This window comes from Lactuca serriola, chromosome 5, assembly GCF_051521515.1.
Source record: "Lactuca serriola cultivar US96UC23 chromosome 5, Lser_US96UC23_V15, whole genome shotgun sequence".
In the NCBI taxonomy this organism is placed as follows: domain Eukaryota; kingdom Viridiplantae; phylum Streptophyta; class Magnoliopsida; order Asterales; family Asteraceae; genus Lactuca; species Lactuca serriola.
Window position 1 is genome coordinate 213,330,294 of NC_136412.1, and position 72,089 is coordinate 213,402,382.

General features: G+C 36.6%; 4 protein-coding genes and 1 pseudogene across 4 annotated transcripts; 3 read left to right on the plus strand and 2 right to left on the minus strand.

The window, feature by feature from the left end:
* Positions 1 to 31,193: 31,193 nt before the first annotated feature.
* Positions 31,194 to 33,654, plus strand: LOC145053534 (WAT1-related protein At4g30420-like). The gene is made up of 7 exons (XM_079001595.1): positions 31,194 to 31,425; positions 31,557 to 31,622; positions 31,708 to 31,824; positions 31,919 to 32,156; positions 32,244 to 32,402; positions 32,951 to 33,102; positions 33,217 to 33,654. Exons 1-7 carry the CDS (start codon positions 31,247 to 31,249, stop codon positions 33,413 to 33,415), a joined length of 1,110 nt encoding a protein of 369 aa, XP_078857721.1. The 5' UTR covers positions 31,194 to 31,246; the 3' UTR covers positions 33,416 to 33,654.
* A 13,149-nt stretch (positions 33,655 to 46,803) lies between these two features.
* LOC145053535 (large ribosomal subunit protein eL42-like) lies at positions 46,804 to 48,033 on the plus strand. Its single transcript, XM_079001596.1, has 4 exons — positions 46,804 to 46,958; positions 47,377 to 47,556; positions 47,624 to 47,698; positions 47,819 to 48,033. The coding sequence occupies exons 1-4, from the start codon at positions 46,956 to 46,958 to the stop codon at positions 47,876 to 47,878; spliced, it is 318 nt and encodes a 105-aa protein (XP_078857722.1). The 5' UTR covers positions 46,804 to 46,955; the 3' UTR covers positions 47,879 to 48,033.
* An 812-nt stretch (positions 48,034 to 48,845) lies between these two features.
* Positions 48,846 to 50,169, minus strand: LOC145053536 (Cytochrome c oxidase, subunit Vib family protein). Its single transcript, XM_079001597.1, has 4 exons — positions 50,037 to 50,169; positions 49,322 to 49,410; positions 49,137 to 49,218; positions 48,846 to 49,048 (listed from the first exon to the last, which is right to left on the minus strand). The coding sequence occupies exons 1-4, from the start codon at positions 50,043 to 50,045 to the stop codon at positions 48,995 to 48,997; spliced, it is 234 nt and encodes a 77-aa protein (XP_078857723.1). The 5' UTR covers positions 50,046 to 50,169; the 3' UTR covers positions 48,846 to 48,994.
* Positions 50,170 to 68,029: 17,860 nt separating this feature from the next.
* TET15 (tetraspanin15) lies at positions 68,030 to 68,963 on the plus strand. Its single transcript, XM_078998441.1, has 2 exons — positions 68,030 to 68,578; positions 68,667 to 68,963. The coding sequence occupies exons 1-2, from the start codon at positions 68,030 to 68,032 to the stop codon at positions 68,961 to 68,963; spliced, it is 846 nt and encodes a 281-aa protein (XP_078854567.1).
* Positions 68,964 to 69,817: 854 nt separating this feature from the next.
* Positions 69,818 to 71,502, minus strand: LOC145051425 (UDP-glucuronate 4-epimerase 1 pseudogene; annotated as a pseudogene).
* Between the last annotated feature and the right edge of the window lie 587 nt (positions 71,503 to 72,089).

Genomic DNA, 72,089 nt, shown 5'->3' on the forward strand with positions numbered 1-72,089 from the left:
CATTATTGGTACTCTACTTTAGGTATTGTCTTACCAATAAGCAAGAACAGCAATAAGGAGATCAAGCTACATGAGACAAATCAAATTTTTCTAAAGTTAGTATTTGAATCCCTCTCCATTTATCTTGTTAAATTAATTTTAAAAGTACGTTGTTGTGATAATAAAACATAAATCCTTGGGTACATATACATTTAGGATGATTTTTGATTGTTTAGGCTGCCTTAATCTTATTTATAGATGCATAGAAAACCATATATATATATATATATATATATATATATATATATATATATATATATATATATATATATATATATATATATATATATATAGGTATAAATATATTCGGTTTTAGGTTTTTTATATATTTCCTTTTTATTTTTTTATGTTTTTTTATTTCAATTTATTTCTCGTAATCCTCATAATTTTTTGAGTCCTTGTCGGATCCACGCATACTATATATATATATATATATATATATATATATATATATATATATATATATATATATATATATATATTCACATTAGGAACATTATTCGGCAATGATATATGAATAATTATATATTAATATTCACATTAGAATTTATTACAATACTATATATATATATATATATATATATATATATATATATATATATATATATATATATAATAACATAAAAATATTGTATCACAACTTCATTTTATTTAGTGTCTTCATTTGAACTATCCCATATATAGATGAAGTTTATCATCTGCATATGGAACAGTGAAGAAACCTCACAAAAAATGATGTTTTTTAACATTGAGTTACCTTTTGTAGCTTTTCAGATCTTGAAAAATATTAAGTTTTTATATAATGCTAAAAAAGTGTCACAACGAGCAAATTAGGGCTAGGATTTCTACCTTTGTACAAGAAAAATTCCTTGTGTAATCCTATAACCCTACTTTTGGTATAAGTCAAACTTCAATGCTATACAAGTTTATACATCCAAAAATTGTGATTCAAGACGAAATCTCTCGTGTAGCCCAAAAATTTAACCCAATAAGCTAAGTCCACTCAACTTTGGGCTTTAACCCAAGCTTTCTTGGCCCAAACATCTTAATGGACCACGACCTTCTTATTGTGCCCTAATGGGCCGGCAGCCCTTCCAATTGATCTTTTGGGCCGCAAAACCCTTATTGGGCTGCAAGAATTTATTCTTATACGCTAATGAGCCAAATATTTCTATTAGGTAATATTTTGGGCCAGAAAATCATTATTGGGCCCCTTTTCGAGCCAAAAGCCCTACTGGACCTTTATATGGGCCGAGAACCCATATTTGAGCCATTGTTGGGCCGAAAATCATTTTTTTTAGTTCATCGGATCAAAAAAATCAATATTGGGCCTCCTATTGGGCCAAAAACTCTTCCATTTAATTTCGTTGGGCCGAAAAAACGTATATGGGTCTTAATGGGTCGAAAATTCTTATCGGGCCCACTGTGTTCTCGGTTGCCATTCAAGCCCAAAAACCCTTTTTTCTCCTTTCTCCTAGGGCCGATCGGTTAGCCCATATAAAAAAAAGGGAAAAACAAGGGCTTCTAACTTAATGTCATCTCAAATTTACGTTTCATGTAACCATGCTTATTGACCAACAAACATCTAAGGCTTTCACATCACTCTAGCTAAAGTCAAACTCTACTACCCTCCCTTTCCCCCCCCCCCTAATTGGCCGACCCCCTCCCCTCATCCCCTCTCCACTTTTCATTTCAAACTTACACACTCGTCTCATTTTCCTCTCAACCCCCAAAGAACGCTCTCATCTCATTCCTCTAAAAATCGTGAGTTTGTGTCTGTTCTCAAGGAGTTTTTCTTCAAGCTTCACAAACTTGGTAAGTTTTTGACAAACTCCTTTGCTTTATTCCAAGTTTATACAAAAGATTCTTTCCTTACTCTCTCATTTTTGTGATTATTATCTTAGAACACTATAACTTCATAAATCTCCTCAAGGAAGCAAGCTAGAGCCGAAAACCTCCTTCCTCTTCCTCTATAGACCGAAACAGCCCCCAAGGTGAGCTTCATTCCCCTATTTTTCGAGTTTTCTTTCTTTTAGGGGAGGATACAAGTCTAGCCTTGTGAAAGATCTTTGTATATTTGCTTACATGTGTATGTTTTACATGTTATGTGTGTTGAAATGTTTTGAAATCATGCCAGAAGTCCTTGAACTCGAGATTATGGTTGAGTCTCAAGTTGTTGGAACATAGTTAACTTGATATGTTGTTAAAAATGAAAACTAGTTTCTAAACGAAAAATGTTTTCACTTGATGCATGTTAAAAATCATAAGGATTAGTCCAAGAATATGTTTAAACAAAGTTTGGTTATGAAAGCTTGGAAAATAATCAAATATGTATATTTTTGTAAAAATGGGCCGTTTATGGTAATTATGGTAAAAATGGGCCGTTTGTAAACATTTTGGTGAAAATGGGCCTTATATGACAGTTTTAGTAAAAATGGGCCTTTTATTGACAATTTTAGTAAAATTGGGCCTTTGTTGACGATTTTAGTGAAGTTGGGCTCTTATTGACAATTTTAGTAAAATTGGTCCTTTATTGACAATTTTAGTAAAATTGGGCCTTTATTGATAATTTTTGTAAAATTGGGCTATTTATGACAACAATAGTAAAAATGGGCTACTTTTGACACTTATGTTAAAAAAAAGGCTATTTGGTCACTTATAATTTGTACTCGAAAATATACACTAGTAACATTATTTATAACGTTAAATAACGGAATTCAATATTCGTGTAAATTCCGTTAAGGATCTTGTATGACACTCCTTCACTCGTACCTACCAAGGATACATCGTATGTCCTATAGTTATAACCAGAGTCTCCTGGAGGGAGAGCGGGATATTGTGTACAGATCTATACGGGGTTGACACCCCCACACCTAAGCTGCTCCCTACAGCCAGATAGGCCAGTCTAGGGTGACAATTATCTTTAGAAACCGACGCTTAAAGAACGTCAAGACTGGCACTCTCGTCATATTAGTATGGTTGTAACGACTCACATATAGAATAACAATACTATTTTAAAACTTACGCAAAACATACATTCTACACGTTTTACAAAGTACAAAACTTTGTGCCGACTATTTTGCACTAATCTCACTACTCTGGTCTTAGGGTTTTAAGGCCACAATATTTCGTATAACAGAAAATATAGGATTTTCAGGAAACACTCTCTATAACATTTTCAAACAAGGTAAACAAAGTATACACATGCAATTACACATGATTTGGAGCCAGATTCTCAACTATTTTTATAGAAAATATTGGATTTTCTGGAGTTTACAAACTATTACAAAGTTTTTATTACAAACATTCTTATGAACTCACCAACATTTTTTATATGTTGACACTTTTCAAAACGACTTGTATTCTCAAAAACACAATGAGTAGGTTTTTCAGCCGCGGACATTGAACATTTGTTGTATTTTTGGATTATCATACATTATGTTATTTTGGATGTATTTTCATGAACAAACACAAAGATGTAAACATTGCATGTTGATATCGTTAATGTATGATGATGATGGTTGCTATGCTTCATTCATATTCAATTGTTACGATATTACAAGATGAAGTCACCCGCCCTCGGACGTTTCCACTGTCCCGGTTCGGGGGTGTGACAGATTGGTATCAGAGCATTGTTTATATAGGATTTTCAGGAAACACTCTCTATAACATTTTCAAACAAGGTAAACAAAGTATACACATGCAATTACACATGATTTGGAGCAAGACTCTCAACTATTTTTATAGAAAGTATTGGATTTTATGGAGTTTACAAACTATTACAAAGTTTTTCTTACAAACATGCTTATGAAGTCACTAACATTTTATATGTTGACGCTTTTCAAAACGACTTGTATTCTCAGGAACACAGTGATGTAGGTTTTTCAGCCGTAGACATTGAACATTTGTTGTATTTTTGGATTATCATACATTATGATATTTTGGATGTATTTTCAGAACAAGCACAAAAATGTAAACATTGCATGTTTATATCGTTAATCTATGATGATGATGGTTGCTATGTTTCATTCATATTCAATTGTTATGATATTACAAGATGAAGTCACCACCCCTCGGACGTTTCCGCCGTCCTGGTTCAGGGGTGTGACAGATTGGTATCAGAGCATTGTCTATAGTGAACTAGCATATCTAACCATACAAGATATGCAACTATAAATACAATGAGACTAAAATACTCTGAACAAAAATAAAATGTATACATGTGTGTGCATATTAGTAGTGGTGTCATAATAATAAACAATTAAAAGTAATTAGAAGAGTTGGACATCGCGGTTAAACCCAGACAGTTATGTAATCATATTGGGGATAAATATAGCCTGATCAACTATATTTATTCAAAATACGACCAACATGTGTTTGGGAGTGATCGGGGTGGACAGCGAATCTAAAACATGCCAACCTAATACCCAAAGGATTAAGGAATCAAACATAAACAATTAAAATACTATAGGAGTATTTTAGGCAGTGTGTGAAATCTTCATTGTGTTTTCTTATATCTCCTTTTGTGTTTTTATTCTCTTACAGACGCTATGGTTGGTTTTCATCTCCCTGGAGATCCCTACTTCCCCAATCAGGGGAATAGGGGATGGCTTGAGGAAGAACCAAAAGAGGACCCAGAAGAGTTGGAGTTTAAGGAAGAGGATATTGATGAAGACATCGAGGAGGGTGAGGAGAGTGATAGAGATGACTCGGACGCAGAGTCTGAATTCATTGACCCACCCTACATGGCTAGGGTGCCCGCGCATTGGATGGGCCCCAATGGCCCTGTGTCCCCGTGGGCCCACGACATCTAGAGGTGGAGCAGGTAGCAGGGGTTGCGTCCGCCGTTTGGCATGGAGCAGGAATTTTTCGACCTCAGACATGGAGGGCCAGCGAACCGAGCCCTTCTGGTGATGGTTAGGCGGAGCAGGGATATTGGTGAGCACACCCAAGCGACCGCCAATCAGATGGATGCGATGAGGGTTGCGGTGGAACATGCAGAGAGGCAGACCCCGGACATAGTGTGAGACTACCAAGAGCAGTAGGTCGCACTCGAGGCGAGGATGCGTGTCACCGAGCGCCAGGTAGCTAGACTCCAAGGCGCTTCTTCTTCGTCATTAGCACCACTACATACCTCCCGCCACGAGTAGGCCCCGTCCTACTCACCACTACTATCAATGGGACTCTCTTTTCTTTTACTTTATGTATGTAGGACTGACCCTACGATTAAGTGATTACACTACTCGTAGAGTTGTTATGCTGGCATATTTTTATCTTCTCTATGTACTGTAGGCCTTTCAAAGGCCAATTTTCATGTATTGTACTAAGAATTTATCATTAATGAAACGGTTCTATGTTTTATTTGTGATGTTGTTATCTGCTATGTTCTCTCTTTTCATTTATATTTAATATGATACAATTCAATTATAAGTACAATCGAACCACCGTAACCGTTAGAAACAAAAGGACTCATAAACTCATCGTTATTCCTGTCTCATAGCAGGAAATGCCAAGAAGATATAACCCAAACACGCTATAGCACCACCACCACCGCTACCGCACCACCGGAGATGAACTCTGTTGTTTTCCATGCGGCAGTCTTGGTTGCGCTTACGGAAATTTTAGCACATATCAACCAGGGCACTAACGGAGGTGGCAATGGGAATGGAACTGGAAGTTCCAATCACGGTCATCCTCAAGGACACCCAAAAACTTACACTTATAAAGATTTCACAAATGCAAAACCGAAGCCATTTAACGGAATCAGAGGAGTATAGCTATTACTCGGTGGTTCGAGAATATTGAATCGGTCTTCAAAATCTGCGGTTGCCTAGATGAGACTAAAGTGAAATTCGCAGCCTGTACCTTTATCGGCAGGGCGCTTTCATGGTGGAACGGCCACATCAAGGCCCTTACTCTCCCGGTTGCAATTTCCATGTCGTGGGAGGATCTCAAAACGATGATGTTGGATGAATACTGTCCCCGAGGCGAAGTACAAAATCTTGAGCTGGAATTGTGGAACTTAACCATGCAGAACTCCGACATCGAAGCGTACATTGTCAGATTCAGTAAGTTGGCACTTTTGTGCCCTGGAATGATAACTTCTGAGGGAAAAAAGGCCGAACGCTTTATTTGGGGGTTAACACCTCCAACCCAGGGGAATGTAATTGGTGCCAACCCTTCGACCTTCGATAGTGCCAAGCGTTTGCCACAAAAGTTGTACAACCACGGGGATGGAAAGGGCGAGAAGACTTCCGGCGTTGAAACAAAGAAAGAGGAAAAAAAAAGAACAACTGGGGAAACAAAAGAAAAGCGCGACAAAATCAAGAATCATCTAAAAAGAAGCAAAATGTAGCATTCGACGCTGCTACCACTCAGATCACACCAACTCTAGCTACACCAGCCTCAACCACACCAACACCTGCAAGGCCTTATGCAGGTTCTCTAACCAAGTGTGATAAATGCAATTTCCACCACAGTGGTGCATGCCGAGACTTACATTGCACCAATTGTAATCGTAAAGGGCACACCGCCCGGTATTGCAGATCTCAGCCACATCAAAACAACCCCTAACCCAACAATGTCGGGGCCAGTCGAGCATGCTACGGATGTGGGGAGACTGGCAATTTTAAGTGAAACTACCCCAAAGCCAACAATCAAGGTGCAAGGGGATCAAGCAGGGTCCTAACAATGGGACAGGGGGAGGCGATGCAAGATCCATCTATAGTCACTAGTACGTTTCCCCTCAACAACACTTATGCATGCATTTTATTAGATAGTGGGCTTAACGGAATTTTATGAGTCATAAATTCAAACACCTACTAAATCAAAAACCCCAAAAGCTAAGCGAAGCCTTCACAGCGGAAATGGCTAATAGGAAAACTGAAACAACCAAACACATTTTCATAGGGTGCACGTTAACACTAAATAATCACTCGTTTCAAATCAACTTCATGTCAGTTAATAATAGAAGTTTTGATGTGATCATCGGTATGGATTGGCTAAGCCCCCACCATGCTAATATTATGTGCCACGAGAAGGCTGTTCACCTTCACTTACCCACCAACGAAAGACTAATTATCTACGGCGATAAACCCGGTGCAAACCTTCGTCTTATTTCGTGCATCAAGGCACAAAAGTTCCTGCATAAAAAGAATCATGCCTCTCTAGCCCACGTAGTGGACAAACAGAAAGAGGAAAAGAATATCAAGGATATTTTGGAGGTGCGTGACTTTCCAGACGTACTTCTAGAAGACCTTCCGGGTATACCCCCTGAGTGACAGGTCGAATTTCAAATTGACCTAGTACCCGGAGCCACACCTATTGCCAAGTCGTCGTATACATTAGCCCCTGTAGAAATGCACGAGTTATCTAGCCAATTGAGCGAACTCTTGGGCAAAGGATTCATAAGACCGAGCTTCTCACCCTGAGGAGCTCCGGTCTTGTTCATCAAAAAGAAGGATGGATCTTTCAGAATGTGCATCAATTATCGGGAGTTAAACAAGCTCACCATCAAGAACCAATACCCCCTCCCTCGGATTGATGATCTATTTGACCAGCTTCAAGGAGCCAATTACATTTCCAAGAAAGATCTAAGGTCCGAATACCACCAACTACGGGTCCGAGAAGAATATGTACCCAAGACTGCGTTCCGAACTCGCTACGGCCATTTCGAGTTCGTAGTAATGCCCTTTGGTCTGACGAATGCACACGCAACATTTATTGACCTAATGAACCGAGTCTGCCAAACATTTCTTGACAACTTTGTAATTGTCTTCATCGATGATATACTCGTTTATTCTCGGAGTAAGGAAGAGCACAACCGGTATCTACGGCAGGTCTTGGAAACTCGAAGGGTGGAGAAGCTATATGCAAAATTCTCCAAATGCGAGTTCCGTATTCGCAAGGTGGATTTATTGGGTCATATAGTTAGCGAAGAAGGGATACATGTAGACCCTTTCAAAATCAAAGCTATTGAGGGCTGGGCAACCCTGAAAACACCAACGGAGATCAGGAAATTCTAGGACCTTGTTGGTTATTATAGAAGGTTCATTCAAAATTTCTCCAAGATTGCCAAGCCCCTCACCAACCTAACCCAAAAAGGTGTACCCTTCAAATGGGATGCAAAACAAGAAGCTGCTTTTGAAACCCTGAAACAAGCCCTCTACAGTGCTCTGGTGTTGTCTTTGCCAGAGGGAACAAAAGATTTTGTAGTGTATTGTGATTCTTCCAATCAAGGGTTAGGTTGTTTACTTGCAGTGCGAGAAAGTGATAGCTTACACATCCATGCAACTAAAGACCCACGAAATAAACTATACCACTCATGATCTCGGACTGGGAGCTGTGGTCTTCGCTCTAAAAATTTGGAGGCACTACTTCTACGGTACAAAGTACACCATCTTCCCAGACCACAAAAGACTCCAACATATCCTGAATCAAAAAGAACTAAACAGGAGGCAGTGGCGATGGGTCGAGCTGCTAAATGACTATGAATGCGAGATCAAGTACCATCCGGGAAAGGCTAACATGGTGACCGATTCCCTAAGCCGAAAGGAATACTCGGGTCGCAGGGCAAGAGCACTAACGATGACCATCCATTCCCACTTGTTTTCACAAATTGAGGAGGCTCAACTGGAAGCCTTGAAGCCGAAGAACGTCACAAACGAAGCTTTACGTGGGATGGACAAGAATCTCACACTCAAGGAGGACGGGGCATACTACCTCATGGAGCGGATCTGGACCCTAAAATTTGGAGGGTTCAAAGACGTAGTCATGAACGAAGCACACAAGACACGATACTCCATCCATCTGGGTTCCGACAAAATACCTAGATATCGAACAACATTATTGGTGGTCAAATATGAAAGCTGAAATTGCTACCTACATGAGCAAGTGCCTGACCTACACAAAGGTTAAGGTAGAATATCAGAAGCCCTCGGGATTGTTACAACAACCAGTGATACCCAAGAGGAAATGGGAACGAATAACAATGGATTTTATAACCAAATTGCCTAATTCGGCAAACGGTCTGGAAGCCATTTGGGTGATTGTCGATCGGTTAACTAAATCTGCCCATTTCCTACCAATAAAAGGAACTTATTAAATGGAGAGACTAACACGGATCTATATAAAAAAAAAGTGGTGAGACTACATGGAGTACCGATATCTATTATCTCTGATCGAGATAGTAGGTTCACCTCATGATTTTAGCAATCGCTTCAGAAAGCAATTGGAACTCAGCTGGATATGAGTACTACCTACCACCCCCAGAATGACGGCCAAAGTGAGCGAACCATTCAAACACTATAAGATATGCTCCGAGCTTGTGTGATAGATTTCAACAAGGCATGGGATACCCATTTGCCACAAATCGAATTCTCGTACAACAATAGCTACCATACAAGCATTAAATTCACTCCCTTCAAGGCCTTATACGGTCAGAAATGCACATCACCTCTATGTTGGGCTGAGGTAGGAGACACCTAGCTGGCAGGAGGATAGGTACCAAACAGCATTCTCATAGTACCCGAGATCATCTGGGAAACAACTGAGAAAATCATCCAAATCAGGGCACAGATCCAAGCATCTCAAGACAGGCAGAAGAGTTACGCTAACAAAAGGCGAAAGCCTCTTGAGTTTCAAGTAGGAGATCGCGTGCTACTAAAAGTCTCTCCCTGGAAAGGGATGATACGGTTCAGAAAATAAGGAAAGATAAATCCACAATATATTGGACCATTCAAGATCCTTGCCTGGATCTCTCCGGTGGCTTACAAGCTACAACTACCATCGGAGCTTCGCAACGTACATCCTGTCTTTCACGTGTCAAACCTGAAGAAATGTCTATCGGATGAAACCCTCTTTGTTCCACTTGACGAGATTGAGGTGAATAAAAATCGCCTGTTCATTGAGGAACCGGTTGATATCATGGACAAAGAAGTGAAACGTACGCAACAAAACCGCATTCCTATAGTAAAGGTTCGATGGAGCGCAAAACGCGGACCTGATTTCACGAGGGAACACGAGGATCAAATGATGTTGACAGACTCTACCTATAAGTTTGAATACATTGTTGCAAGTGAAGCCACCAAGGGAGCTATTTAGATTAGAACCTTCTTTGGAGACCTTGGAGTCGTACTGAGTAACAAAGAGTCGTTGCAGGTGTTCTATGATAACGAATGTGCAGTCGCCCTAAGTAAAGAATCTATGGATCATAGAAGGTCAAGACACATAATGAGTAAGTTCCACTACATTCGAACTAGACTTAAGGATGAAGATTTGATTATGAAGCAAGTATCATTAGAGGAGAATCCAGTTGATTCATACACAAAAAGGATGACCAAAGAGAGGCATAATGTGCATGCTAGTAGCATAGGCATGAGTGATGATGTAAAGTTTAGAAGTTAGTTGATTAATCGAAACATTTAGAACAAAGAATACATTTTGTAATTGTTATGGTGATTAAGTAATGTAAATTTACATATATTCAAGTGTGTTATCATTTGCGATTAAATTTATATTGTGTTTCTTTTTTTAATTTTTAGATCTCTGCTTCCCAAGTATTAATTCACTCAAACTCCACAGTTGTTTGTACTCTTAGGAGTGAGTATTGAGTTACGATTGTCGTGAAGTTTTAGTAGATTGTGTATAAAAATTAGACATATCATGGACATTGCGATTAATGTTCATGAATTCTTAATAGAGATTTAAGTATTAGAGAAACCTACAATCAAAGAGATTACTTCATGGATTCAATCACGAGTAATTATGATACAATAATATCTTTTATTCTTAAAACAAAGAGACATTTCACTTCCTTGTATATGATTTGGTTGTATATTAGTCTTATTTTAATGATATATCTAACTGGTGTTTATAACAAATAGGTCTATGCATGATTTGGCTACTGGACAAAACCTATATAGTCAAAGTTTATTTGTTCCCTTTTACCAAAAGTGAAATGCGATATCATGGGCCCCTCGGTGATTTCATAAAAATATTCATGTGATAGGCCTATCCTAAACATAATTGTTGTGTTCAATTAGTAGTCTAATTTGATCGTCATAAATCGAAACTCGAGAAACATATTGATGAACTGTTCGATTCATTCATAATCAATGACTCGGTCCACAATGATATCTTCAAAGAAACAAAGGAATAACTGATCATTTATATAAGGTTCAATTCTCAATATGATCAGATTAAGGCAGTTGCTATGGAAAACACACATTGTTGGTTATTCGAAGTCTATTTGACCAATAGTGGTTGATGACTTATACAAGTGGGAGAATGTTGGCAATAGGGCCGAAAACCTCCTTCCTCTTCCTCTATAGACCGAAACAGCCCCCAAGGTGAGTTTCATACCCCTATTTTTTGAGTTTTCTTTCTTTTAGGGGAGGATACAAGTCTATCCTTATGAAAGATCTTTGTATATTTGCTTCCATGTGTATGTTTTACATGTTATGTGTGTTGAAATGTTTTGAAATCATGCCAGAAGTCCTTGAACTCGAGATTATGGTTGAGTCTCAAGTTGTTGGAACATAGTTAACTTGATATGTTGTTAAAAATGAAAACTAGTTTCTAAACGAAAAATGTTTTCACTTGATGCATGTTAAAAATCATAAGGATTAGTCCAAGAATATGTTTAAACAAAGTTTGGTTATGAAAGCTTGGAAAATAATCAAATATGTATATTTTTGTAAAAATGGGCCGTTTGTAAACATTTTGGTGAAAATGGGCCTTATATGACAGTTTTAGTAAAAATGGGCCTTTTATTGACAATTTTAGTAAAATTGGGCCTTTGTTGACGATTTTAGTGAAGTTGGGCTCTTATTGACAATTTTAGTAAAATTGGGCCTTTATTGACAATTTTAGTAAAATTGGGCCTTTATTGATATTTTTTGTAAAATTCGGCTATTTATGACAACAATGGTAAAAATGGGCTATTTTTGACACTTATGGTAAAAGAAAGGCTATTTTGTCACTTATAATCTGTACTCGGAAATATACACTAGTAATATTATTTATAACGTTAAATAATGGAATTCAATATTCATGTAAATTTCGTTAAGGATCTTGTGAGACACTCCTTCACTCATACCTACCTAGGATACATCGTAAGTCCTATAGTTATAACCAAAGTCCCGTGGAGGGAGAGTGGGATATTGTGTACAGATCTATATGGGGTTGACACCCCCACACCTGAGCTGCTCTCTACAGCCAGACAGGCCAGTCTAGGGTGAAAATTATCTTTAGAAACCGACGCCTGAAGAACGTCAAGACAGGCACTCTCGTCATATTAGTATGGTTGTAACGACTCACATACAGAATAACAATACTATTTTAAAACTTATGCAAAACATACATTCTACACGTTTTACAAAGTACAAAACTTTGTGCCGACTATTTTGCACTAATCTCACTACTCTGGTCTTAGGGTTTTAAGGCCACAATACTTCGTATAACAGAAAACATAGGATTTTCAGGAAACACTCTATAACATTTTCAAACAAGGTAAACAAAGTATACACATAATTACACATGATTTGGAGCAAGACTCTCAATTATTTTTATACAAAATATTGGATTTTCTGGAGTTTACAAAATATTACAAAGTTTTTCTTACAAACATGCTTATGAACTCACCAACATTTTTTATGTTGACACTTTTCAAAACGACTTGTATTCTCAGGAACACAGTGAGCAGGTTTTTCAGCCGTGGACATTAAACATTTATTGTATTTTTGGATTATCATACATTATGTTATTTTGGATGTATTTTCATGAACAAACACAAAGATGTAAACATTGCATGTTGATATCGTTAATGTATGATGATGATGGTTGTTATGTTTCATTTATATTAAACTGTTAGGATATTACAAGATGAAGTCACCCGCCCTCAGACCTTTTTGCCGTCCCGGTTCAGGGGTGTGACAAAAAGAGTCTACAATGATAAGATTTTGAAAAATCTTACATCTAAAGGAAATGCTTTTACGTCCCTTTGTAAGGCTTGGTGAAAATAGTATTTTATCTATTAAGTAGTAAATAGAAGATGTGTGGAACTGAATTATGAAGGATATGATACTTCAACTTAGGATTTAACATAATGAAGAGATTGTCCTAAACAAAAATTAAACATAAAAAATCTACCATGTTGAAATTTGATCTCATTACACACATAATCCCACAAAAAATAACAAAATGTAGAGAATATCCCATAAATTAAAGTGTGGAACCAAAATTTTATGTTGAAGCTTAACCATTTAAAGGTATATAATTAAAAACCCTATAGTATGCATAAAATGGAGAAGAAGTATGAGAAATTATTACTTATTGATGGAGAAAGATGAGACCAACAACAGATGTAGATCATTAATACAAAGGAGTAAACTTGAGGGAAACGACAAGAAACATAACAACAGAATTGTAACACCTTGTTCCGAATTATTTCCTAATTCGAGGTTGTAACACGAAGATCGGTTATCATAAGGCTTAGGGCCTTTGGAAAGATGGATTTCAATCCATTGGGTGTGGGTAAGGTAAGTTAGATGATCCGAGAGTTTGGTTTGTGTTTTCGAGCCAAGGGGTATATCGGTAATGTGTTAGTTTGGGCTTTCTATGAATTTTGGATTTTAGCTCAAGAAACTTCAAGGCAAGGATGAGCTAATAGAAGTGTAGAGCTTCTTGTTACCTTTATGTGGATATAAGGTCCGTCGAAATTGGGCTCAGAACGAACGAGTTATGTCCGATTGAAGTTGAAGCATTTTGGAGCTTGGTCGAGTATGCGGGGTGTACTCATCGAGTATGTAGTGCGTAGAGGGTGTAATTATTGCTAGTGGCATCTAAGTATGTCGAGCGTAGTCAGGGGTACGCGGGGCATACTCCCTTTAGCTTGAAACCCTAATTTTTAGGGTCTAACGCCTATTTAAGCTCATTATATTCTTGGGGTTTTGCTTCTTATCAGCCTTTATATCCCCTAAACCCAAAAATCGACCCCTAGCCACCATTTTTGAGTTCTTAAGCTCTTGTGAGGAAATTCGGTGAGTTCTTGAGCATTTTGAAGAGATTGAAGGTTGTTGAAGGAACCATCACTTGAGTGGAACTTGGAGATCCAGAAGTTACTCATCTTTTGCAACCTATTGAAGGTAAAAAGCTCTTGTCTTGACATCTCTTTGGGGTAGATCTAGTTTGGGATGGTTTATGGCACGTTTTGGTCTCTTTGGATTGTCTTTATGTGAATGAGTTTGCTCCATGAGTTTGGTCACTAGATCTGGACGTTTTAGGTGTCCCAAATGCATAAAAATGTAATCTTGATGGTTAATATCTACCCATGCATGTGTATTTAGATCTTTGGATGAAGTAACGAAGCTTGGACTTGGATTTGAGACCCATTGATCCATGCAAAAGCTCAAAGTTAACGACTTTATGGGTTGAGTCATGATTTGGAACTAGTTCTTAGCATTGGACGTTTTGTCTTAAGGGTTTAAGACCTTCTCTCGATGATTTAGGAACATGCAGTATACACGGGGCGTACATCTTGGTATGCATCGCATACTGAGTCAAACAGGTGTACGATGAGTGTACCAACTGAGTACGTGGGGCGTACTCGGTCTGTTGGACTTTCTTGAAATATTGACTCTCAGACCTTTGACCATTAACCATAAGTTTTACCTAGATAGACCAATGGATATTTTGGGCCTTTTAGGACATTGGGCCTCTTGGATTAAGGCCATGATGGTTTTTGGGTCTAATTTGGATAATGGGTCATATTGTGTTTTGTTGCTTTGGATTTGGGCTTCGGACTTTGGGCCAAGTGAGGAAAGGGTAAAATGGACATTTACCCTGAGTATTGGTCATTCGAAATGAATTTTCAGCTATGGGTTGAGGACCAATCATTTATTTGGTATTATTTGATCTTGATAGCATGGGGAGTTGACAGACCAGCAGGCAGGGACGAAGCTTATGTAGGTCTAGGAGGGGTTGTAGCCCCCCCTGTTTTTTTTTTCTTAACTAGCCCTTCACTATTAAAATTTTTACATATTAAGTCTGAAACTATAAATTTTGACTTTTGCCCCCCCCCCCCGCCCTGTTCTTCCATTTTTATACATATTTTATTATTGCCCCCCCCCCCCCCAAAAAAAATCAACACTTCAAGTTCCGTCACTGCTAGCAGGAAGGGATTTATCTGAGCAGTTCAGCAGCTGAGGTGATTTTTCTCACTATATCCATGGTTCGAAGGCACCAATGTCGGCTCATTATGTGTTATGTGGAATGCTAGTTGTCTCTATGATACTTACATGAAAGACCAGGATCTGGCCCTTCGCAATTGTACGAAAAACCAGGCTTTGCCCCCTGTCAATTGTACGAAAGAACAAGATCTGGCCCTTGGCACTTGTATGTACGACCGGGATTTGGCCCCTGGTAGTTGTATGAAAGACCAGCATTTGGCCCCTAGCATTTGTATGTAAGACCAGCATTTGGCCTTCTGCACTGCAGGAAAGACCATGCGGATAGCCCATGGCACTTGTATGTTATGGTATGTGGAATTTTGGGGAACTTACTGAGCTTTGTGCTTATAGTTTTTATGGTTATGGTTTCAGGTACTATTAGTTCGAAAGGGAAGGGTCTAGCTTGATCACAGCGCATCCACCCATGTTTCTGCATTACGATAATTTTGGGATTGTACTCTGATAACTATTTTCTTATGAATTACTTTTGAATATTTGAAAGAAAAGGATTCTAAATGTTGACTGAAAGATAATCAACGTTTGTTTGAACTAAAAATGAAATTTTTACCTCATATTTTTTGAGATGTTACAAGTTGGTATTAGAGCCTTAGTTTGATCGATTCAGGCACACTCTCGGGTATGTTTGAACTCATACTGAGGAATTGATAATCTTTTGAAAAGAAAAATGAGTTTCTAAAAAGATTTTGAAAATGTAATAAATTGAAAAAAGGATTTTATAAAGGTAAAAGGGGGAGTGATACGTGCAACCAGCCGAGCTCAAGTAAGAGATTCCCAGAGTACCCATACATGTTTGTTATGATTATATGTTATGAGAATTGCATGCTAGGATAAGGCTAGGGATACTTTCATGAATTTCATGATTGATTGGTCTGATATGTGATGCCTTGTACCCTAGGGAGAATTTGATGCTATTCTAGATTGGGAAAAATGTGTTGGTACCGTGGATTGCTATGTGTATGCTCTAAGAATTGTATACGGTTAAGATCATATAGCCCTATAATGATTGATTTTGCCTTATTTCCTATTCCTCATTTGGGTGTGGTCGTAGGGTAGAATCTTTTATTCGACATTCTATTTGATCATGTATTGTTTATAATTTGCATGCATAAGGCAACCGGCAGCTAGAGTGGAAGTTCCTAGCATGAGTTGTAGTATGGAAGTTTGAATGTTCTTTGGTTATTCTATGGATTGGAGTGCTACTGTGTGAATGCTTCTTACTTTGTGCTTTGTGGAACTCATAAGTGATGTGATTTAGCTATTAAGTGAATATGTCAAAGTCACATGACAGATTTGACCCTATTGCATATCTCTCGATTAAGCCTAACCATTGTAGGGATGAGTCTTTTACTCGAAGGATTATCTAAGCTTTGTTACATGTGATTGTATTCATGAGGTGGATAACTGACATTATGGGGAGTTCCTCAACAGCTGATGGCAGGGTGTGGTTGGAAACCTAGGAAAGCCTAGGATGTGCTTTAGTGGGTTTAGTTGTGTTGTTCAGCTAGCATTTGTAGTATTAGTTGAGAAGGTGACCTAGAGGATACGAGATGATTCTTGAGAAAAATATGGATAGGTGTGGAAGGTAGTATTGGGCCCGTACTACTGAAAACAGGATCCATGCTCAAATCGGGGAGAGTCTTGGAGAATCTAGGAAGCCTATGGGATGAGGATTGTAACATCCGGATTCCCAGGTATATTATTTTATTCATTTATTTTGGAGTTTGTGGAGGAACTCGGCGAGTTGGTGCTTAGACTCGCCGAGTAGGGTCGCGGATTCTCATTCGGGTTCATGACTGGACTCGGCGAGTCCATGAGTGGACTAGGCGAGTCCAAGTTGTTTAATGAAACCCTAATTTCCCAGATTTGGGACCTATTTAAAGGCCCTTAGGTCCGTCATTTGCGGCTACCAAACCCCAGAGATAAACCCTAAAAGAGCTAGAGTGTTTGTGAGAGGAAAGGAGCCATTTCTTGATCTTTGTGGTTGATTCTTGCAAGAAGGAGGTGTACCAGCTTAGAGGAGTCCAAGGAGGTTGTGCATCTGTGGATTTCGAGCAAAAGACTTCATCTTTGAGGTATTATATCGCCCCTTTATCTGTTTTGTTGAAGGAATCCATAGATGTAGAGTTTTTATGATCTTTATTGGGAGGAATTGTGATAATATGGCCCCTATTCGCGTTGAGACTTCAAATCTGGACCCATAGTGGTCTAAAGAGCTCATCTTAGCTGGCTTTATGCTGATCTATGGAGGTGTTGAGCTTAGTATGTTATTTTTGGAGCAAAATCACCAAGTGAAGCCTCCTAGAAGCCCCATGAGTGTCAAGATTCGAGCTTTACGTGTTTATCAGGCTTGGGAAGGTCAGATCTATGGATCAAGGGAACAGATCTTACCTTAGGAGGTCAATTGAGTTTGTGCATGGCATGAACTCGCCGAGTCCAAGGGCAGACTCGGCGAGTAGGGTTAGGGTTTCCCGTAACTCACTCAGTGAGTAGACTTGCCGATTTGGGGGAATAACTCAGTGAGTCAGAGGGGGTGGGAGGACTGTAGATCAAGGCGGAACTCGCCGAGTTGATCTCGAGACTCGGCGAGTTGACTCGGGTGGCCCCGCGATTCATGCCAGTTGTGACTCGTTGAGCAAGCGGAGGGACTCGAGGTGCCAAGCGAGACTAGAGAGTTACTGGACACGTGTAGACTCGCCGAGTCGCCCAAGTGCACTCGGCGAGTCTGGTCAAAGTTTGACCGTTGACTTTTGTTGACTTTTAGGGTTTGGTCAACAATGTGGCCTTTGAGCCAAAAGAGGGGTGAAATGGTCTTTTTCCCTTCTAAGGGTGCCAAGAGGGGGTTGAGTCTAGTCTCGAGAGTTATATTTATGAGAGTATTTACTTTGTGTGATTAGGCGGAGGCTAGGTCGTATTTCTACCGAGTCAGAGATTTACCGAGGCATCTGAGGTGAGTCTTCTCACTATACTTTACCTTGAGTGGTAACCAGAGTTATGTGATAGAGTATCTTGTATGCTATCTATGTGATGTGTTGCACTTCATTATTTCTATGTGATTCATGCCATGTGTATGTCAGAGTATATCAGAGTTAGAACCGGAAGGTTCACAGAGCTAGGACCAGAGGGTCCACAGAGTTAGGGCCTAAGGGCCCACAGAGTTATAGCCTCGAGTGGCTAATATGTGTTATGTGTGGTATTTTGGGGAACTCACTAAGCTTTATGCTTACAGTGTTATGTGTTATGTGTTTCAGGTACCAGTGATGATCGCGGGAAGGCGCCGGCATGATTCGTACACACACATGGGATTTTATGTATTTTGATCTTGGGAAATGTTTTTGTGAAACAAGGATATGATACAATGAGATTTTGTTGATTACTATGTTTGGAAAATGTGTTTTGAAAATTTAAAAGTAGTCTTAATTTTTACAGTGTTACAAGGATTCTTGGATATGTTCTAATCATTTGCATTGTTGTTTTTTACAATGGTGATGAGCACTTAGGAAGGGCGTTTGGGTTCGGGTTCTGGTTTTGGTGCAGGTACCGAGCCGATCGATGAGCGGATGCGGGAGTTCATCTCGTCGGAGATTACCTACGGTATTTTGGAGTGGACTCCTATGATCTTTGGTTCAGTCAAGGAGGGGATTTTGGAACTCTTAGATGGTAATCTCGGGGCTTTTCAGACCGAGATTGTAACAAGACAGTTGGGTGCCCATCAGGAGCTCAAGGCTTGTTGTAACAACGTAAAATTTCAAAACAAATTTTTCATTTTTCATCCACCAAGTTCATATAAAAACATTCCCAAATATTTCCAATTTTAGTTTTTGAAACATAACATATCCCAAGATCATAAAATCAAACTCACTCTCTAGTGTGTACGAGTCACACCGGTGCCTTCCCACGGTCCTCGCTAGTACCTGAAACACATAACACAACAACATTAAGCATAAATGCTTTGTGAGTTCCCCAAAATACCGCATACAACACATACGCCACTCGAGGCTAGAATACGACCCTCCGGTCAATGTGTCTCAGCGGGACCCTCCAGTCCCGTAGCTCGTTGGACCCTCTGGTCCGGTCATAGCTCGTTGGACCCTCCAGTCCGGTCTATAACATCATACAACATACATATATCACATAGAACATAATCTCATACGTAACACATAAGGCCCTCTGGTCAACACATAATACCACTCTAGGTAACGTATAGTGAGAAGACTCATCTTAGGTGTCTCGGTAAGTCTCTGACTCGGTAGAAATGTGATCTATCCTCTGCCTAATCAGATAAAGTAAATAATCTCATAAATATAACTATACTCAAACCTTTCTTAACATCCTCAGAAGGGTAAAAGACCATTTTACCCCTCTCTTGGATTAAAGGCCTCACTACTGACCAAACCCTAAAAGTCAACAAAAGTCAACGGTCAAACTTTGACCCGACTCGTCGAGTGCGCTTGGGCAACTCGGTGAGTCTACACGTGTCCACTGACTCTCTTAGTCCCTCTTGGCACGTCGAGTCCTTCCCCTTACTCGATGAGTCACACCTGGCATGAATCGCGGGGCCACCCCAACTCAACTCGCCAAGTCTCAAGAACAACTCGGCGAGTTCCACCTTGAACTCCAGTCCCCTAACTCTCCCTGACTCACCGAGTTATTTCCCTAACTCGGCAAGTCTACTCGCTGAGTGATTTATGGGAAACCCTCATACTACTCCCAGAGTCTGATCTTCGGACTCGGTAAGTTCATGCCATGCACAAACTCCACAGGCCTCCTGAGGTCAGATCTGTTCCTTAAATTCATAGATATGGCCTTTCCAAGCATGATAATCACGTAAAGTTCAGACCTTGACACTCACATCACATCTAAATGGTCAAACTTGGTGATTTAGCCCCAAAAATGACATCCTAAGCTCATGGCTCCCAAAATAACTCATAAAGCTCCAAGGGTTAAGGTCTCTGGACCTCTTTAGGTCCAGATCCAAAACATAGACTCGAGAAGGGACCAATTGCTCCACTTATCCATCCTCTAAAGGGTTTAGAAAACCCTAACTCTAAGAATCAATACCAAAACTGAAGAAGGTCCGAATAAATACCTCAATATGGACTCTATGAACTCTGAAGTCACCAAAATCGCACCTCCTTCAGCCTCCTCTTGCCTTGGTTACCTCCTTCTTGCAAAAACACCCACAAAAAGATCAAGAATGGCCTCTCCTTCCTCACAAGCGCTCTAGATCTCTTAGGGTTTCTCTCTGGGGTTTGGTAGTCGCAAATGACGGCCTTAAGGGCCTTTAAATAGGTCCCAAACCCCGGGAATTAGGGTTTCATTAAACAGCGTGGACTCGCCGAGTCCACTCATGAACTCACCGAGTCCGACTGTGAACCCGGATATGAATCCGCGACCATACTCGGTGAGTTTAAACACCAAATCGCCGAGTCTCCTCACAACATCCAAAAATAAAAGAATAAAATATTATACCTGGGAATCCAGGTGTTACACTTGTAGAGCTCTAGAATCCTTTTGGAAGGAAGATCCTTCTATTAGATCTTGTTGTAAGGGATCGAATGTGGGTTATGCATCATGCCTTCCAGGATTGGTCGCCACCGAGTTTTCACAAGCATTACACGAGGAGTTACCCGACATCATTGGTCGTGGCACTGATAGATTGGTCGCCAGGTTCGAGGGTTGGATCTCGGCTATTTAGGCGGTTGATTGGTCGAGGTGACTTAGGAACAGGAGATCGATTTGCAGAGGCGACCGGGGAAGAGGAAGCAGAACCATGGTCCAACTCGGCTACTAGCATCTGAGCAGTTGGATGTTGCAGTGGGTTTCAGTTTGTTCATTTATAGTTCCGATTTTGTGATAGGGTCACTTCAAGGGTATCGTTGGAAGGTCTATGGTCAGATTAGTTGGTTAGTTCCCCAATGAAGTCAGAGTTCAATCGTGGTAGCATTAGTTCCGGTAGGATCGACAATTGTCCATGGAAGGACCTTTGGGTCCAATCACTACCGTTGTTAGGGAAGTAGCGGTAGCAAGAAGATGGTGGTGGCAGTCGCATGAGTTTGTTTGGTCACTGGAAGTGTCTGGGGAATTTTATAATCGCAAGGGTTGAAGAGGGTTAGAATTCATAGATCCTTCTGAGGATGGGAAGTTTGAGTGAAGATTCACCAGTTTAGAGCAAGGGTTATGGTCTTTGTTACCAACATGAATGACTTAAGGCTTTGGTGTTGTATCATGGGAATTGATTGGGGATATCAGGTTTGCTGAGATTTCAGGGGTATTCATATGATTTCAAGAGTTATATGATCAGCGAGATTGGCTAGTAATAGGACGCTACTATTGGTAAGCGCAGGTCGTCGGCGGTTCGAATTATAAGGAGGTAAGATGGGTTGGGGATCCATCAAATTTTATGAGTTGGGAGAGCTTCGACGAATCCAAGTAGGTGAGTATCGTTCAGAATTACGGGAGTTAGATCGGGTGTGAAACTAAGGTAAGTTTCACATCCCAATCAGGAAGGGAGACGACTTAAGTGGTCATCTTGATTGAAGTTGTGTAAGTTGGGAGTTCAAGAAACTTCCAACAGCTGGTTGGCGTCTTCTTGTGATGTATAGTAGGCATGTGGATGGTTCCAGGTTAAGAGTTGTGTTAGAGCCTCGCTGCCTGTTCTTGTTGACGAAGCTTTTGGGTTCAAAACGTAACTCGAACACCTGATTGGAATTCGATCGAATGCGGGTTCGACTCAGGATGATTGGGGTTGATATGGTATAGGTGTATGGGTGGTAACCATGGTGGGTTTAACGTGTCGTAAGACTGCGGGGTGGCCATAGCATTCATTGGATTGGCAGATAGTACAGAAGTGTCGTCAGTCGGCGATGGGATCGTAGCCTTCGCCAGATTGAGATAGACCATCGTTGGGGGTCGTTGGTATAAATAAGAATCGGATCGTGCCTGGGTAATGTGGTCATTATTATCAAAGAGCAGTTCTCTGTAATAGGAGGAGGACCATTGGGGTCCGAGGCAAGGTTAGGCATGTATATCTCTTGATGGGGTGAGACCCGTGGGCGTGGACAGTTCATTGGTAAAGCTGTGTGAGACTTGTGGCCCAGGCTCGCATGATTATGGCAGTACAGGTGAGACCTAGTAGAGACTACTTGGGTCATGGTATTGGATCATGGTTTTAGTAGGATGAATATGTGGTCAGTGAGTGGCAAAGGGCGACGGATAGGCTAGGGTAGCCTTATCAGTTGGCCTCTCAGTAACCTAGTGGTCGGACCAGGTGCGAGACTGGAAGTCTCAGTGGTGGTTTGGGGATTTTTATATCCCAGTTTAGTGAATGGTTGCCGTGAATCAGAAGATTTCAGGTGAAATGAAAGTGTAAATCCTTGGATCTCGGGTTACGAGTTATGAACCGAGTTGGCTTTTGGTTGAGACTCGCGTTTGGAATCGTGAGTGTATATGTACAATATCTTTATTTCAGCAAGATATGAATTAAGGAATTTGTATGCCAAGGGCATCAGTTGAAGGGTTTAGGTTCAAAAGGATATTTTCAGTTCTGATGGTAGAAAAGGCCCTTGTGATTGTGTTTTGAATGGGTTCCACCTGTCTGGAGGTTGGACAAGTTATCGGCTTCCGAAATTATAGCAACAACATATTGGTTCTGCAGTTAAAGAGTGACATCCCCAAATTCACGACCAGAAAAGACTGGTTTAATTTATGCTTTTAAAATAATTTCAGAGTAATCCTTTGATTAAAAGAGTTGCGGAATTTGTTCCCAAAACACAATATGATAAAATAAAGTTTATCAAAGCATTTCTTAGAGAAATGTGTTTTCATTCAATTACAAAACTCGGGATGTCATGATCCGATACATACGAAAAGCATAAACAGTACAACATAGACCTTACAACAGTTATTTACAACTATTGGTCTATAAACAAAATATCTTCACAAGTTGTCCAACTTATGCACTCGCGCCACTACCTGTAATTCAAAGAAACTGAGTAGGTCAGGCTTAGGAGCCTGGTGAGCATATAGGGTTTTCAACCCACAATAAATAATTATCTTAATTTTATCAACCAACAACAACCCGATTACCCATTCTCGTTATCCTCACTTTACGTCCCTAAAACAACAACTATCACTAGGGACCTAGTCTAGGATATTTCATCGGGATGGACATTACTGCAAAGGGGTTTCCTCGACAATAGATGTCCGAAAGGCAACCATGAGGGGGATAGAGTACACCGGTGAATGCATCGTTCACAACACCTACAGGTTATGAACCTGTCAGCGTTCCACTGGACAGTCTAGAAAGAGTCTGTGGTCGTCATCCATACCCCGCTAGATGACTAGATCAACAGCAACATCGAGGTCTCTCATCATTTTATCACACGTCAACTATCTACCTATTTTTTACCCAACATTTTTGTAGATAAAAATATACTTATATATTCATATACAGCTTAAAACATATATAACATATTCATTCAATACTCATTCCAAATACACAGATAATATATATCCACATAGCACGTATTCTATAGAAGATACTTCATACCTATGTGTTAGAAGAAAGTGATTATACACTCACTCACAACGTATACTTAATACATTCAAACAATACTTGTATTAAAATCGTGTTTATGAAAGACACTATGCACTCACTTGATAAGACGATTATCGGACAACACTACGGCTCTTCAAGTAGTATTCTTCGATGAAACCGGGATATCTTCACACACCGGGATTCTCACGGGCAAAGCTTCATTTCGAAAACTCTTTTCTTCTCGGGATCTTCCGAGCTTTGGGACTGGCTTCGGATGTCGGGATGATATCGGGGCTTTGGGGGGTGCTTCAAGATGGCTTAGAGAGGGTATAGAGAGTGAGAGAATGGAGAATTAGCAACCATGGCGGGCTGCCCTTCGGTTTCTATTTATAGGGCCAATTTTCTGGATTAACGTCGTGAACCACTAATGTTCACGTCGTGAGTTTGGTCGTAATCAGGTGCTTCATCGCAACTTAGGTCTGTCAGGCTCTGGAAGACATCTGTCACCTGTTCACGTCATTAACTCTGACAGTGGTGGAAGTTCGTACCCCGAACTTCAGAAATTCATCTCTCGCATACGAGCTCCGTTTTCAACGTTCTTTATATCCACGCGTAGGTGAGATTATGATCTACAACTTTCATTTAGACTTCGTCGGCTAATTTTAACTTAATTTTTATCATATTATTTTTCGTAGGCCGGGACAGGAAACTCCGTTAGAAATTCATAACTCCTTCATCCGACGTCTATTTTTGTTTGTCTTTTTACCGTTGGACTACTATCGTCAAGATCTTCGATTCTCGTTTAGATTGTTTCGGCTAGAAATCACTCGATCTCATATTCGAACTTTGGGTTGCATACTGCTAAGTCGAAACTTAGAAAAATCATAACTTCCTCATACGAAGTCAGATTTAGACGTTTTTTTTATGTACGCTCTCGGTTTAACATATTCTACGACTTTTGTTTAGATCACTAAGGCTAAATATCGCTCTATCGTAAATTCACTATTTACGTCACACAGTGTCGTACCGGTTCTGTCGCGAAACTTCGACAGGTCATAATTGCTTCGTTATAACTCGGATTTCGGCATTCTTTATATTTTCGGAATCCTCGTCACGACCACTACAACTTCCTTTATAGATATCGGGTTTATTTATAATTTTATTTAATCTCTTATTTTTATTTTTAATTCATTTAAGTCACACAATTAAGCATAAAACACATAATACTCAAATAATACATTTTTATTATTTCAAAACGGGTTACAAAGGTTAACCTAGACTATTACATCAATATTAATGTCTAGCCTAGAAACACGGGTGTTACATAAAGAATCAATTACTTGTTTAGTACTAGAAGGTTTTGTTCGGAACATTGTTTCCAAGAGGGTGGTAAGGAGTGATTTCGAGGATGGAATCTAATTTAAGTGGGGGAGAGTTGTAACACCCTCTTCCAATTGTTTCCAAATTCGGGGATGTGACCCAAAGATCGGTTATCATAAGCTTAGCACCTTTGGGAAAGAGAGATTTTGATCCCTTGGGTATGGGTAAGGTAAGTTAGATGATCTGGGAGTTTGGTTTGTGTTTTAGAGCCAAGGGGTATATCGGTAAAGTGTTAGTTCAGGATTTTTATGAAATTTGGATTTTATCTCGAGAAGTTTTAAGGCAAGATGAGTTGATAGAAGTGTAGAGCTTCTTGTTACCTTTCTGTGGATATAAGGATCGTCGAAATCAGGCTCAGAATGAAGGAGTTGTGGCCAATTAAAGTTGAAGCATTTTGGAGCTTGGTCGAGTATGTGAGGCATACTCATCGAGTACGCAACGCGTAGAGGGTGTAATGATCGTGGTTGGCATCTAAGTACATTAGTCGCACTCAAGGGTATGCTGGGCATACTCCCTTCAGCTTGAAACCTTAATTTTTAGGGTCTAACTCCTATTTAAGATCATTATATTCATGGGGCTTTGCCTCTTATCAGCCTCTATATCCCCTAAACCCTAAAATTGACTCCTAGCCACCATTTTTGAGTTCTTAAGCTCTTGTGAGGAAGTTTGGTGTGTTCTTGATCATTTTGAAGAGATTAAAGGTTGTTGAAGGAACCATCGCTTGAGTGGAACTTGGAAATCCAGAAGTTACTCATCTTTTGCAACCTATTGAAGGTAAAAAGCTCTTATCTTGACATCTCTTTGGGGTAGATCTAGTTTGGGGTGGTTTATGGCACTTTTGGTCTCTTTGGATTGTCTTTATGTGAATGAGTTTGATCCATGAGTTTGGTCACCAGATCTGAACGTTTTAGAGGTCCCAAATGCATAAAATGCAATCTTGATAGTTGATATCTACCCATGCATGTGTATTTATCTCTTTGGATGAAGTTATGAAGTTAGGTCTTGGATTTGGGACCCATTGATCCATGCAAAAGCTCAAAGTTAATGACTTTATGGGTTGAGTCATGATTTGGAACTAGTTCTTAGCATTGGACGTTTTGACTTAAGGGTTTAAGACCTTTTCTCGATGAGTTAGGAACATGCAGCGTACACGGCATATACATCTTGGTACGTAGCGTGTAGTGGGTAAATCAAGTATACGATGGGCATACCAACTGAATACACGAGGCGTACTCAGTCTGTTGGGCTTTCTTGAATTATTGACACTCGAACCTTTAGCCATTGACCAGAAGTTTGACCTAGATAGACCAATGGATATTTTGAGCCTTTTAGGACATTAGGCCTCTTGTATTGAGCCCATGATGGGTTTTGGGTCCAATTTGGATAATGGGCCATATTGGGTTTTGTTGCTTTTGGTTTGGGCTTTGGACTTTGGGCCAAGTGAGGAAATGGTACAATGGACTTTTACCCTCAATATTAGTCAGTCAAAATGAGTTTTCAGCTATGGGTTGAGGACTAATCATTTACTTGGTATTATTTGATGTTGATAGCATGGGGATTTGACGGACCAGCATGCAGGGATTTATCTGAGCGGTTCAGCAACTGGGGTGAGTTTCTTCACTATATCCATGGTTCGAACGCACCGATGTCGGCCCATTTTGTTATGTGGAATGCTAGTTGTCTCGGTGATGCTTGCATGAAAGACTAGGATCTGACCCTTGGCAATTGTACGAAAGACTAGGATTTGGCCCCTGGCAATTGTACGAAAGGCCAGGATCTGGCCCCTAGCACTTGTATGTAAGACCGGGATTTGGCCCCTGACAGTTGTTCGAAAGACTAGGATCTGGCCCCTGGCACGTTTGTGTAAGATCGGGATTTGGCCCTCGACATTGGAGGAAAGACGATGTGGATAGCCCATGACACTTGTATGTTATGGTATGTGGAATTTTAGGGAACTCACTAAGCTTTTTGCTTACAGTTTTTATGGTTATGGTTTCAGGTACTACCGGTTCGAAAGGGAAGGGTACAACTTGATCACAGTACATCCACCCATGTTTCCGAATTACGATAATTTTCGGATTATACTCTAATAACTGTTTTCTTATAATGTACTTTTGAATATTTGAAAGAAAATGATTATGAATGTTGACTTGAAGATAATCAACATTTGGTTGAATTAAAAAAGGAATTTTTATCTCATGTTTTTCGGGATGTTACAAGAATGTCATATTCCACCTATGAAATTTGATGTGGATGATTAGGGTTGGGGAATATCGGTAATGATATCGGGATGAATACAACACTATATCCATTAGAACTCTTGGATGCTACCAGACATGATGGGTTGGATCTGTTGATCTATTTTCTCAATGAATCTTCTCACCTCAACCCATCCAACCTTCTTGTTCAACATCACTATATACTTAGGAGGTGTTTGGCTTAGCTTTTTAGAGGCCAAAAGATATTTTTGGAAAAGTTACAAAAAGTCAAGTTTTCCTGACTTTTCCAAAAAGTTGATTTTCCTTCTTTGCAAAATTCAAAAGTAGCTTTTAGAAGTCTTTTGCCAAACATCTTTTGTCTGTGATCTTTTTCTAAAATGACTTTTGGCATTCAAAAGCTAAGCCAAACACCCCCTTAATGGTAGTGGATTTCTTTATCGATTGGTGGTAATCAAAAGTCCTCTAGATGAAATCGAGTAGAAAATTATGGTGGATTGTTAAGGTGTTCGTGAGACTGCTTCTTGGAAACATTTATAAAAGATATTTAGAGTTTTTTTAATTTAACTGGAGAGATAAATATTTTTGCCTAAAACATAGAGATATTAATTGATATTTTATATTTAAAATACCAAAAATGCACTTAATTTGTTTTGTTAAATACCCAAAAATCCCTTGTAAATAATTGAATCACAGGTGTTCTCATAATATTTTTTTTGGAATGGAAAAATTATATTAAACTAATAATAATTTAGTGAAAAAAAAAAACATAACAAAGAGAAAGAAAAACTCACATTCAAGTGTTGTAACCAAACAATTCAATTGACTTTTGGTTTAAACTTCCTAATAACAAACCAAAAGAACGACCGGAACACAATCTTATTGAACATGACATAATTTCTAAGATTATGTTTTCTAAACACCCATGAGTTTCTGAAAATACAAAGAACTCGTATAGAGGTTAAAACAATCATATAAAGTTATTTATATCGATTAGCAGTAAGATTTGTTGTATCTGCACAAAACAGTCACTCCCTTACTAACAATTTGAAGCCAAATCTCCCACTACTAACAATTTGAAGCCAAATCACCCCCTACCGACTAATAAGATTCCAAACTAAAAATCCATATCATTGTTAGGTTACAGTTTAACCTTTAACATTTTGAATTAATCAAATTGTATTTTTAAATGATGTATAATTGCAAAGATTGAGACGAAAAACATATGAAATCACGAAACAATACTTGTGATAGATAGTGATTGACATGTACAAAATTTTGTTCAAAAGTCTCTTATTCCGCTGTCCAATGAGCATATTTTTGGATGCAGAGATCTTATAAATACTCATGACAAACGTTCATAAAAGAGACTAGGGTTTAGAGGTAGCAAAACGTCTAGGTTGTAAACGAACCTGAATTTTAGTGATTCATTCAGCGTAAATTACGTTTATTTAATTAACGAATGAATAAGAACAATAGTTTTCATGCTTTTAGTTCAACAAATGAAGATGAATTTGGTTGTGTTCGTTCATCTATATTCCAGAACTCCATTTATGTTTATTTATTAATCATTGTTTATGTTTGTTTATGTTCACTTGTTTATGTTTTATATGTTTTATATGTTCATTTATAATCACTAATTAAATAAATTACATAGTAGCCTAAACGTTCAAACTGAGGAACTCATATCATTATATCATTTGTATGTTTATGTTCGTGTTCTTTAATGTTCATTTATTTATGTTAGTTTATATTCATTATTGATTGTTTGTTTATGATTATTTAACATTATAGGTGAAATTGTATGACACGACACGATAAAAATACATTATACGAAACGAAATTAAAACAAAATTGAAATTTGAATTTGTGTTCTTGTCGAATGTAAAAAAACATGATCTCGTATAGTGTCATGTACATGTTCAAAATTCGGTATGGAATTAACACGATTTAACATTGTTGTCGTGTTTTTCGTATTTGTCGTGTTATGTATGATTAGGTATTAATTAATTAAACTAATTTTTATGTTATGTTATTGTTATCTTTTTCGTGTCGTATCATATTTGTCATTTTTTAATTGGTTCGTTTTCGTGATAGTTAAAAAAACACTACATGATATCGTGTCGTGTTAATGTTATGTAAAACTTTATCGTGTCAGACAAATATACGACACAACGGCTCGATTTGTCACCTATTTAACATCCTAATGAACAAACACCAATGAATATTGAAAAAGTAATTTTTTAAAGAAAAAACACACGAACAAGAAAATACAATCATTTATATGTTCGCATTTGCTTTATTCATTTGTTTGAAATTAATCTAAAATGACAAATTTTAATACTTTTTTTAGGGTAAATGACACAAAACACTCTTTTTACACAGAAATTCGATTTTGACACCGTGTTTTTTTTTGTCAATTTTGACACTGTGTTTTTCAATTTATTACAATTCTGACCACTTGACCGGTTAACCAGGTTACATGCTGACGTGGCTTGATGACGTGTCAGTTTTGATGACGTGGTATGTTGACATGATATGCTGACGTGTCAAAATTGATTTTTTTTTCCATAAAAAACACTAAGTTTTCACTTTTTTTGATTTTGACACTAAATTTAACTTTTTATTTCAATTTTGACACTATGTTTTTTTTGTTCCAATCGAACATCTTTTATCAAATTTTGTTCAATTTTGTCTATTTTCTATTTGAAACCATATAAATATATATATTTTTATTACATTTTAAACCATATAAACATATTTTTTTCGTTTAAAAACCACATTTTTATTTAAATACAATGTGTTTTTTTTCTTACATTCAAAGTATTAGTTATATCAAGAGAATTACACTAACCATAAGCTTCTAATAAGATGTAAAAATTTGATGAGTTTTGATCGACTACACGCCTTCAAATCTCCAAACACATTTTAAAGTTGCATATTTAATATAAAATACAATTTTTATATAACTAATACATATTTATATATAAAAATATGGTTTGAGTGTAAAAAAAATGTATTTATACAAAACTATAGTTTTTAAATGAAAAAAAAAACATATTTATACGGTTTAAATGTATTAAAAAAAATATTTATACTGTTTCAAATAGAAAATTATCAACATTGAACAAAATTAGAAAAAATGATGTTCGATTTGGAACTAAAAAACATAGTGTCAAATTTGAAAAAAAAAAATTAAACTTAGTATCAAAATCGAAAAAAAAATGAAAACTTAGTGTTTTTTGTGAGAAAAAAATTCAATTTTGACACGTCAGTATATAATGTCAGCATGCCACGTCATCAAAACTGACACGTCATCATGCCACGTCAGCATGTAACCTGGTTAACCGGTCAAGTGGTCAGAATTGTAACAAATTGGAAAACACAGTGTCAAAATTGACACAAAAAAAACACGGTGTCAAAATCGAATTTCTATGTAAAAAGAATGTTTTTTATGTCATTTACCCTTTTTTTTTATCATTGCTCTCTTTTCTAATTGCATATCAAATACCATATTTAGCCTTTTAGGAATTAATCCAAAATTACAAATTTGAATACGTGTGACAAGAATAATATATGCATCTTTTGATCAAAACACCCAATGTGTAAAATCAATTTTATTGACAAAATACTATATCATCGCAATTGAAAGATTAAGGACTAAACTCGCGAATATTCATAAAATATGTACCCAAGTGCAAAATAACCAACTCTTGAAACTGCGAGTATATAAAGGTGGTTTGGGCATGATAAAGTTTCAAATTGTGAGGTGATAGAATCACACTAATTACTATACACACTCAATATACATATATATATAAGCTTCAATGGGGTGGCTAGAGTTTTACAAGCCATTAATGGTTATGGTGGTGTTGCAATTTACATATGGAGCAGTCTCCATATCAACTAGAGCTTCTCTCTTGGAAGGAATGAACCCCAGAATTTTTGTCGTCTATAGACAAGCTATTGCTGCTTTAGTCATTGCCCCTATTGCTTATTTTTCGAGGTATATTTGATGTTGTCTTAATATAAATATTATCTAACAATTTCTTTTTAATATTCACGAATTCTTTTAGTTTAGAATAAGAAGATAACGAACTACATTTCTGATTTAAATTGTTTGTGTGGGTGTTGTAGGAGCAAAACGAAATGTTCCATTGGATGGAAGAGCTTTTCATTGATCTTTATTGCTGCTTTGATAGGGTAAAAAAAATCTACCAACGTTTTAAGTCAGTACTTAAAGATTGTGTAGAGAAAATAAATAGTGTTTCTTGTATCTTTTGTGCAGAATAACAACTAGCCAAATGATCTTCTTAGAAGGATTGTACTTAGCCTCATCGTCGGCAGGAAGTGCCATGTTCAATCTTGTCCCCGCCATCACCTTTGTTGCAGCAGCCATTGTTGGGTACGTACTTCAATTTTCTCTAAAAGAAAATTAACATTCCAAAATGCTACAAAAATCATAATCTTATTTAAATTTCATGAAACTTAATTTGTAGATACGAACCAATAAATATTCGAAGCTTGAGAACCATTGCGAAGATATTAGGGACAGTTGTGTGTGTCACTGGTGCTGCTACAATGGCACTCATCAAAGGCCAAAAGCTTCTCAATGCACAACTGCCTTCATCGCATTCTTTGTTATTGAATTCAACTGGAAGTGATAATATTTGGCTTTTAGGCTGTTTATGTCTCTTTGGTAGCAGTTGTTGCTGGTCGTTTTGGCTAATTATTCAGGTACATATTGATTTACTTTCTGTCGCGAAAGATGTGTCGCGTGTGTATTATGTTGTTTTAGTTATGAAGTTTATTAAAATAAAACAGGTACCTGTCACTAGAAACTATCCCGACCACTTGTCTTTGTCAGCTTGGATGTGTTTTATTGCGACCATACAATCCGCGGTGGTTACCATGTTTACAGATCCAGACTTGGAGGCTTGGAAAGTTACATCTTATTTGCAACTTGGATCGTTGTTATATGCGGTAATTATATTCGTTACATATTTTAATTTAAGATGTCTTGTCCTATGTCATTTATACAACCCTTGTATTAGAGTCCCAATAGAGGAAGTCATATGGGCTAGGGTTAAAAGTTTATAACATTAATTCATATGAGTTATGGTTTAAGGAATATGACATTAAGTTACATGGATTAGGGTTAAGGGGTTATAGCATTAATTCATATGTGTTAGGGTTAAAGTGTTATAACTTAAATTCCAATGTAGATTGGACTACTTGTGGACGTTGGGTTCTTATATTATAAGCCACCTAGCAGACTGTTGTCTACGTGCTTCAAATGTTTACTTTTAGAAATGGTCAAAAATTCGAGTCTTAGTTGGAGTATAAGAATTTCAACTTTAATGTGGATTGAAGTACTCGTAGTAGTTCTAAATGGACTCTTATGTCAAGTACATAGTGGGTCGTTGTGTACATGCATTGTATTTCAAGTGATGCTCCTAGGAACGGGTAGTGTAGGCTTGGAAAGTGGTTGAAAACTTATAACATATTTTCCACGGTTTATTTATGTTCAGGGTATTGTTGGTTCGGGAATTTCCATATTTGCGCAATCGTGGATAATCCAAAAGAGGGGTCCTGTGTTTTCGGCAATGTTCAATCCTTTAAACACAGTCATTGTGACATTTTTTGCTTCTATATTTCTACAAGAACAAATATATGTGGGGAGGTTAGTGGAATTAAATATAAACCATACACATGGTTGCATGTTGTCAGAAACGCAATGGCAACATTATAATTTCCTTTTCTCATAATAACATCAACTTCTTGTTTTAAACTTTAGCGTGATAGGTGCAGCTGCAATCGTGATTGGACTGTATGTCGTGTTGTGGGGTAAAGCCAAAGATCTCGAGGAACTAAAAGAAGAACAACAGAAGAAAGCTATGATTTCGAAAAACAATCAAATCAAAGTCGTTCAAGTTTTGGTTGATAAATCTAGCATCGAGGAACCCCTTTTGCCCAAAGAAAGTAACACATTCTGATTGTTGATGATGAGGTTCTGAAAGCCATGCCCAATACGAATATAATTATATGAAGTATAATATAAGCCTAAATGCAAGTTATGAACAAATGAATGGTTCATATTAAAAATGTTGTTTTCTAATGAATTACTAGTAATGATAATGATACATCATATAACAAACCAACAACTATGTTCCTTGTGGTTATAAATTTGCCAAATCAAGGTTGTTAATTTAATCCATACTTTGTATTTTCTTGATGAGATCTGAAAGTCATACCTAATATGATCATAATTATTTATAATACAATATAGTCTAATTATAAGTTACAAACAAATAAATGATTCATACTAAGAGTATGGCAAGGATGCGATAATTTACTGGTTGTCCAGTGTATTACTAGTAATAAATCATAAAACAAATCATCAACTATATTTCGTTTGGTTTATAATTTTTACCAAATCAAGGTTATTATTTTAATCCATATTATATTTTTAAATTAGCCACCAACGAAATTACGCACAAAAGGTCAAGATCTAGATCTTGGAATGTTGCAATGATTATGACTTTTGTTTGTATGTTCTCCTATGCATCTTCTTTCAGCATATATTTTTCGTATTATATAATTGCTCAAAGATGTATTTTGATGGTTTCATCATGCTTTTATGATTCAGCGGTGTCGGGTTTTTCATGTTCCGACAACATGAGTTTAGGATTTCATTATCGTAATAATTTCGTTTAGAAAATTAAAATAGTATTAAAAAACAATGTGGCGGTGTGCTGTATACACTAGGCAATTTCAGTCCATGTATTTATTTTTTTGTTCTATTTAATTTAATTCTCTATGATTTTTTTTTCTTTTTTTCCTATTTCTTTACCTGGCAATTTTAGTCGTTTCATTTTCATATAAATTAACTGAGTATTAAAATATCATTTTTATCATCTTCACTTTTAATTTTATAATTTTAATTTTATAACGTTATTTTTGTTCCTTTTATTTTCTAAACTTTTTTGTTTATCTTTATATAAAATACAATCCGATTTTCCTTAATATTTTTTGTTCGTTAAATTATTATAAAAAAGAATTAATTGTTTATTTTTATATATGTGTCGGCATGAATTCAATGTATTTAACATTTCGACATAAATTTAGAATTTTCGTTATTTTTTTATGTGTGTAGTAATAAATTCGAGTCTTTCTATGTTTCGATTTAAAACTTTTTTTTACGTTTTCAAGCTTATTTTTATGTACGTTTCATTGTTTCCTACGTATAAGTCAGATTACATATAATATGCTTTTTTATTGTTTAAACTTTCGTTCATTAACTTTAAAAAATCTCACTTGCTTGTTTTTTTATGTATGGGTCGTTATAAACTACGTTTCGACATAAATTTTGTGTACATTTTTCGTAATTATTTTTATGTATCTTTCTTTCGTATGAGTGTGGTCACATATAAAACATTTTCATTCTATGGTATAAATTGAAGTTAGTTAGTGGTACCGACCTTTAGTCGATGTTTTCACCGACACTTGTCACCCTTTAACTTTGTGAAATAATACTTTTCATCCCTCTATTTTGTAAAATGTCACTTTTAGTCTCCCAACTTAGAAGTTTCTAAAATATCAATTTCACCCCTTAATTTTCTAAAGTTCCTAGTTTAACCTCCATAGTTTATATAATATTATTTTCCTACAGTTACCACCCCTCAACTCTGTCAAATGTCACTCAAAACCTTTCAGCTTTGAACTTTGTTAAATATCTCTTTTATCCTCTCGACTTTCTAATTTTTCATGTCACATCCACCGACAGTTTACTCAGTCGTATCGACCTTGTATTTTTGTATACCAACAAATGTAACGATAGCTAACATTTATCAATATAATTGTCGAAATTCAATTTACAAAATATATTGGCGATGCCACAACACGCAGCTGGCAAAATAATTATATGGATATTGACAAAATTGATTAAAATGAATAAAGGATTTAATTCAAATAAGCAATTCTTTTGTTTTTGGAAAAATAATATTTTTGTCCGAAAGGGGTTATCCATATATTTTGGATTAGTTTTATGTCATAATAAAACTATTTTTTTCTAACAAAAAAGTTACATTTTCGTCATACATTATAGATTGACATTCTTGATTTCAGATTTTGGATAAAAAAAAAAAGACAAAAAAACAAAAAAAAAAAAAAAACTATTCTATAATTCTAAGAACAAGTCTGAAATCTGATAAACGTTTTTAATTTCTAGAAAATAGTTTGTTTTTTACTAAAGGGAAATTGATCTTGTAGCACAATCAAGTTTGGTGTTTCTTCCGTATTGGTCATTAAAGTCATTTTTGCCAAATAAATCCTTAAAGTTAAATTTTACCTAGTAAATAGGGGTTTGACCCCCAAACTAACAGGTTTCTAGGTTATCTCCATTTACTTGCATCCTACGTGGCAAAATATGTTTAACCTCTTCAACCTAGTAAAGCAACAATGATAACCCAAGCCCTCAAAAGACTTATCAGTCGACCTGCATTGCATTGTATCCCCAAAATTCGACAGTAATAAATGTTTGCATCGGTGTCACTACTTTCTAACAATCTCACAATCCATGTATCCATAAACAAAATTCAATCAAAATCATATCCAATCTATAATGCTTCAAGCATATTGAATATTATATTAAGTACATATCATGTTATTTATGATAGACTCGGTAGAGATTAAAGTCTAGTGATATATATACATCATTAGTTATGGTCCTTTAATTTCATGGTACATTGGTTTGAATTAAAAAATAAATCATATATTTAACTAACTTTAAGAATTCCAATGTGTGTTATTTGATTGGTGCAAACTCTTCCCCTAATGTATATCCAATATACTCTTATTCTTACATTGTGTTCTTGAATCTCATTATAGCATGATATTTTCAAACTAAGGTTGACATTCATTTGATTTTAAAAATCAATTATATAATTTGTTTGTCTAATACACACCATACTTAAAGGATCAAAAACTTCCTACTAGCTCTAATGAAAACATGCAATCATTCTCCTATCAGAAGATCAATTATTTGACTTTCGATGGCATAAGAATCGCATAGGTATACTTTCTTAAGATGAAACGCGTACATATCATATGGATGTCTAGACTTTTAAAATTCTTTTGATGGATCAATGAATCCATATTTCCTAAGATGGCTATTCAAAATCACTCTAAGCAAATCTGGTCATATATGATAATTAACATCTTTATAACTACCCTGCTTCTTTGCCCGGGAGGAGAAATTTATTTCCTCAAGGTTCATACCTTTTGGGCAAGGCGATCGAATCGAAGTAAAAAGTATACCTTATTATACATAAATATCATTTGCATGAAAAGAATCTCCATGTCTTAATACATCCCCACTGCTTAGAAAATATCAACTAAGTAATGGTCTTGGTTGTTCCCTATGGACAGGATCCATGCATTCATGGTTTTAAGCCTTTTATCAATCATCAGTAATGATAAAAAGTTTCCAAAAATTAAACCGGTTTACATGAGTTATTAAACTTGGATCCCTAAACAGATATATGAAATCTATATTTCCTTATCTTATTCTTAGAGTTCTAACAAAAACTTGAATGTTAATTGTTTTTATTGTGCCTCTATACATCAGATGCATAGAACCCAACACGTTTGGAAGGTGATATAATGTGATTATTGGATTCACTCAAGATATATCAAACTCCAACTTGCCCATTGCAAAGAGAGAAAACAAAATAAATTTCTGTGTAGAGTTTTGGAGAAAAAAAGATTTTGATTCATCTAAGGTTTATTAAGATCCTTCTTGACTCTTGCGGGGAGAGAACACAAAAGCAATTATTTATGAAAAAATTAATAGAATGGTATTCCACAATATATTTGAATATCTAGGAATTGAATAAGCAGTACACCAAACATGGGCTCTACATTTAGAGGTTCTCAATCAAGACAGTTTTTGGTGTCAGATCCAAAACCCATAACAATAGTGGTGTCTTGGTCATCTTCCTTAGTTGGAATCATTTGAGAATGTACAATGTGCTAACCCAAAGGATATGATGAGAGCATTCAGTTTTATCATATATATAAAAACACATCAAATAGAGTCTATTTCCTCCATATAAAAGATGTAAGGTTCTAGGTGGAGTTGACTTATGAGACAGATTCATAATTTTATAGATAATTTGAAAAACTCATGCACTCACCACTATGATCCAATCAAGCAATTTTTTGTTTCACCTATTTGATCTTGTATTTCATTATGTGAATACTTTAAACTATTAAAAGCATTATGTTTATGTCTAAAATAGTTTACATATACGCGTAGAAATGGTGAAATGATTCTACCTTCCCCATATATGGTTATATTGGACTTGCACGCATCAGTATGTATGAGTCACAACAAATCATATATGATCTCACATAAACAAGTAAAATAGTCTTGGTTATCTTTCTACAAACAGTAGGATTCATATAAACCAAGTGACTTCAAAGTCAACTGATTTCAAACCCTGGTCTAAATGGATTTTGTTCATATGTCTCTTGTTAATGTGTTCCAGGCAACAATTTCACATAAAAGGGATTTTCAAATCATACTTGAAAAAACCCTTTTTCATCACATGTATGGTTAAAACAATATTATATGTGTGTGTGTGTGTATATATATATATATATATATATATATATATATATATATATATCCCTATTCTAATAAATAAATAAGTATATTCTCCTTTTGACAAGTATCACGATATTAGAAATCCTCATTAATATTATATGTTGTCTATCATGCCACATGTCAACCTATTAATTCTTCATTTTAAATTTAAAATTTAAAATTTTTCACTCTAATTACATTAAATTAATAATTGAGTTTTCATTTCAAATTTCAAATTTTAAATTTCACACTCTAATTACATTAAATTAATAACATTAGAATAACAAATAAAATAATATTAATATATATTATAAGGTAACATAATTTCATGTATTTACTTAAATCAACGATTATAATTTTATATAACTAAAAAATATCTATTAATTAATAATTTTAAGTTTATTATGAAAATTTAATTAATTTTATAACCGTGGTTCTCACGGGTTATAAACTAATATATATATATATATATATATATATATATATATATATATATATATATATATATCTTAAACATTATAAGGATAGATAACAAAGATTAGGGGACGTTCTTTGCATGAAGGACAATCATTGAATAAGGGACAACCATCATAATATAATCTTCATGAAATATTCGATAATATTAAATGGCTTCTAGCATGATTTTGTTTCAATCATAATATGTACTAATTTCATATTACAAGACAAGAAAATTTAAATGTCTAACAAATAACCATCAAGTTTCTCGACAAAGTTTCCCACTTCTTCCAAACCTTGCACATTGAACTACATGCTAGTATAAGATACTCACGAAATGAAATATAATATATGCCTCGATGTTTTGAAAATTACATATCAACTTAATGAGGTGGAGTGTTGAACACGACTCTTTTATATGGGAAACAACAAGACTTTTATTAAGACACTTAAGGAGAACTTACACTTTGTGAGACTACTACACACTTTGCTTTCTTTGAGGCTTTCTTGGATGGTTTGGAGCAAATGAGCTCCATACCTATTTATAGGCCTCTTAGGAAGGTTCTAGATACTAGCATACATTTACTACATACTAGATAACTCTAGAACTATCTAACATACTCTACATGCTTCCATATGTTTCTAGAACGTTCTACCATGTTCTGGAGAGGTCTAGGTTGCTCCAGTGTCTTCTAGAATGATCCATATCCTTCCAGGGTCTTCCATGTCGTTCTAGAGTATTCTAGACTCTTCCGGTATATTCCAGAGTCTTCCATAGTCTTCCATAATGTTCTAGAATCTTCTAGAGCATTCTAGAACAAGCTAAAGTCTTCTAAATAATATTTGTTTTATTGGGCTAGTGATGATCTTTAACACTCCCCCTCAACACTAGCCCTCATTCTTCGTACCATGTTAAGCTGACAGCGAAAACCTTCACATTTTCCAGTACTCAGCCCTTTGGTGAACAAGTCTGCTATTTGGTCATCGGTCTTGATCTGCCGCATCTCAATTTCTTCCATCAAGACTTTTTCTCTGATAAAGTGATAATGCACTTCCACATGCTTTGTTCTAGCATGAAATACTGGATTTTCTGCCAGCCGAATTGCAGATTGGTTGTCACAGTGAAGTGGTACTGCATAGTTAACTTTTTGATGTAAGTCCTCCATTAGGAGTACCAACCATGTACTTTCTTGAGCTGCTACGGCCGCTGCTTTGTACTCCGCTTCCGTGGTTGACAATGATACTGTTGGTTGTCTTTTACTACACCATGATATTGGTCCCGACCCAAGCTTGAACACATACCCAGTGGTTGATCTTCGGGTATCATGGTCTCCTGCATAGTCAGCATCACAATATCCAACCAACTTGCAGTCTTCTCCTCTTTTATACAAGAGACCATAGTCAATTGTACCTTTGACATATCTCAAGATCCGTCGGGCAGCATCCAAATGAGGTTTCTTCGGACTTTGCATGTATCGACTCATAACTCCAACTGCATAAGCAATGTCAGGCCGAGATAAAGTTAGGTAGATAAGACTACCTACTAGTTGTCGATACATTGTTCCATCATCCAACTCTTTTCCTTCATGAGCACATATCTTGGAATTTTCCTCTATTGGTGTTGATATTGGCTTACACTCCAACATGCCAAACTTTTGAAGTATATCTCTTGTATACTTTTGTTGGCAGAGGAACAACCCTTCCTTTGTACGATCAACTTCTAACCCCAAGAAGTGTTTAAGCTCCCCCAACTCTTTCATTTGGAATCGCACCGATAGATTTTCTCTTGTTTGATGGATTTCTCTTTCGTCATCCCCGGTGATGATCAAGTCATCCACATAAACCAACACAATTGCCAACTTCCCTTCTTTTTCTTTGACGAACAGGCTTGAGTCTGCATGTGCAACTGAATAACCACTTTGGGTAAGAAATTCAGCAATCTTACCATACCAGGCTCTTGGTGCCTGCTTTAATCCGTAAAGAGCTTTTCTCAGCTTGCACACATGAGTGGGATTAACTGCATCCTCAAATCCCTTTGGTTGGTTCATGTAGATCTCCCGATCTAATTCTCCATGCAAGAAAGCATTCTTCACATCCATCTGCCATAATTTCCAGTCTTTACTAGCCGCAAGAGCTAGCAGCACCCGTACAGTAGTTATCTTCACCACTGGACTAAATGTTTCATCATAGTCCAGTCCATATTGTTGTGAGAACCCTCGAGCCACCAAACGAGCCTTGTATCTTTCAATTGATCCATCTGTGCATCGTTTTAATTTATAAACCCACTTGCAGGAAATCGGTTTTATATCTCTTGGTCTTGGTACCAGTTCCCACGTTTGATTCTGCTTTAAGGCTGTAACTTCTTCTTCCATTGCCTTCTGCCATGCTTTATTCTTAACTGCTTCTTCATATGTCTCCGGCTCTTTAACACCGTCTTCTAAAATGGCCGCATTAGCATACTTGGGATTAGGCTTTCGGATTCTTTCCGTCCTTCGAAGTTGTGGAGGCGGCAGCTCCCTTTCACCGGCATCACTTGTTTGAGTTACTTCTTGCTCAATGACATCAGTGTCGCTCGGATCTTCAGGTGTATCAACACTTGACCAAATATGTGCAGTTTTCTCCCCCATCTTTTGTTTTAAAACTTCTTCAATATTTTCCGAGTCTGGTAGTACTTTCTTCTCTGAGGACCACCATGAAGATGCTTCATCGAACACTACATCTCTTGAAGTGTAGCATCTTCCACTTGTTGGATCACAACATCTCCACCCTTTTCTTTGATTGTCGTATCCAACAAATATACACCTGACTGCTTTCTTGTCAAACTTGCTACGTAAATGACTAGGCACAAATACGTAGCAAACGCAGCCAAATACTCGGAAGTAGCTAATAGTAGGTTTCATGTTCCATAGTGTCTCAAATGGTGAGATGAAACCTAACCTTGGTTGGGGAAGTTTATTGATCACATGGGCAGCAGTTTGCATTGCTTCAGCCCAAAATCTTCCTGGGACATTCTTCGCGTGTAGCATGCTTCGACAAATTTCTGCAAGATGTCGATTCTTTCTCTCAGCTACACCATTTTGTTGAGGTGTGTTGGCACATGTGAATTGATGATGTATACCACATTCTTTTAGATAGCGATTGAATTCTTCTGAGGTGTATTCTCCTCCATTGTCTGAGCGTAGACACCGAATCTTCTTTCTCACTTCTCCTTCGACCGTTGTCTTGAATTCTAGAAACTTTGAGAATGTTTCAGATTTTTCTTTCATGAAGAAAACCCACACATATCTCGAATAATCATCAATGAACGTCACCATGTACCGCATCCTGCTAACTGATGTCTGCTTGACTGGACCGAACACATCTGAGTGAATTAACTCTAGTGGCTTCTTTGCTCTAAAATTTGACTCCTTGTATGGTAATTGATGAGCTTTACCATACTGACATCCAGCACAAACAACATCTGTTTTAACTTCAAGTTGAGGTAAGCCATTGAGCATGGATTTCTCCATTATTACCTTCAACTTGTGATAACCAACATGTCCCAGCCGTGCATGCCATATATCTGCTGTCTCATTCTTACGAGTCTTATCTACATAGGCAGACTCTGCGGAGAGCACATAAACGGACTCCACTCTTCGTCCTTCCATTGTTGGCGTTTCTGATATTTTAAGATCTCGATAGACCTTCACATCTTGTGGGCCAAACAAGACGTAGTTGCCTGACGATGTTAGTTGCGATACTGACAACAAGTTCTTCTTCATACCTGGCACGTGATACACATTATGTAGTGACACCATGTCAGATTTATTACCAGGCATGATCGTTGTTTTTCCAATCTGAGCAATTGGAAGTCGTGCATTGTTGGCTGTAAGTACCATGCGACTCCCTTTGTACTCCTTCACGTCTTGTAGTTTGTTCTGATCGCCAGTCATGTGATTGGAGCATCCTGAATCAATGATCCAGTCATTTTCATAGTTGATACGCTCTCCCATCATTGTCATGAGTGCCAACTCATTTTCTTCTATGGCACATAATGCCTCAGCATCCCATTCATCCTCTATTTCCTTTTTGGAAGTTACTACATTGCTTTCCACAGACTTTTTCTTTGACCAACAATCCTTGGACATGTGGCCCCACTTTCCACAGTTGTTGCAGTTGCCTTCGAACCTCCTCCCCCGAGAACTCTTATTGTCGGTCTTTTGAGATCTCCATGGTTGTGAGGTTCCTGGTTGACTCTTCCCTTTGTCAGCATTTTTGTATCCTTCTTTAGGAGGTGGCTTAAAATTCCGCCGACTTTTACTTGTGTAGAGTGCTTCTTCTTCACTCTTCAGCGTGATGCCTCCCATTTGCTTAGCCATAGCTTCTTGGCTAGCCAGCAAATTCTCAAACTCTACAAGTGATGGTTGAGCGGGCCATCCTTGTACAGCAGTAACAAAGCTTCTATATTCCGGCCTCAGTCCATGGATAATGATCCTCTTCATTCGAGCTTCTGCAATGACGGATTGCGGATCTAGTTCAGTAATCTCCCGACATATCGACTTGACCTTGTGGAAATATCGAGCAATCGTCATGTCACGTTGTGAGATTGATAATAGCTCGTTCTCCAAAAGTTGTAGTCTCGTATCATTCTTCTTTGAGAAAAGCGTCACAAACGTATCCCAAGCTTCTTTCGGGGTGTTCTCATCCCGAATATGCTCCAACATCTCTTCTTCGATTGTGGTCTTCAAGGCAAACATTGCTTTGCCTGCTTTGATTTTCCATTTACGTAAAGCACCATTAACGTCTTCCTCTGGTGGCGTAGTTTCGCTTCCACCAACGACCTCCCATAGATCTTGTCCTTGTAAGTAGGACTTCATACATGTTTCCCACGTTTTGTAGTTGTTGTTGTTGAGTTTCTTGATTCCTCCGACGACTTGGAGATCACCCATCGTGTTGGCAGTACCTCGGTAATACCAAACAAGCTAGTTTCGATACTAAACTTGCAGAGTCACAAACTACTCACGATACAACGAGAATCACTCGTTCTCACTATCAAGAAACCTTGCTCTGATACCAGATTGTTGAACACGACTCTTTTATATGGGAAACAACAAGACTTTTATTAAGACACTTAAGGAGAACTTACACTTTGTGAGACTACTACACACTTTGCTTTCTTTGAGGCTTTCTTGGATGGTTTGGAGCAAATGAGCTCCATACCTATTTATAGGCCTCTTAGGAAGGTTCTAGATACTAGCATACATTTACTACATACTAGATAACTCTAGAACTATCTAACATACTCTACATGCTTCCATATGTTTCTAGAACGTTCTACCATGTTCTGGAGAGGTCTAGGTTGCTCCAGTGTCTTCTAGAATGATCCATATCCTTCCAGGGTCTTCCATGTCGTTCTAGAGTATTCTAGACTCTTCCGGTATATTCCAGAGTCTTCCATAGTCTTCCATAATGTTCTAGAATCTTCTAGAGCATTCTAGAACAAGCTAAAGTCTTCTAAATAATATTTGTTTTATTGGGCTAGTGATGATCTTTAACATGGAGAAGATAATTTCCTCCTCTAACACCTCATTATGTATCCTCTGAAGGGTTTTTTCTTCTTATTCTCATGTTGTACAACTAGAAAATTTAAATACTTCCTTAAAATGTCACAAAATTTCTTAAACATCTAATTTATCTCAAAACTATGAACTTTGGCTTACATCCCAACATGGCATAAAAAACATCTTACCGATGTAATATGGTTTAGGTGACCATGGCACAAAGATTAAGATGTTGTTTGTTTTTTGTCTATAAATCTTCTGAACATCTTCTGTCGGCGCCGTGCCGATCACGCGTAGATATTAGGCTTCACAAACTGTTTGTTGTTTTGAAGACTGCAGACCTAAAAAGGTATGTGCATCATCTTCTTGGCGCAGATGTGGATCAGAGTCTTCAAACCTTTTCAGACACCTTCTAGCCTAAAAAACATATATACTTTTTTTTTTAACTTAGATTTACTCCAACTTTATATATGATAAACAATTTTTAATAAAAAAAATTACAATGCTTAAAGAAACAAAGTTTGACGACACAATTATGTCTTTTTTGACAAAATTATAAATAAAGATTTAATTATAATAATGGTCATTGGAGCTGTTATATAAATATGAGAAAAAAATCATAATATTGTCTTATATTTTTATATCATATTTTATAAAACATTATTTAATACAACATCATTCATTTCTTGATAAAAATATTTTTGTTTGGTTTTTAATTGAAAAAGTAAAATGGAATTTTTGAAAATATTCATTTAAAATTAAACTTTACTTCCATCTATTTTATGTGTTAATTTTTTTTATCTCTTCTAATTACATTGTTTATATATAACTTTGTGACCAAAATTTGTTGGTTTATTAAATATATACATTAATACATATCATTTTATTTTCATTTTTATACAATAATACATAAAAATAGATTTATATTTGTTAATTGTTTATAATAAAGTCATAAAATTATTGGAAAACTCTTTTAAGTTTTTTTTAATTCAATTTAATTAGATTTTAGTTTATTCTAGCAGCCTGCAGATGTTAAAAAACAAACAGTCTTCTTCTTTCAGACCGTAGACGTTTGGTCTATCTCTTCTGCTGCAAAGGTCTACAGATATGGTCCATAGACTGCAAAAATTTTGCCTAAAAAACAAACAACACCTAAACTTGCAAGTGTTATGAGGATTAAATGATGCAGTTTAAAAGAAAACTTTGTCATACAATACAACTTATATTGTGTCTAAGAATCATTCTCAAGGTTACGATGCTAGTCAGATAGAATTGCATCATTCAATTCATATTTAACAGGAAACATTGAATGATTGGTTGTTTACGGATCTTACAACAATTTACAAAAGATAAAAAGTTCAGTGTAAGTATTTTCAATATTTAATCATTTATAAATTAATCATCATTTTATTTTCTAAAAAAACTTAATTATATAATGTCTATGATCTTCATCTAGGTCTTATTCTCATGTTTTGTTAATCATACACGCAATAATAAGTTTGATTAGTATGCAACGATTACATAATTTCAATCTCATACAACTTTTAGTTCATTGTGAGACTTTGATCAACAATCCTAGACATGTACAAGTCATATCCTTGCCCTATTAGGACTGTCCAGGGTGACTAGATAAAGCATCTAAGTTCGAACATGTAGACTTATTGCTTAGGACTATCCAGGGTGGTGAATTTCACATTCAAATGACATATGGGTTAAGATTGTCCAAGGATATACCTATAAAGTGTTCCATCTATTGGGTAGACAAGTGAGGTTAGTCTTTAGATTCTTCTATTGAGTTCAACGTTTCTTCTACAAGATGTTTTTTTTGGGTGGGCGGTCTTTGTTTAAGAGGGGTGTTTCGACTTGTGTAACAATTTTGTTTATATTAAGTTGAATAATCTGTTATGTAGGATTGCTTTGCCTTAGATTCCTACTAGGGACAATCTATGAGTTTGTGGTATTACGTTGGAGTCGTCTCAAGGTCCGAATTATTTGGTCTCTTCAAAGACGGTGGATCATATTTTGCAGATTGTGAGGATATTTTTGATATTCGGTTACTAGTTGGTATGTGATGGGTTGTCGATATTCCATCCCCGTGTTCAGTTGATTCTCTCATCAAAAGGTCGATTTCATTCCCTTTTCAGCTCCAATTTAGAAGTGCTTTAATGTTGTAGTTATTAGTCTTATGGAATTTTCATAATGTACAAATATTCGTAACGGATAAACCTAAGAAATCCATTATTTTTAATGATATTATAGGTAGACTGTTTTTGGATGTGTAATAGGAGGAAGAAATGTAAGATGAACTTGGGGTTCATCTATGAAACCTTGCATTGCTTATACTTTGTAATTTTTGTAGTTTGTTTTTAATTCCATTCTACCATTCCAAAAAATACATTTTGAGTGTTTTTGCGTTTATAACAAAACTATGTATGTAAATAATAGAAAAAAAAAAGGTACACATAAATATACTCTAAACTAATTTCTATGTTTACGATTCTCCTTCCAAAAAGGAACATGAACTTCAAAACCCGATAAAACTGTTTTTATGACAAAACATGAATTTTAGACTTGACATGGAAATCCCAAAACTGTTTTTCGTTGTTTTTTGAAGTTAAACATTTGTTTGAAGTCTTTTTTTTTTTATTTGAAAATTCCTCCTATTGTCTATTTGGACTTGGACCCGAATTCCCCACAATTAAAATGGGCTGTGTACCAAATACTGATATCAAATTGGGCTCCAAATGAAAACCCTAACAATGTCCATGTCCAATTGTCCACGTCCATGATGGGAGCCTTAAAACAAACACTAGGCATCAGAGAAACCCTAATAGCATTTTGCGGCTGTCATTCCAATCTTTCTGCCGTTCGTCTTTCAGGAGCTCTTCAGCCATGGTATCGACTCCAATCTCTTTTCTTGTTAATTCATTCCCTAATTTCTCTTTTCGTTTCAATTTTGTGGAGTATGTAGTTCCGAAAACTAGAAATTTCGTCATAATCTTGTATTTTGTGCATTTGGATCTCTAACTTCAATAATCCCTGGTTATAATTTTAAACACGAATTTCCAACTATTCATTTGAACTCTAGATCCTTACTGTTGCTCGATGTTTGTATAATCGCACGTCAATTCAACGATAGCATCCTTATGTATTTTCTATACTTCGATTGCGTTTTCTTTTCAGTTAAACGCAGTTATTTTGTTCTAAGAATCAAATAGGTTTTCTAATTCGATCCTTGTATCTCAATACGATTCCATTAGCTTCTTTATTCTACTAACAATGATTTAATCGTATATATTGATTTGATTTCAAGGTTAACGTTCCAAAGACAAAGAAGACATACTGCAAGAATAAAGATTGCAGAAAGCATACATTGCATAAGGTGACACAGTACAAGAAGGGGAAAGATAGCTTAGCTGCTCAAGGAAAACGTCGTTATGACAGGAAGCAATCTGGTTATGGTGGTCAAACAAAGCCTGTCTTTCACAAGAAGGTAAAACAAAAATTACTTTTTTAACCTTTTCTTTTTCACCTCATTCACATAATGTATATATAATCAGGCAAAAACCACAAAGAAGATTGTGCTAAGGTTGCAATGCCAAGGTTGCAAGCATGTCTCACAGCACCCAATTAAGGTTATTACCTTCCTTGAAAATCTTTTATTTAAACATTTTTTTTGACATAATGAATTAATGAACTTTCAGTTAAAAAATGAGTTAATGGGTGATTTTGGTTATATTGTTATTTTTGTGCAGAGGTGCAAGCATTTTGAAATTGGTGGAGACAAGAAGGGCAAGGGAACTTCTCTCTTCTGAGCTGTTATTAAATGTAGTTTTAGTTTCAGCTATTTATATTATTGTTTTGGTTTAAAGTTGTTGAAATTCTACAATTTAAGTGACTTTTCTTTTCTTTTTTTTTTTTTTTTTGGTTTTGAGATACTTGGCTTGAATTGAAAGTTAGTTTTTTTTTAGTGTCAACTTGCATGTGGTCTGTTTCATTTTTAGATATGTGTTATGTTAATTTCTTTAGAATAAGTTTCAAATTGTCTTAAGATTATTGTATGTCATGAGGCTTTTGTTTGATTAAAATGCATAAAGTAAATAATTAAGTATACTAACTTTTGTTATTTTAACTAAAGCTTTTGATTTTGATTTGTAGGATGTGGTTATAGTGTGGAAATTTGAAAATCTGGGAATTAATATGTACCTTGTTTTAATTGTTATAGCAAAAATATTAAAATTTGTTGTAGTGTATTCAAATTTATCTTTGACATCAAGTTGCTATGCTGTGAGAGGACCATGATGATTGACGTTGATGTGATGATCGAGTTGGAAAAAGTATTTCTTAATAAAAGTTGGGCTCCATCAGGGACATCTTTTGCGAGATCAAGGGAGGGGTGCCATGGTCTATTATTTTTGATAACGATATCATTTTTGTGGCAGAGTCTGGGATTGAGTTGAATTCTAGGCTAGCTTTATTGAAGGTGTCATTCGAAGATAAAGGGGTATATATCAACATAGCTAAGACAAATATCTTTGGTGTAATCTTAGCATGAAGCTAAATGAAGAATGAACAAAAGTGTGTATCAGTGAGGATGTATTATAACCAACGAAGAGTTTCAAGTACATGGCATCTATGATCCACAAGGAATGAATTGTCGATGATAATGTTACCCACAACATAAAGACAGGATTGTTAAAATTGCAATTTTTGTCACATCCAAATGTGAAACACTACATACAAACTTGTTGTATTGTGTCCAACCACCCTACCAAAGTAAACTAAACAATAACACAAATGCATTCAAAATTACCAAAAATAAAAAATGTTGCAATAGCATATAGAATTCCAAGGCTTGAAAACAAACAACTTTTATTACCCAACCAATCTCATCACAAACAAACAATCAATCACTTCAAATGTGGATCAAATTACAAAGGGCCCGGGAAAACCCCATTTTCCCTCTGCTCATTCCACCTGTCAACCTGCAATTCAACCATTGTAATAACAACAATCTAAAGTAACATATTACAAGAACCAAAACAATCAAAATAGAATTAATAAGCAACTCACCCATTCAGCAGGGCAAAGAGAACGATAGTATTTAGCAAACTTTTCACATTCTCCAGCTCCATCACCCTTAGCTGCTACACATCTGTGTCATCATAAAAATAATCAGAGCAAATCTTGATGTCTATCAAATGAAAAACACACTTGTTCATGAATTGTCAATCAATAATTTAATCCTAAGAACATACCTGTGGAACTCTATGTAGCGTGTGAAACAGTGTCTGCTTTGATTTGTTGTTGGGAAACGATAGTCACCTGGTGCAGTCTTCAGTTCAATCTGAATCCAAAGATCGAAAGACAAATTACACAAATTTAGTTGATATTTGGTCATTCAAAACAATCATGAAACAAGAATGGTGGTTTCACATCAATGAGATTTGGGACATTCAGCAGACAATAGATTCGACGACAAAGTTTTGTAGTGTTGTGATACATACAGAAAAGAATATGGAAGCAAGCAAATTAGGCTTTTGAAAATTAGGGCAAATTGCAATAAATAGCACAGAATGGTGTAATGCAGTAATAGAATGATGAATTTTCAACGAAATGACAACAGAAACTCCTGAGACCTGATATCTCGAATTCTTATTATCCGGTTATATTTTATTATTCCAAATCAATTAATCCTATATGACTGAATTTACATTTTGATAATTTCGAAACCGGATGCACATAATATAATGTAAAGTTGAAACCCTAATCGTATAGAATCGTGAATGAATTGAATCAAATCGAAGAACCTATAGATCCTACAAAACGAACGGCGAGGCTAAGGAGATTGAAGATTCATCGATCAATGTCTGAATCGAAAAACCAAACATATATGCGAGAATGAAAACGAAAAAATGAAACGATATATCATAACCAAAAATCTAGGTTTAAAAAATTTCCATCGTATGATACCTCAGCCATAGTTGGGAAACGAGAACACGAAGCTTTCGAAGCAAGCGCACGGAAAATGGAGAACGTTTCAAGCGTTTGAGAAGGGAAGCCAAAAGCGAACCAATGTTCAAATACAGAAAATAGTTACAATTAGACCCATCTACTAATGTTTTATGTCTTGGAGAATCCTACAATTTCAATATTTACAAAAGAGACCCTTTGAAGTTGCTTATAGTTCGACAATCCAACCTATACACCCCCTTGTGATCGTGTTTTGTATATTACAATTACAATATTTCTTAAATATCTAAAGAATATTTAGGAAAAATGCCATGATTTTTATCGGGATTAGGGATGAGCCCAGTTCTAAACCCGGTCCATCGGCTTGCAACCAAAATTAACCCAATCCAAGAACTGAAGACCGGCCCACTACATGTATTTTGTTTTTGGTACCGGTTTTGGGTGTTCGGCTCCCATACCCACAAAAACCAATTCAATTTTGTATATAACATTCTTATGCGTGTTCTTGTGTTGAAGTAACAATAAACCAAAAGAAACAATTGATAAGCCCAACGACACATTTGTCTAGAGGAGAAACAGGCCCAAATCCAATCCAATCCATTAAGTACTTGTCCTGGTGGTCTTTTTATCCGTTATCAAAAGTTGTTATTGCTTTTTATTTTGTTATGCTCTCCCCACGATTGTGGTAGTGGAATGGAAGATTCTTCCAGGGGAGGGTAGTGTCAGTACTTTGTCTTTTGTTCCAGGCTTCTTATATAAGTCCTGATGTTTCCTTGTTTTGGGTATGTTGAAATTAATGAAAAGTTCTCTTTGAACTCGGGAGATCACTCACCTCTATAATTGTGGGAACCTATCCTTTTCTATTTTCTGTGTGATTTTTAGTATATTGCAAGTATAAGTTATCATCTAGTATCAGAGCACCAACCCAATTCCATGGGAGGAGCTTCCAAGGAAGCAACAGCCGTGAAGAAGGTGGAGGAACAGGTGGGGTTGATGCAAGTTCAGCTCCAATCACATGGGACTGAAATCCAAGGGATGAGAGCCAGGATTGACGATATCCTCCAAGGCCAAAGCCAGACGAACCAGAGACATGATGAGATGCAAACAACCCTGGACAAGGTTTTAGAGAAACTGGATGTCATGGCCGGAGCAACGGGAGGAAGAAACCAACTCCCTCATAATCCATCAAGCCATTCTACACCCACTGGTCCAACGATGAACAAAACAAAGGGCCAGCCAGCTCAGTAATCATCGGTTCAGGCCCAGGCGGTTCGAACCAAGGCGGAGGGGGAGCACCGAGCGGACCCGGAGCAAACGGCATTGTTTTTGGCTCTCTCTTCCAAAACCAACAACAACACAGGGGGTGGAAGATATGAGTTCCGACATAGGAAGATTGACATGCCACAATTTGATGGAACAGATCCGGATGGGTGGATCCTTCAAGCGGAGCGTTACTTCGCTATTTACCAATTGTTGGATGAAGAAAAGATAACGGCGGCGGTCCTGAGCTTGAGCGGGGATGCTCTAGTCTGGTTCCAGTGGACCAATCAGCGGGCGGTCATGAACTCGTGGGAGGAAATGAAGGAAGTCTTCCTGAAAAGGTTTCGTCCCGTCCATGGGGGAGATTTATACGAACAATGGGCAGCTTTGAGGCAAACACGAACGGCTGAAGAATACGTTCGAAGGTTCATCGAGTTTTCGGCACTGTTGGAAGGGGTAACGGAACGCGTCGCTATGGGGAATTTCATTGATGGGCTTCAAGACCACATCAAGACGAAGCTCGGATTATGGACCCCAGACAACTTGGGCCGCGCCATCGACTTAGCCCAACAGATCGAAGAGAGGAACAGGTCGTTGTTTGCTAGCGGATTCGAGTCTATCGGCAATCCGGGTAACCCCAAAAAGGTTAGTGGGATAAACCCAACTCATTCTATTTCCTTCTCACAACCCGATCGACCAATGGGGAAACCACGACTGCAACGCTCCCTCACAGAAGCTCAGATACAAGATAAGAGAAGTCAAGGGGTTTGTTTCCGTTGTGATGAATGTTGGTTCAAGGGGCATGTGTGTAAGTCTCATGTGAATGTCATCCTCGTAGATGAAGAAGAGCCGCCCGTCGAAGACCCTCAGGAAGAAACCGACCCTGCCACCTTGGTATCTACAGAGCCATTGGAACCCAACCGGTGATAACCCTAATCGATCCAGGGGCCACCCACAACTTCATTGCAACTCATTTGGTCGCTTCTCTAGGTATTCCTATTGATGGGACTGAACCCTACGGGGTGAGGATGGGGACAGGAGACAGTGAGCGTGGAACTAGGGTCTGCAAGGGAGTAGTTTTTCACCTCAAGGAACTAGACATTACAGAAGACTTCCTTCCATTAAGTTTAGGCAGCTCCGATGTGATATTGGGAATGCAATGGCTTGAAACTCTGGGCGTGACTAAAACCAACTGGAAGGAACAAACCATGGAGTTCGAGGTGAATGGGAGGATAGCCCAGATTGAAGGGTACAAATTGCTCGGAAAATCCTTGATTTCCTTGAAGGCCTTGGTAAGAACCTTGAGCAAAGATCCAAACGGTTACTTAATCGAGCTTAGCAACACCGAGTACCAGGTATCACCACCAGACCTTGTGCCCTTATTCGTACAAGACATCTTAAGCCAATTTGAATGTGTGTTCCAAGAACCCACCGGATTACCACCACCACGACCCATGGAACACAAAATCATAACTAAGGAGGGTACTACCCCGGTTAGTGTCCGCCCCTACCGGTACCCCTATTATCAGAAGGGGGAAATAGAAAGAATGATCAAGGAGATGCTCCAAGCCAAGGTGATACAGCCCAGTAACAGCCCTTACTCTAGTCCCGTGATTTTGGTTAAAAAGAAAGATGGATCATGGCGATTTTGCATAGATTATCGAGCACTGAACAGGGTTACGGTGCCCGATAAGTTTCCCATTCTTGTAATTGACGAACTGTTGGACGAGTTACATGGTTCAACCATCTTCACCAAATTGGACCTTAAGTCCACTTACCATCAAATAAGGGTCCGGCTAGAAGACGTCCCAAAAACGGCCTTCCGGACACACGATGGGCATTACGAATTCCGGGTAATGCCGTTCGGCCTCACGAATGCCCCAACAACATTTCAAGCCTTGATGAACGACATATTCCGACCCTTCCTCCGGAAATTCATTTTGGTATTCTTCGATGACATTTTAATCTACAGTCCCGATGAGAAGCTACATCGCATCCATGTCACAACAACCTTGGAGAAATTGAAAGAGCACCGGTTGTTTGTCAACTACAAGAAGTGCGAGTTTGGGAAACGACGGTTATCCTATTTGGGGCATGAAGTGTCGGCTGAAGGGGTGTCAGCGGAAGCTAACAAGATTCAAGCAATGCAGAATTGGCCTACCCCAACCAATATTAGAGGACTACGAGGGTTCTTGGGGCTCACCGGTTATTATAGAAAATTTGTCAAAGGATATGCTCATATCGCCAAGCCTCTTACAGAGCAGCTGAAAAAAAAAAAAAGACAAATTCGGATGGAACCCTGATGTTGAAGAGGCCTTCCGCCTCCTTAAAAAAGCCATGACCACCGTTCCAGTGCTGGCAATGCCCGACTTCGATAAAACCTTCGTGGTGGAAACTGATGCTTCAGGGTATGGACTGGGGGCGGTCTTGATGCAAGATCAACGCCCAGTCGCTTACTACAGCTCCACTTTGGGAGCAAAAGCCCAGTTGAAATCGATATACGAAAAGGAACTCATGGCAATCGTGATGGCAGTCCTTAAATGGCGACCTTATCTGCTGGGGCGAAGATTCATTGTTTGTACGGATCAATTAAGTCTCAAGTTTATTTTAGAACAACGGGTAGTCGGAAGTGAATATCAAAGATGGATCTCCAAACTTATGGGGTTCGACTTCGAAATCCAATACCGCCCGGGAGCTAGCAATCGAGTAGCTGACGCCCTCTCCCGCAAAGAAAATTCAGCCGATTGCAACAACATCAACACGGGAGTTTGGATTTTTTGGGATCAACTGAAAGCAGAATTATCACGGGAGGAGTTCATACAAAAGATCAAGGCAGATTTGGAAAGTGGGGAAAACAGCCACAAAGGGTTCATCATCTTTCAAGGGAACCTGTTGTATAAAGGAAGGTTAGTCATCCCACCCAACTCAACCTTCCTGACCCAAATAATGGTCGTCTTTCATGATTCCCCAATTGGAGGTCACCTAGGTGAGAAGAAAATGTATTTGAGAGCAGCTGCTGAAGTGTACTGGCCTGGCATGCGTTCTTCCATCATAGAATATGTGAGAAACTGTCAAATCTGTCAAACCCATAAGTCTCTCAATACGTCCCCAACAGGTCTTCTCCAGCCTATCCCCATACCCACCCAAATGTGGGAAGAAATAACCATGGACTTCATCGAAGGCCTGCCCAAATCTGGAAATTGGGATACAATATGGGTAGTAGTGGACAGGCTTACGAAATATGCCCACTTCATCCCACTGAAACATCCCTTCACAACAACTAAGGCCGCAGAGATGTTCATCAAGGAAATTATAAGGCTACATGGGTTTCCCTCATCCATAATTAGCGACAGGGACAGGATCTTCGTCAGTCAATTTTGGAAGGAATTGTTCCGATTGCACGGCGTGTAATTGAAACGGAGCACCGCCTACCACCCCCAAACGGATGGGCAATCGGAGGTGGTGAACCGCGGCTTGGAGACTTACTTACGTTGTTTCTGTTCAGGAAAGCCTAAATGTTGGTCAAGATGGTTAGCCTGGGCGGAATTATGCTACAACACCTCTCATCACTCAGCCACAGCTTGCACTCCCTTCAAGGCCCTGTATGGTCGAGACCTTCCTCCCCTTATTCGTTATGAAGGGCAACAAACCAACATGGATGCAATTGACCAGCTCTTGGAGGACCAGGATGCAATATTGGATGGCCTTCATGTCAATCTGATAAGGGCACAACAGAAAATGGCCGTACAAGCTAACAAACATAGGCGGGATGTAGAATTTAAGGAAGGAGATAAGGTCTTCCTAAAATTGAGACCGTACAGGCAGCAGAGCCTAGCAGCAAGAAAATTTGAAAAATTAGCCCCGAAATTTTATGGCCCTTTCAAAATTTCTCAAAAGATTGGTAAAGTCGCATACAAGTTGGAACTACCTCCCACCGCCAGCATCCATCCAGTTTTCCACGTTTCCCAACTTCGGACAACCCATGGAACACCAACCACCCATGCTGAGTTGCCCCCGCAGCTCAATGCTGAATTGGAGCTCATCATGAAACCACTACTGTTGCGAGGGGTAAGACCCAAAAAGGGTAAAGAACCAGGCAGGGAAGTCCTCATTTAGTGGAAGGGGTTCACAGAAGGTGAGGCGACGTGGGAAGACTTTGACAAAGTGAAGACCCAATTTCCAGAATTTAACCTTAAGGGCAAGGTTCATGTTTGGGAGGCAGGTATTGATAGGCCTAACGACACATTTGTCTACAGCAAGAGGAGAAACAGGCCCAAATCCAATCTAATCCATTAAGTACTTGTCCTGGTGGTCTTTTTATCCGTTATCAAAAGTTGTTATTGCTTTTTATTTTGTTATGCTCTCCCCACGATTGTGGTAGTGGAATGGAAGATTCTTCCAGGGGAGGGTAGTGTCGGTACTTTGTCTTTTGTTCCAGGCTTCTTATATAAGTCCTGATGTTTCCTTGTTTTGGGTATGTTGAAATTAATGAAAAGTTCTTTTTGAACTCGAGAGAGCACCCACCTCTATAATTGTGGGAACCTATCCTTTTCTAATTTCTGTGTGATTTCTAGTATATTGCAAGTATAAACTATCAACAATAAAAGTTTTAGCATATCTTTCATATCTTTCATGTATAATGATAAAAACCTTTTTTTATTCGTTCTAGAAATTTAATGAAATTTACATTCTCAGAACCGTCCTTATTTTGACATATTCTTTTCTTTGTCTTTATATCATCAACATTAATATTGACCGGTAAGGTCAACAAATATGTTGTCCTTCTAAATATAAAAAACAATTACATTAGTATTTATAAGTTATAACAATTAGCAAATGGTGAATAATATATTTTTACATTGAACTTCTACCATGTCAAAACAGTCTTTTATTCTTTTCCCCTACAATTGCTTTCTTATTTTATTACCCTTTTTCCCTAATTTTTTAATACTTACAATTTTAATCCTCTTTCTATCAAATATTTTAGTTTTTTTTTATCCGACTCTACCCTTACAATTCTAGGTATTATTGATTCATCAACTATTTTTGGTTTGTTTTTAACCCTATGGTTCTAGATATTTCAAATTTATCCTTGATAGTTTTCTTTAGTTTGTTTTTTTAGTTTTGCTTATCCTGTTTTTATCCAAAGGATATAAAACTTCTAAAATTTACCTTATATATTTCCATAAATTTCATTTGGTCCAAAAAAAAAATCCAACTTTCTTTTTCAATTTCTATATAAGAACCTTAGTTTTTTTAGATAAATACACTTTTTACAAAATTTTAAATATTTTTTAATATTTTTTTAGAATTTCGTTTTCAAGAAAAATAAAAACAAACAAAAAACAAAAACAAAAGTTATCAACTGCCTATTGTGAATATGCACAATATGAAATATACATGCAACATTGTGCAAGTTAAAACCCACTAGTTAATAACATTAAACATTACGATTACAACATCAACCCACAAAACTTACTTGAATTACATGAATATGGCAATTAATATAAACTCATAAAGAAACCAATACAACATTACAACATCAAATTATGATATTTATTTGAATATCTTCATGGAGGAGGGAAACCAATTTTTCATCATTGACATCGAATAGGGTAAAGAAACTTGAATAAACAAAATCTTTCAAAAACCCAAAATGTTTTTAAGTTTAAAAGTTCATAAAAAAGGTCTCAAATACGAAACAAGGTTTAAAGTTTAAAAGAGAGAGGTTGTGCTAATATAATATAATAACATAGTTCAAGACTACCATACAAGTCGTGGTCTTCGGAAGATCCTTACAATCTTCTATTCTTATATATAGGTCTTCAATCTAAGCATATGCCAAAGTATAGTTAAGCAATAAAATGTCTTGTGAAAATATATGGGGTTGACTCATATAGAGTAAGTAATTATAACAATCATTACACTCAAATCAAACCTCAAAAATCAGTTTAGAATCAACAAAGTTTCGAAGTTTTAATAATCTCAATCAAGGATTCTAAGACCCAAAAGTTAAAGTCAAAATCTAAGTCAACATCTAAGTCAAAGTCAATGTGCTAAAGTAAATCCAAAGTGAACAACCACACAAGACCCACATAAAGGTAAACAAACCTAGCTTATGCACAATAATGATTATCTAGAAATCTTATCACTCAAACTTTATCAAATCCCTTATGTCTCTTTATCTAAATGAATACATATAAGGATGCCAAAACATTTTTCAAATCAACAAACTTTATAAGTCAACAAAAATTCCTTCAAAAGTAAAACAACTTTCATGCAATGCACTTACCACATAAGGAAAGTTATAGTTCAAATCAATTATACATCAAAGTATATATATATATATATATATATATATATATATATATATATTTATATCGGGATATGTACTCTCGGTAAACTTGCCTCAAAGATCTTTCTTGTGTGATCTCTTAATACCTTACAATGCTACTAGTTACCCTACAATTCGTAATAATACAATATAAAACTTCTAAAATCTTTTCTTAAGGCATTCATAAGATTTATTATGTAACCACCCGAAATTCCATATCACTTCTTGTAACTCAAATTGTAATCCAATTCGATCAACCAAACGCCGTTTCCAAATCCGTTTCCGATTTCACCGTTTAATTAAGTCATTAACTTGTATTGATCTAAAATGATTTAATGGGTGTCTTAATGCCATTTGAAATCATTCTAACACCCCATAATAGTTATCGAAATAATTCTAGAATCGACCATATCGGGTTACGGCAACTTGGTCGGGTGCGACCAAAAGCCCCGCCTAACGCCGGTATCGGGTAGAATTCCGCCGTGTCCAATTCCCGAACACTATATAAAGGACTCAAAGCTTCCATTTGAAGCTTTTGGCCATATTTCCTTAATCACTCTCCAACCTCTCTCCTCATCCATAATCAAAGATCCAAAAACAAAGATTTAAGGCTCCAAATCAAAGAGGTAACATCCCTAACTTGTTATCTAACCTCTTTAGCCTTCAAATTGATGTTTAAACAAGGATTTAGGATCTGGAACAAGTGTTTACGGCCAAGGCACATGCTTGGGCCGTAAACACCTAAAAATGGTGTTTTAGAGCCATTTAACCCTTCCAAATCATTGTTGGGACTTAGATACGACTTTGAGACTTACAAATCGGGACTTGAAACATTTAAAACATGAATTTTGAGGGACAAAAGAGAGTTTACGGCCAAGGCATGTGCTTGGTCTGTAAACTCCTCAAACATGGGGAGTAAACACCTTTTTACATGTTAGATTGCCTTGAAACTCAACCAAAAGCCTTGAGGTAAATCCTAGAACCATCTAAAAATAGTTTGGGGGGTTTTTAACATATCAAAATGCCACATATAGGAGTTTACGGCCTTGGCACATACTCTTAGGCCGTAAACTCATAAAAGTATGTTAGATGATGCCCTTAAATCACCCCAAAGCTTGGAAAAATTACTAGAATCACATGTGATTGCTCTAAGTGCCTCAAATCAATTTCTCTTGACCATAGGAGAGTTTACGGCCGTAAACTCCAAGTTTACAGCCGTGAACTCCCTTTTAAATGGTATAAATTCATTTAATCTATTCCAAGGCATTTTAGTAATTCATTCCAACAATCCCCAAGTCCAAACAAGCCATTAAACACTCAAAATCACACCCACATGAGTTCATGGCCGTGAACTCATGTATGTGTGTGTTATATGGCCGTAAACTCACTTAAATGTTTACTCTTGGGGAGTAAACTCAAATCCCAAGTCCCTAGTACCATTATACGTCCGTAGATGTCACCCAAGTCACTCCAAACGCTCGTTTTGAGGTGTTTAACCTCATTGGAGTGTAATGTTCCATATAATTAGTGATTGTAAACCTAATTGGATATATATGGACATTATTTCATTTTACATAGTGTCACACCCCAAAACCAAGAACGGCGGAAACGTTCTGGGGCGGAGGACGTCATGTATAGTATCAACAACAATGCAAAGTAGTAAACAAGCAACAACATCATCCATTGCATTAATAAAATAATTATTATACAATTGTATTCTGTCAAATTTTGATAAACACTAAAGCATAAATCAAAATGAAAGATAAGTCTTGAATAAGCTTCATCTTCCTTTCTCCTTGCATCGGTACCTGTCTATGATGACCTGAGGATACAAGTAATTTTGAAAACGAGTATCAGCTTTAAAGCTGGTGAGATCATAAGCATTTAGTGTCTTAATTTGTATGTAAGTATTTGTAAGTCTATGTATTGTAAGAATTTGTAAATGTATATGAATTGTAAGCGTTTGAAAAACCCTAGAATCCCTATGATTCCTTCTAGTATGTGAAGGTGTCTTCTACCAAGACCTAACTGTTCTGTGTGTGTGTCTCTTGTAAGAGTATGTGTTTTTCCAAAATATAACTATCATTATCCAAAAATATAGTTTGTACATTTATGTTTAAGTGAGGTTATCACTGAAATATGTACTGGAAAAATTAACGTAGTACTAAATCGTAGCTCTAAAAGGCTACTATTTATCAACGGATAGTAACTACATTACCGTGCTTCCTATGAAGAATTCACTAAGTGAATGTAATAGGAAAGAAATGGTACTATGGTGTAGTGTCGAACTACAACCGTACCTATTACCTTAAGTCTAGGGTAATACTTCCAAGTACCATAGTATTAGGATATATATATGTGTATATATATCAGTACATCGATACTCAACTTGCCTTATTTGAGGGATATGGTATAATGTGATGTCTAGATCCCAGACTGTTTCTCTCCCCTATCAGAGGGATTTTAGGACCTACCCACGACCCCTGCATGAATGCAAGCCGTGAGCATCCACATTACTATGATCATGTATACTCGATATTCCAATCACAATTGTAGTGTGATTTATCAGTATAGTTAGATCCTGAACTGGTTCTGAGCTATAGCCCCTAGTGACGTCTGTTCTATGTATATGTATATGTATATGTATATGTATATGTAAGCGTATTCATGTAAGTGTGATCATGAAATTGTACACTGGTGTACTGAAATGTTCTACGTGTGCTAGCTAAAATATGTGTTCTCTCTATCTAGCAAGTATTGTTACGTAAGCGTTCTAGTATATCTGTATATGTATTGTTTCTAGTATATCTGTATATGTATTGTTTCTAGTATATATGTATATGTATTGTTTCTAGTATATATGTATATGTATTGTTTCTAGTATATCTGTATATGTATTGTTTCTAGTATATCTGTATATGTATTGACTTATGAATGAACTGACTCATTGTATGATATCGCGTTCTAGTACTGGTTCTAGTATCTTCCTAAACTACCCATATGGTAGCTTACTAGTAATCTAAGTAGTACGTATGGACGTGGATGTATACCCTTGCTACCCAAGGGCATAGGATGAATTGGAAGGACCTTTTATGACTATATATGTACACATGATATATAACAAATCTTTAAACGACCTTCGGACGAATACCCAATGTCCCACCAGACCACATCTCAAGGCGCGAAAAGGAAATAGGGTGGATAGTCTTCCTAAGTCTTTTAAACATTCCTTATATAACTATACATATAGAGGCATGCAATTTATAATAAAATAAAAGCATAAGTAAGTTTTGTAAAACATTTGAAACAGGAATATTATTTTAATAGAAGATTGACTTGATGTCAATCCATAAAGCAATTTGAAGGAATAAGTATAATAAAACAGTTTTGAGTATAAAGAACATTTGTTTGATAAAACAGTATAAGTACAAAGAACACTTGTTTGAAAACACAGTTGTAAATGAGTTTGAAATATGATGACAGAGTAAGAAGTACAGTGTAATAAGTGGTTGAAAACATATAAAATGTTTATAAAAATCTTTTGAAGGAAAACTATTTGGTAAAACGGCTAATGAGTAGCCAAATCTTTTGAATGATGTATATTAATCACATGTGATTGATGTAATAAGTAATATAATCCAACTTACTAATCACATGTGATTGACATAATAAGTAGCATGATTCTACTTGTATCCCCCCCCATAAAACATTTGAAATAGTTTAAAACATTAGTTAAGGGGTATGAACTCACCTGCAGTATGTGACTGGAAATGAACGGGCTGTTATCGTACGGAAGGATCGGACAAGTGCTTGGTGTCAAGTGATGACTTAGACACACACAATGATCCTAATTACATATGAAGACATATGTATATAAATAATTAGTGATTATAACACTAATTATACAAGTAACAACATTTAAGCGCGAGGACAACACTTTTGGTCAAGTGCTAGGAGGCTAATGGGTTGCAACAAAGAAGTGCAATGCCCCTAATGGAAGTTTAAGGTCAAAAGACCATATTCATTTGAGTTTACGGCCCAGGGGAGTAAGCTCCTGGCCGTAAACTCTAAATCAAGGCTTGGAATGGTACTTTGAATTACTACAACTCTAGTGGGAATTGTTTCAAGGCCTATACAAGAGTTTGGGCACCACATTGACTCCTTTGGGGAGTTTACGGCCCAAAGACCCTTTTCCCTTGGAGTTTACGGCCGTAAACTCCCTTGGGAGGGTTCTTATTGTCTTTTCAAGTGTCTAACAATTCTAGGAACAAGTCTAGGTTTCAATACTTGGATTAAGGGAGGTTTAAGGCACTAAATGGGACCATTTGATGGAGTTTACGGCCATAGAACTCTTTGGGCCGTAAACTCCCTCACACATGAGGTCCTAAGAATTTTAACTAGTCCATATCTCCTCTAAGTACTTGCCCTAAAAGTTTCTTGGCCTATGGAAGTGTTTAGGGTGTCCTTTGACCCCATTTAAGGAGTTTACGACCCAAGAAATACTCTTGGCCGTAAACTCTCAAACACTTATGCTTTTCATGATTTTCCTTGGTCCTAAACCCATTAAGGTGCTTGCTAAAAATGAAGACTAAGCCCTAGGAAGAGTTTGAAGGGGTTTTGGCCCTAAATTTTGGAGTTTACGGCCTAAGGAGCATCTTGGCCGTAAACTCCCTTCCAAAGTGGGTTTCTAATTGTTTTGTTGGTCTAGAACACTTGCTTAAGGCTTCTAGGTTTTTGTTCTAAGGCTAGGGATCACAAGGCACTCATTTGTGCCCTTAACTTGGAGTTTACGGCCCAAGAGGTGGTTCCTTGGCCGTAAACTCCTCAAACTACTTGCTTTTGATTTGTTTCTAGCCTCTAATGATCATACACTAGGTCCTTAGTTAGTTGCCTAACACGGAAATGGGACTATGTGGCCTTTAGGCTTGATTTTGGAGTTTACTCCCCAAGAACGTTCTTGGGCGGTAAACTCCCGGATCTTGTGTTTTGAACATGTAAACAATGTTATAAAGCATATAACAAGTATTAAAACACATTTAGGGAAGTAGACTCACAATCTGGGACAAAAACCCGAAGATCCGTGAGAGAGTATTTGGCTTTTCTCTAATTGGAAATCAAATAATGAACCAATTTGGTTCAGAATTCTATTTATAGTCCAGAGATTTTTGGCAGAAAATATTTCTATTCTCGGAATGGATTCTAATGACCTAGAGTAATGGATTTACAGTGTTGCACAAAATCCTAGTGCAACCACTCTCCTAATAACTCCTTAGGTGTAAAACCCTAAAACTGCCAAACTTATTCCAAAAGTTTGAATTCTCACTGAAACAGCTCTACTTCTATTGGACTGATGTGGTTTGAATTGAATGGAAAATTTCGGGTTGTCACACATAGGGACATCGCGAGTAATCAAGCCCCGAACCAACATCTAGTGTCCGAAACTGTCGCATTTCCGAGTCTGGTGAGTTCATACCCCTACCCTTTTTCACTGTTTTCACTGTTTTCAGGGGGAACACAAGCAAAGTACAAGGGTTTCTTGTACTCAAAAACTTGTTTTCGTGTGTGTGTTTCACATTTTATATGCTTTTAATACTGATTGATACAACTGATAACCATTCGAACATGCAGATCACGTAAACATTTATTTGTGAAATGGGTTTTATAAACTGTTATGTTTCATATATTTCACAAATGGTTTTCCACATTTTATCAGTTAAAAGCATGACATTAGAACACATGAACAATACAACTTGTACACTGTTTGTCCTCGGTAACACTCCACAGAGATACGCGAGTGGAGGACTATCATATTATTACTAGTAAATTTGTTATTCCTGTATGATTGGAGACACGTCCTCGGCGAACACTCCACAGAGATACGCGAGTGGAGGACTACACCCGTAACCAGAATCTCTGGGATTTAGAGAGCGTGACTTGAGTGTATAGATCTATACGGGGCTGACTACCCCACACCTGGCTCCTAGCTACAGCCGAACCGAAATGGTTCAAGGGTGACGAAAGTCATAAGGATGTGGACTACTTATTGCCACAGGTTTAGTCTATCGTATGGTTATGGAACTCGCAATTAGGATAACAGAAATTTACTTATAGTAATAATGAGCAACTTTATACACTTCACAAGATAACCAGGTTTCGGTAAACATCTTCACATTGGAAACCAACATTCAGGAAAGTATGGGACTTTCCTGGGGAAACATTGAACATAACCACGTATACAGAAAACATCTTTTACAATGATAACCAACATTCAGGAAAGTATGGGACTTTCCTGGGAAACCTTGTACATAACCAGGTCTAACAGAATTACATCTTTCAAATTGAAAACCAACATTTAGGAAAGCATGGGGCTTTCCTGGGGAGCATAAACATAACTAGAAAAGTATAACAAAACGGATAATCTTACATCTTTTACAATTGGTAAAATACAATCGGGAAAGTATGAGACTTTCCTGGGGATACATTGGTACTTAAATAGAACAGTATAACAAACCGGACAACCAAACTGTACATTTTTCACATGGGTAAACGTGTTTTCAGTGTACAAATTTACTATACTTTACATATTGTGAAACAACCAACTTTTTAAGAAAATGAGGGATTTTCTTGGCGTGTGTTACATTTTCAGAAACAGAAAGGAAACATGAACACTTTCACAAATCAAAAACCACTTATGAACTCACCAGCGTTATGCTGATTTTCAAACCGCTTGTGTTCTCAGGTCAACGTTAGTACAGGTACCTGAAGATCCACTTAATCCAGGATGGAGTGCATACAAGACCCGTTCGTTTTGTCTATGTTTATACTATGTATCACAACTGTATAACTATATCTTTTGAAACAAATGTAAAACTTTTCTATATGTAATGTAATGGTTGTTCTACTTTACTTACTATGTGCATTGGATTTGATACTCAACGTGGAGTCAACCCCGAAAATGTTTCCGCCTTCGGTTTTCGGGGTGTGACATATTATAAATATGACTCTATAGCCGTACATTACTCATGGTATAATTATACACTTCATGTGTATAAATGTACACTTATTGTGTATAAATATACACTTATTGTGTATAAATTTACCATTTAGAATAGAATACCCTAAATACAATACATAACTAGCATACAGACTTTCTAAGTCAACAAAAAGTCCTTCAAAAGTAAAACAACTTTCATGCAATGCACTTACCACATAAGAAAAGTTATATAGTTCAAATCAATTATACATCAAAGTGTGTGTGTATATATATATATATATATATATATATATATATATATATATATATACTCCTAGTAAAGTTGCCTCAAAGATCTTTCTTGTGTGATCTCTTAATACCTTACAATGCTACTAATTACCCTACAAGTCATAATAATACAATATAAAACTTCTAAAATCTTTTCTCAAGGCATTCATAAGATTTTATTACAAACATGACTCATACAGTTGTACATTACTCATTATACAATTATACACTTCATGTGTATAAATGTACACTTATTGTGTATAAATTTACCATTTAGAATAGAATACCTTAAATACAATACATAACTAGCATACAGTTCAAACAATAAATTTCTAACAAAATGCATAACAAGCATAAAAGTGTACGAATTGGTGTGTATATTTGGGTAAAATGAGTTAATGTCACATTTCTTTATGACAATATAAGGTTTATGCCTAATTCCAATTCCTAAACAAATTCCAATGATTTTTTTGTGGTTGTTAAGACTAAAAATAAACTTATTTTATGTCATTTTATATCAAATTACTCTAATGTCTTGACCAAATAATAACTTAAGGTCTTCATGATTTCAAGAGTGTAAATATGAAGTCACTAACACTTACTTAACATTTTAGTAAAAAATGCCTTAATGTCTCCTCTAGATTATGTTCTTAAAACTTGATGATCCATAAGGATTCTCCTAATATGTTTTACACATCATAACAATTCAAATTCCATACCAACAAATATGTTCATGACTGAAAGTTTTTATCAATCCTTTTTTATGAAATACTTTAAGGTTTATAGATGAACATATGTTTATGGATGGTAAAGGTGATTGATCATTGTTTCTGAAATGTACTAAGGTTCATAGATAAACATATTTTCATGGAAGAACATATGTTCATAAATGAACATGAGGTGATAGTGTTGATTATGTGTTATGGTAGTACGTAGCAGGTATTTGATAGAATGCTTCAACAAATTGATTGTGAAGGGAAAAACTAGAATTCAATAAATGTACAATACAACCAGAAGTGTTAAAGACTAACAATCAAGATTGAAAAATTGGAATTTAGTGGCTTAAATGGCATTTTAGTTCTTGGACAATATTGGTTAGATTACAAAATAACATTTTGGTTTATCAATTTAGTTACAAAAATATCCTTGTTTTGTGAAAGAGAATATCATGGTACTTACAAAAATATCATTGTACTTATAATGATTTGATTACATAAGTAACTTTTTCATTTTTGACAATGATGTGGCATCGATCTCTAGAATTGGCTTTGTTAGCATAACTTCGTCTTCGATTGGATCTGGGTTCACAATTAGAATGAAAACTCGTGAGTCATGTCCCGGGACAACGCTCTAAAAATTTAGTTAGTTTTCCAGCCAAGGTTTAGAATGAGAATAGAGAGTGAGAGTGAGAATAAGCATGTCCCTTTACCATTTTCGAGTGTGGACTTTTATAGTAAGGCTTTGGTGAAGGTTTCACCTTTAGGGGACATTAATGTCAGCCTACCTGGGCGATAACGCTCATTGGAGGACCATTTATTTTCCTAAACAAGGTTTATTTGTATTAAATTTAAAATTTAAAAATGGGTTGATTTTTCTCACTTGTAAATTCTAGAAAAAATTACTATGATTATATATGAGGGGTAACAAAACTTAAGTCTTAACCACACACACCAAAAGGCAGAAATATATAGAAAGACAAAAAAGTATGTTGCTATCACAAAGATAAATTACAATGGAAGAAAAAAAAGTACATTGATATCAAGATAACATCCATTTCTCAAAAAGTTTATGACTCCAGGTAGAAAGCTCGCATCCATGTATAAATTAAGAATAGAAATTATGCCTACAAGTTCTTAATGTCTTTATGTCACTGGATGTTAACGTTATAAAACTTATTTTGTTAATTTATTCAAAAACAAAATCAAATATATTACAATGATATCATCCTACTTTCATCTATTTTGCAAAGTAACTAAAAATTTATTGCAACTCAACCATTTTTCAAACTAATTAATAAACCTTATAACAATTTATAACATTGATAACATGTGGCTTTCATTCCTTATGAAAAGTCTTATGTCTTTGTTTTTGACGGATTTGACCACTTGGTGCTCCTCCATTATCTTAGAATTATTTCATTTTGAAGGAAAGTTTTTGACCCGTGATGCACTTCCATGGCCCCCGACCATGTACAATTTGAGTCACCTCATTTTTTCTCCTTGTAAAACACAATAAATACATATATAATCAAGGGTACGCTTTTATAATGTCTAATAGCTACAAACCAATTAACCATTTTGACAGTCCTAAGTTGAAGTTACACCTTTGACAAGGATTGTAAAACAAAAAAACGCTTTACATAAACTTCATTAAAGGACCCAAAATGTTTTAAAAGAACATGTACTTTGGCTATTTATTCAGGTAGCCCAAAACCTCTAATGCTTCATATACTCCACACAACAATCAATCACCAACACATTCTAGCAATACCAAGTCGAATTAACAATTTCGACACATTTGCTAAAATAAATAGATTTAGGTTGTTCAACAGGTCAAATGAGTAAAATCTAACACCTTAGCTAAAACCAAACCGAACCAATTGTTCTTCTGATTTCGATTTCAATGCTTGTATTTAAACATTATATATTCAGATACGAACATTGTCGATTTCAATATTGTGTTTTTAAAATTAATAGTTGTTCTCTTTTTCTCTGAAAATTTTATGCTCATTTTTGTTGAATGTTTTGTTATAGCTTCTAATTAAATCTTGATAAGTTGATATGAACAATGTTCATATATGATAATATGAATTATAAAGTATGTATGTATGTATGTATATTTATATGTTATGTATGCATGTATGTATATATTCTCCAAAAGAGTTTTATATATAACGAAAGTTACATAGTAAATTTAACTACTTATCCTCAACAATATCTTGTTAGAGATATTATAGCAAACGTGAAATATAGTATCGTTTGACTTTTCATGGTTTTACTAACAAAGTAGAATCTTTTACCAAATCAGTTCTTGAACTACTTGTTGGCTATAAATATTTATTCAATCGGTTGCTACTATTTACAAGCTAGTAATCACTTTGCTCAACAGTCAACATCGAGAATCATTTTTATCTAAAAAATGGCTGAAGATGCAAGGCCGACAACAACACCGAAAACTCATGTCGCCAACAATCATCAAGATCCAACAATGGCAGAAGCTAAGGCAAGCCCTATAAAACGTATCATGTTACCATTTACCATACTCTCATTCCTTCTTTCTTTCCCTATCCTCTTTTGTGTCGTATGGCTTTTATACATACGAGAGGGCAATTGCGAACACCTATTACCATTAGAAAAGCTACATGTCGGGATTGTGTTTGGATTAATTGTCTTGTTTGTGATCAGCAATGGCGTACTTGTGTTCTTGAGATCACGATTCCTTATGTTGGGATTGATCCTTGTTATGGTGCCCCTTCTTGTGATTCTCACAATAGGATTAGCACTCATCGGAGCATACACGATAGATGGCAGGTTGATACCAGGTTCACCAGTGTGGTTTAGTATGATGGTAAATAATTATAGTAATTGGAACGCTATTGAATCTTGTATATACAATACAAGAACATGTCAAGATTTGGCCTTTCAATGGTCATATGATTTCTCCACGAATAAACTCTCTCCAATAGAGGTATTATATATTTCTTTCATGTACTAATAAACACACACAAACTTATGAATTAATAATGTATATGTTTTTTGTATTTGTTTGTTTTTAGTCGGGGTGTTGCATACCACCATCGATTTGTGACATGAAGTATGTTAATGCGACATGTTGGGAAAAGAAACCCATAGTTTATGAAGTCTCAAATGGTGAATATGATATCGATTGTGATTTATGGCAAAACGATGCTACAAAGTTGTGCTACGATTGTTATGCATGCAGAAAAGGTTTTATAAGTACTCTACGTCAAAAATGGTATAGGCTTGGAGTCTTTCTTGTGGTAGTGACAATCTTGCTTATTGCTTCCCATATGTTGTTATTTATCACTACGATGTGGGAATGCCATGCATGATCATAGGTTTACTGTTATTTGAGATTTTAGGGCAACTAGTGCCGGTTTCGTAAGTACTTTTGCAATCGTACATATTCCATTTATTAGTAATTTTGATGTAAGTCTTGGTAGCCTATTTTGATCTTACAAATAAACCAATTGTATATACAATTATTCAAATAAATAATGTATCGTTCGTGGCATATTTAATGGTTTTATGTTTAATTGATATTTTTATATATAAATAAAAGGGTAAATATAGGTATAAAGTATAAACATCGTTGGTTGTGAAAAAAAGAAAATGAGGTTACGATCTATAATGTGAAAACAATAGTAAGATGTTAATATGGTTTCCATCGTATAATAGTATTTTTCAAATTCTCTATAATAAATGAAAGTTTTTTTTACTATTTGTCACACTATTATTCAATTTGTTAAATGTTATTTTATGGTTATTTTATGAAGTTTTCATTTTTATTAAATTTCATATAATATGTTAATATAATAATTGCAATAAACATAATAATAAATTGATATTAATTTCATTAATGAACTTACCTTTTAATTTCAAAATTCTCAAAATTAAAGCTTATTCCTTTTTTTATTTAAATGATTTGTTTAAATTTAAAAGATACAAAACATATTTATTATAATAATTCATTATTTTTCTTATTTTCTTATAAATTCAAAGTTCTTAAATATTTTAACATTTATATTTAATTTTTTTTTTAAATTAATCCATGTAATACATTATTTTTCTTACAATTAATTAGTTATAATCACATATAAAAAAGAGAGACGCCCTTTTAAAACCGAAATAATCCTTATCATCATGTGAAAATTGCAACAATTTAAAAGATTATATTTGAAAAGTTACAAACATTAGTTCCCTTTGTTTCTAATACAATATATACAAACAAATCGAAATAAAAACACCAAATGATTGTAACTTAAATCTCTCAAAACATCGTCTATTTCTAATTTACATATTAAATCAAACGTTGCGGTTTTGGACGAACGGTTTGCCATAATACCACAAATACCATTTCACAAACTCCTTCAACCCGGTTTCCAAATCAGTTGTCGGTTTATACCCGAGTTCCTTCTCAGCTAAACTAATATTCGCTTGCGCAAATAAATCATCGCCACTTTCAGACATTTCCACCACATTTGTAGTTGCCTTCATCCTTAAATTTTCCTCAAGTATACTCACTAAAGTAGGTACAGTCACCGGAGACGCATTGCCCAAATTAAAAATCCGATAAGGGGCAGTTCTGTTTTTCGACCTGCCTGACCCGACCGACCTGCCCGAGGTATCCAATGACGCCACACACCCTTTCACCACATCATCAATGTAAATAAAGTCACGGGCCAAGTCAGTATGATTCTTGGCTCGATACACTGTTATCGGTTTACCCAGTAAAATATTTCGAATAAATGAAAAATAAGCCATATCGGGCCTTCCCCATGGGCCATAAACAGTGAAAAATCTTAACCCGGTTATTGACAACCCATAAACCCGGTTGTATGTTAGGGTGATCTCTTCTCCGGTTCTTTTGGTAGATGCATAAATTGAAACGGGTCGATCGACCCGGTCCGATTCTGAAAAGGGTACTTTATTGTTTATGTTTACACCGTAAACTGAACCGGAGCTTGCCCAAACAATGGCGGGCTGAGGATCGGCGGACTTGCATCGTTCCAGAAGCGTGACAAGACTGGCGACGTTGCTGTGGACATAAGCGTATGGATTCTCGACGGCGTATTGAACGCCGACCTGAGCAGCAAGGTGCATGACGTGGGTAAAAGCTATGGTGTCAAAGAGGACGGCTAAGAGGCGGCGGTCGTTGATATCACCGTCGACGATGAACACGCCGTGAATGTCTAGCAACGCCCGCCGGGTTTTCTTCAACGAGGGGGCGTAGTAATTATCGAAGTTGTCAAGGCCAAGGACGCCGTCGCCACGGGATTTCAAAGCAAGGGATACGTGTGTGCCGATGAAACCGGCTGCTCCGGTGACAAGTACGGATATTCCGTTAGGACGACGGATGTGAGCAGAGGAACGAATTTTTGTCTCCCAGGAGATGGAGTTGTAGAGAAAGCGTTCGCCGGAATCAATGAAGCTCAAAATCGAGGCTGTTAATGTAACCAAAACGAGAGCCGAAAGGAAGATCGTTCTGTTGGAGGAAAAACTCCGGCGAGACGTCCGAATCATGATGAGATTGTTGAGTTAACCTGGGGTTGAAGGAAGCTAGGCGATGAAGGTTCCTCTGGAGTCCAATGGCGGGGTGGGTGGGTGGGTATGTGATTTTTGAAATGATTTCTGTCTCTGATCGATCTCAAAATTCAAGAAAAGGAGAAGGAATTGGGGTTTGTTTTCTCTTGGATTCCCCAAGAGAGAGGGGAATTCAGAGACAGATGCAGAGAAAGGCGAAAGGAATTCGTCTTCACCTGCAGAAGGAATGAAGGAGACCATGGCGATTAAATAGTTATCACCCACAAAACCAAACGAATGAATGAAGGCGATGAAGCACCGTGGGAGAGACTGATTTTTAATTCCATGTTTTTGGTCCTATTTTTTCGGGAGGATCCATATGACATATCCGGAATCAATTTTTGTTTGCAAAATTTCAATAAGTTGGTGTTTATATACCAAAGAGTAAGTGACTCAAAAGTCAAAACGGAATTAACTTTTGATTTTTTTTTCCTACATCATGTATCATTCAATTCGTTAAAGCTATTCATATAAAAGTCAAAACGGAATTAACTTTTGATTTTTTTTCCTACATCATATATCATTCAATTCGTTAAAGCTATTCATATAATGATTAGGTCTTCAACTCAACAATAAAATCGGTTAAATGTGTTTTATCATAAAAAAAGGACGACAAATAAGCTAATGAGATTGATATGCTGAGTTACATAAAAATAGATAGATAATTTGAAATTTCTTATAAACTTTAAAAATGATGAAGTTATTTCTAGTTTATGTTATTATTGTAGTATTTGTTGGATGTATTTCATATTCCAAAAAATATAAAATGCATCAAGATATAAAGTTTTACGGTAAACGCAACATTATATAATCTATCATATTTATCTCGTTAGCTTATTCAATGACTAGGTATTAGCTTATTCAATGACTAGGCG

What these genes read in the sequence shown, in the direction of transcription:
- TET15 (XM_078998441.1), top strand. Translation starts at nt 68,030, where the DNA reads ATGGCTGAAGATGCAAGGCCGACAACAACACCGAAAACTCATGTCGCC. An exon ending in ATAAACTCTCTCCAATAGAG is followed by an intron (nt 68,579 to 68,666) that starts GTATTATATATT and finishes GTTTGTTTTTAG; the next exon opens with TCGGGGTGTTGCATACCACC.
- LOC145053536 (XM_079001597.1), bottom strand. An exon ending in CGCTACATAGAGTTCCACAG is followed by an intron (nt 49,219 to 49,321) that starts GTATGTTCTTAG and finishes ATGATGACACAG; the next exon opens with ATGTGTAGCAGCTAAGGGTG. An exon ending in CTCTTTGCCCTGCTGAATGG is followed by an intron (nt 49,049 to 49,136) that starts GTGAGTTGCTTA and finishes GTTGAATTGCAG; the next exon opens with GTTGACAGGTGGAATGAGCA.
- LOC145053535 (XM_079001596.1), top strand. An exon ending in AGCCTGTCTTTCACAAGAAG is followed by an intron (nt 47,557 to 47,623) that starts GTAAAACAAAAA and finishes ATATATAATCAG; the next exon opens with GCAAAAACCACAAAGAAGAT. An exon ending in TCTCACAGCACCCAATTAAG is followed by an intron (nt 47,699 to 47,818) that starts GTTATTACCTTC and finishes ATTTTTGTGCAG; the next exon opens with AGGTGCAAGCATTTTGAAAT.
- LOC145053534 (XM_079001595.1), top strand. Translation starts at nt 31,247, where the DNA reads ATGGGGTGGCTAGAGTTTTACAAGCCATTAATGGTTATGGTGGTGTTG. An exon ending in CGTTTTGGCTAATTATTCAG is followed by an intron (nt 32,157 to 32,243) that starts GTACATATTGAT and finishes AAAATAAAACAG; the next exon opens with GTACCTGTCACTAGAAACTA. An exon ending in TTGGATCGTTGTTATATGCG is followed by an intron (nt 32,403 to 32,950) that starts GTAATTATATTC and finishes ATTTATGTTCAG; the next exon opens with GGTATTGTTGGTTCGGGAAT.